The sequence below is a fragment of the Lithobates pipiens genome, unplaced genomic scaffold (assembly GCF_037356315.1).
Source record: "Lithobates pipiens isolate NorthernLeopardFrog02 unplaced genomic scaffold, aLitPip1_a1.2 Scaffold_23, whole genome shotgun sequence".
Taxonomy (NCBI): Eukaryota; Metazoa; Chordata; class Amphibia; order Anura; family Ranidae; genus Lithobates; species Lithobates pipiens.
In genome coordinates, this window is record NW_027507785.1 from 19,789,099 (window position 1) to 19,861,187 (window position 72,089).

Below are 72,089 nucleotides of genomic sequence, written 5' to 3' on the forward strand. Positions count from 1 at the left end.
AGGTTAAATTGTCACAAAACATTTGGTGCGTGCATCAACCTTTGTGAATTTTGGTACAAAGAGCTGAAAAAATTAATTTATCAAGCCTTACTTCTGAACGATTATGGCTGCCACATTTGTATTTCCTATAGTCACCCGTTACTCCAAACATGGTTACTGTAGGGTTCAATAAAGTTGCTGAACCAACATGGTTGCCATCTCTATGTCTCTACATGGAGACCAACTTTGATGCAGAGCTATTGCTGGGCACTCTACTTACCCTGGGTCTTCCTTCAAAGGGCAGGTGGATAATCTGGGGTTGATACCAATGCCAATTTGGCATCAAATATTTGGTGTGTACATCAAATTTTGTGAATGTTGGCTCCAAGGAGCAGGTTGGGGTGATATGGCTGCCACATACATGTATTTTCAATAATCACCTATTACTCCTAACATGGTTACTGGATGGTGGGGTAAAGCTCCTGAACCAACATGGTCACAGCCTCTTCATTCTTTCCCAAAACTCTTTTATCAAGCCTTACGTCTGAACTATTATGGCTGCCACATTTGTATTTCCTACAGTCACCTGTTACTCCAAACATGGTTACTGTAAGGTTCACAAAAGTTGCTGAACCAACATGGTTGCTTGCCATCTCTATGTCTCTACATGGAGGCCAACTTTGATGCAGAGCTATTGCTGGGCACTCTACTTACCCTGGGTCTTCCTTCAAAGGGCAGGTGGATAATCTGGGGTTAATACCGATGCCGATTTGGCACCAAATATTTGGTGTGTACATCACATTTTGTGAATGTTGGCTCCAAGGAGCAGGTTGGGGTGATATGGCTGCCACATACATGTATTTTCAATAATCACCTATTACTCCTAACATGGTCACTGGATGGTGGGGTAAAGCTCCTGAACCAACATGGTCACAGCCTCTTCATTCTTTCCCAAAACTCTTTTTCTCAGAAACACAGAAACCGGCTGTGACTCTGGGCTATTGCTGGGCACTCTACTTACCCTGGGTCTGAACTGTAATGTACGATTTAGATGTTTCTCAAAAAAAAAATTGGCTTTATACCACTTCTTGGCTCCTTCTGTATTCCGGAAACCAATGCACACACGCAAAAGCAGTCAACAGGGAAATATCCTGATAAAGGTTAATTTAAATATTGGAAACCGATCGTTTAATTTGCCTATGTGCTTTTCCTGGATCCGCCTCTCTGACTGAAGCATCCATCACTCTGTGTATATATATATATGGCGACAGCTCCACTTGCATGAAGCAAGAAACTTCCCACTCAAGCCCCGGACTCTCAGACCTACCTGACCAGACCCTCCGAGTCTCCAAAGGCTTCTGCAGGGGTGGAGGTATTGTACCATTAATGATATAGATTAGAACACTTTGATAAGTATGAATAGGTTACAAATGTGGTGGCTGCGTTTGTTTTCCTTTTTCCAGGCTAAGAGTGGATATTATTACATTTTGACAAATTTAACTGCCAACATCCCTATTATACAATCTATATATGATACACATGAATGGGGCATCTATAGCCATACACATCATATTATAAAAGCCATATGTTTTTAAAGGGTAACTAATATTATAGCATATCCAATTGCTAGACAAGCCATACTGTAACATTATTATTAAAAACGATCTTTCCTCATCAGTCTGCAGTGCTGTAATTTTCTGTAAAATTCAAAGCAATGTATCAACCTGGAGGTACAGAAGGCATCAAGAGATGTCATTTCCTGCTGGTGTGATTGGCTCACTGATTTTCCCATAAAACTGCGCCAACACACGTAAGTCTTTTTAGGCAACCCCTCCAATAGAAATTCCAATTTTAGTGAGATACAGCCCAAGGGTTTAAATACTTCTAAAGGAATGCAGACCCCACTGCTATAGAAAGCTTTAGAGAGCGCACCTAGGCGATTATAATGAACTACCCTGTTTCCCCCCAAAATAAGACCTAGCGTGATTGTCGGTGATGGCTGCAATATAAGCCCTACCCCCCAAAATCAGCCCTATTTAAAGTCCACGTAGGTCTTATTTTACGGATAGGGCTTATTTGGGGGGCAGGGCTTATATTGCAGCCATCACCGTCAATCACGCTAGGTCTTATTTTCGGGGGAAACAGGGTAGACAACTCCCATTCAGAATCAGTCTGCGCAGGACATTGTAAAACAAAAAGCTATTTCTTGAGAGCAACAAAAGGTAGGAATCCACTGCAAAGTTTGTTAACCGCTTGACCTCTGGAAGATTTACTCCCCTTCCAGGCCATTTTTTTTTTGCGATACGGCACTTTGTTACTTTAACTGACAGGCGTGCGGTCGTGCGGTCGTGTGACGCTGTACGCAAATAAAATTTTGAAAAAAAAAATTTTTTTTTTACTTTCTGCTATAAAACATATCCAATAAAATAATGTAAACAATCAAATTTCTTCATCGATTTAAGCCAATATGTATTCTGCTACATATTTTTGGTAAACAAATCCCAATAAGCGTATGTTGATTAGTTTGCGCAAAAGTTATATTGTCTACAGACTATTAAATACTTTTATTCATTTATTTTTTACTAGCAATGGCGGCAATCAAAGACTTTATAGTGGGACTGCAATATTACTGTGGACAATCAGATACTGACACTTTTGACACTTTTTGGGAACCAGTGACACCAATACAATGATCAGTGCTAAAAAAAAAAAATGCACTAACGAGACCGGCTGGGAAGGGGGTTAAACATCAGGGGCGATCAAAGGGTTCGATGTGTGCCTAGCCAGTGTTTTCTTACTGTGGGGGGAGGTGCTTGTACTAGGGGAAGACGTGGATCTATGTCCCTGCTTTGTTGGAACACGGGATACATGTCTTCCCTCCTGACAGAACAGCAATCTGGCTTGTTTACATAGGCGGATCCTCGTTCTGCCTGTGTACCAAGTGGTCGGCGGGTGTCGGCAGACATCTAGTCCCTGATACCAGCCCATCGGCTTCCACTGTGATTAATCACAGCAGGAGCGAGCCGCCAGCGGGCGCACACTCGTGCCCGCTACCCGGAAATGCGGGATCACGGATATATATGTAATCCTGCACACAGCGGCCGCCCCCGGAAGCAGTAGAAATGCTATAGGGCGGTTGGAAAGTGGTTAAAATCCCTGCAATGTACATTGATACCCCAGAGGGGATTGTTTTTTTTTCCCAACAAATTGGAGTTGCTCTAAAGCCTGGTTTCATACATAGACATTGCATTGCAGTGCCAATCACATGCGACGCAGAGGGCAGCGTGAACTGCCTGTGGTAGAGATGTGATGCGGGAACAGGCGCTGGAATCGCACTGGTTCCCGCATCGCAATAGTGTGATCCTAGACTTAATGACAGCACAATTTTATTAAGAGACATATGGACAACCATCCACATTAATTAAGATCAAATATTTGTGTACATTAGCATGCAAACTACAAGTACCTTCACATAAATTAACATTTAGATTGTATTCCAACAATTAAAAGACTAGTGCAAGACGACGTTGACACGCTTCACAGACAACGTCTGCTTCTTCAGGGCCAAGCGAATCAATAATTCCCATATGGCAGTAGCCATTTGTTATTACATGTGTCTATGATGGATAACATGAGGATAAATGTTATGCAATAGACAAATTATAGAATAATCATATAGATAATAGTATGCAAACACCAAGTGCGTTATTATGCTGACAATATATACAGGCATACCCCACTTTTAAGTACACAATGGGGTTTATTTCCTAAAGCTGGAAAGTGCAAAACCAGGCTCCCTTCTCCATAGAAACCAACCAGCTTCCATGTTTTATTACCAAAGCTTGATTGAACAAGCTGGGGTTAGAAGCTGGTTGGTTTCTATGCAGAAGTGAGCCTGATTTTGCACTTTCCAGCTTTAGTAAATAAACCCCATTGTGTACTTAAAAGTGGGGTATGCCTGTACTGCATAACATAAAGATATTTTGAGTAACCCAAGGGTAGAAAAATTTACTTGGCTGTTATGTTTTCACAAGGCACCAGCACTTTTAACAAGAGAATTTGAACCCTGACGAAGCCACACAGAGTGGCGAAACACGTAGTGTCGTTGTAAAAGGGCTTCTTTTTTTATGAAAGAAGATTTTTCAATATTGCTTTGGAATACAAGGAAAGCAGCAATTTAAAGAGGAAGTAAACCCTGGTGGGTGTTACTTCCTCTTTGTTTCCCTGCAATGGTAAAGCATAATGGGCTACTATGCATTGCATAGTAGCCCATTATGTGTCACTTACCTGACACAGGAGCCAGCGATGTCACCGCTGTCCCCTGTAGCATGAAGCGTCTATCTTCCTTGTGCTGTGAGTGGCCGGAGTAGCGATTGCCTTCGCTTGCAGCGCGCTCAGTGTGCCTGCGCCATTGTCTACGGCGTGTATGCGCCGTAGACAGTGGTGCCCTATCTTTGAAAAATATCTCCTTAACCGTGTATATTTCTTGGACCTACAGGTAAGACTCAATCTAGGCTTACCTGTAGGTCAAAGTGGTTTGTAAGGGTTTACTGGCAGTGAATAGGTATAGAAAAAAAAACAACGCATGACAATTATTAGGAAGAACTTAAGATGGAGAATGAAAAGAGGAAGAGGCTATCTCTCCAAACTATGGTCTACAGGCCATATGTGGCCCACTACAAGGTCTTAATCGACCCACAGCTGATGTACACAGTAAAGGGGCACTCGGATATAGGGCAGATTCTGATGTAATAGGGGACTCTGATGAGAACACTGATGTATAAGGGGACTCTGATGGGGACCCTAAAGTAATGTGGAACTCTGGTGGTGTCCTGGAAATTTTAAGCTTCTCCTATAAGCAAATTATTTTTTTGTGCTTAAAAGCACAAATACAGCTCTCTTGTATAATGCCAGGAAAAGCGCGCTTGTATATCTCCAAGTAACACAGACACAGATGCTGGTATCACGTTGAGCTTAGCAGACTCCTCCCTAAGATGAGCAGCTCCTTTTATTTATACTGTAAACATGAACAACAAAGGAAGGTGGTGGCTTCAGAATCAGCCAATCAGACACTTGTATCATTTCAAAAGAACCAATCACACACATGTATATATTCAAATAGAATTCCAGTAGTGACGTGAGCAGATGGTCGTGTGCAGAGCCATGCGGCAAGTATCTTGTGAGACACAAAGTGCCTCACAATCTGAACACTACTTACACGGCTCTGAACACGACCGTGTGCGCATTCCTGCTGCTACCAATGACACGAGCCGTACTCTATCATGGCTCAGTGGGTCATAATTTTGTATGGTTATGCTATGGTTCCCATGTATGCAGATCTGCTTACTGGGAGCGTTATAATGCAGTCGCCATGAGGTGGCCAGTCTCTTGGTGAGGCATAAACTAACATCTCTAAGGCCCCATTCACACCTGAGCATAGCATTTTCAGGCAGAATATCGCATGATTTTCCCGTGATTTTGCAGCGTTTTTACCGCGTTTTTGCTGCGTTTTTTACCGTGTTATGCCACTATTTTCTGCAAGGCAAAAGGTCACCAATGTAAAAAGAAGAAAAACACCCAAATCTGCCCCGATTTGAGCGACAAAACAGGGTCCAGAACTTGTTTGTGCTTCAGGCGTTCGGCTTCAGGCATTTTGGAGTGGAGATGTGAACCATCTCCATTGAGAATAATGGATTTTTTCCCCTCCAGCGTGTTGTAGCTTCAGGCTTCAAGCTACAAAACGCTCAGGTGTCAATGGGGCCTTAAACAACAAACAGATATGCTGTGTCCACTGGAAGGTTCCCGCAGTCAATGGCATTCCACCAACGTCTGTATGTGTGAATACGCTCGCATGAGCGTATTACAGCAAAACTGACTCTGGGGGACTTCTGACAACATACATTAATAAAAATCTCCACAACAGTGGCGCCTCTGATGTAAGGTGGGATTCTTGGTGGAATCTAATTAAAGGGAGGAGTGCGGGTGGGACGCCTGATGTAAGGGAGGACTTTGATTGATACCTTGAGGTAAGAGGCAGGGGCGGACTGACCATTGGGCCACTCGGGCACTGCCCGAGGGCCCCATCAGGGTTGCCAGCCTCAGTAAACCAGGGACGGTATGTAAAAATTTGTTTTTGTTTTTTTTACATCTGTCTCTAAAATGTCCCGTACCGACATCCTTTTGGTCTAAAAATCCCAAGATTATAGCTGCCCCACCTCTCCAGTACCTTCTCAGCCAATAGAAACATGTCTTTGTATACTGTGTGATTGTATAGTGTGTGTGTGTGTGTGTGTGTGTGTGTGTGTGTGTGTGTGTGTGTCTACTGTGTGGCCCCATAATCTCTGATTGCCTGGGGACCCCATGAGTTGTCAGTCCGCCCCTGGTAAGAGGTAATCTGATGGGGGTCTTGTTGTAAGGGCAGATTCTGATGGGGACTCTGGTGTAAGGTGGAACTGTAATGAGGTCCCTGATGTCAGGGGGAATCTAATGTAATGGGGGGTGCTGATGGGGACCCCCATGTTAGGGGATACTCTGATGGGAACCCCGATGTAAGGGGGGATTTGGATGGAGACCTTGATGTAAACAGGTACTCTAATGTGGACCCTGAAGTGAGAGGGGACTTCTACGTAATGGGGTGGGGGTGCTGATGGGGACCCTCATGTTAGGGGGTACTCTGATAGGAACCCCGATGTAAGGGGGATTCTGATGGACACCTTGATGTAAACAGGTACTCTAATGGGGACCCTGAAGTGAGAGGGGACTCCTATGTAAGGGGAGATTCTGATGGGGACCCTAATGTACGAGAGGACTCTGACAGGGTCCTTGATGTAAGTGGGCACTCTGGTGGGATCCCTGAAGTAAGGGGTTATTTTGATGGAGACCCTAATGTAAGGGGGGGAGATGTAACAGTGCAGGGAATGTCATTTGCTCAGTAGCCCATCAGTTTGTTTTTTTTCAGCATCAACTGATCTTTTTAGACCCCTTTCACACCGAGAGCGTTTTGCAGGCGCTATAGCGTTAGAAATAGCGCCTGCAATCCGCCCTCAAACTGCTGCTCCTTTGTCTTCAGTGTGAAAGCCCCGAGGGCTTTCAGACCGAAGCGGGGCGCTGGCAGGATGTCAGGGAAAAGTCCTGCCAGCAGCTTCTTTGGAGCGGTGAAGGAGCGGTGTGTTTACCGCTTCTCCACCGCTGCTCCCCATTGAAATCAATGGGGCAGTGCTGTATTACCGCCAGCAAATTGGCGCTGTTGCGGCGTATTGCGGGCGGTTTTAACCCTTTCTCGGGCGCTAGCAAGGGGTAAAAGTGTCCTGCTAGCGGCCGAAATGCACTGCAAATCCGACGGTAAAACGCCGCTAAAAATAGTGTTTTATCGCCGACGCTATAGGCTCTTCGGTGTGAAAGGGGTCTTAGAGTTTATGATTTAAGGGCTTGGTGTAAATTCTAAGCCCTTCCACCCCAGCCAGCAATTAAAAAAAAAAATATATAGTAATATTACTACACAATTGTTTGCATTCCCAATGCACCATTACTCTATAAGGCGCAAACCAGGATAAACACAGGCTTTGCAGACAATGGGGTTGATTTACTAAAGGCAAATAGACTGTGCACTTCATAAAGTGCAGTTGCCCTCTGCAAGGGCGGATGCTCCAGAGCTTAGTAAATGAGGTAAAGCTTCACTTTGCAAAGAATACCCAATCATGGGCAAGGAATTTTTTTTTTAAAAACGGAATTTTTGCTTGCACATGATTGGATGATGGAAGTCTGCGGAGCTTCTGCACATTTACTAAGCTCTGGAGTAACTGCACTTGCAAAGTGCACAGTTTGTTTGCCTTTAGTAAATCAACCCCAATATATAACTACTCACAAATGAAAAGAAGAAAGAGGGCTTCTGTATCAGTGTTATCTTTAAAGCGCACCTTCAGTCATTTTTTTCAGCTTTCCATTTTGAAATCTTCAACCCCTTGTTGTTGTTTTAACTTTGATTATTAAAACATTTTTTCTTGTCTGCCAGTAAATACCTTATACAGCCCACTTCATGTTTCTTGTCTGGTCATTAGCCCAGGCTTATGACATCATTTGTGAGTACTTATATATTGGGGCTGATTTAGATCTCTCTAACTCTGGTAAGAGTTTAACAGGAAGGGTGCGGGTATGAGTCATAAGAGGGCCAATGAGAGCTGTGGGGCTGCAGAGCTGGAGGTGTGCCTCTGTGTGTCTGTGTGACTCCAGGATGTGAACAGGCAGCAGCTTCAGCTGCCCGCAGTTAAAGGGGTGTTCCGGCCAATCCTTTTTTCTTTTTTTTTTAAAGTCAGCAGCTACAAACACTGTAACTGTTGATTTTTAATAAGGACACTTACCTGTCCAACAATCCCGCAATCCATCCATCGTCCATCGGATCGGCTGCCGGCGCCTCCATCCTAACGAAGGGAAAACAAGCAGTGGAGACTTGCGGCTTCACTACCCGTTTCCTACTGCGCATTGCGCGAGTCACGCGGCGCTTTGTGAATGGCCCCGTTGTGTTCTGGGACACGTGTAAGGCAACGGGGGCCATGCGCCGAAGAGGAGGAAGCGCCGCGGAATAGGAAGAGACAGGTTAGGAAGACTGCCTAGCAACAGCGTTTCAGGCAGGGGTAGGGAACGTCGGCTCTCCTGCTGTTTTGAAACTACAAGTCCCATGAGACATTGCAAGACCCTAACAATCACAGGCATGACCCCTAGAGGCAGAGGCATGATGGGATTTGTAGTTTCAAAACAGCTGGAGAGCCGAGGTTCCCTACCCCTGGGAGGTAAGTGAAGTTTTTATTTTTTTATTTTTTATTTTATTAATGCAATTTTTTATTTTTTTTGGTGGCCCTCCACTTTAAAATGGACGTAGCCAGACTCAGTGGAGGGAGATTTCTGCTGCATATTTGGCAAGTACAGAATCACAGTATATATAAAATAATATGCAAAGTGATTGGAGGGAAGCTTCAGAATGGCATAGATGTTTTTATTACAAATGATGTGAACAGACCGCAGCTCCAATTTAAATGCACAGTGATCTAAAGTTATTTTATACATATATATATATATATATATATATATATATATATATATATACACACACATACCCATACATACTGTATATATATATATATATATATATATATATATATATATATATATATATGCACACACATACACATTATATATATATATATATATACACACATACACACACAGTCAGGTCCATAAATATTGGGACAGCAAACACAATTGTGATCTTTTTGGCTCTATACACCACCACAATGGATTTGAAATGAAACAAACACGATGTGCTTTAACTGCAGACTTTCAGCCTAATTTGAGGGTATTTACATCCAAATCAGGTGACCAGTGTAGGAATTACGACAGTTTGTATATGTGCCCCCCACTTTTTAAGGGACCAAAAGTAATGGGACAATTGGCTGCTCAGCTGTTCCATGGCCAGGTGCGTGTTATTCCCTCATTATCCCATTTACAAGGAGCAGCTAAAAAGGTCCAGAGTTAATTTCAAGTGTGCTATTTGCATTTGGAATCTGTGGCTGTCAACTCTCAATATGAGATCCAAAGAGCTGTCACTATCAGTGAAGCCATCATTAGGCTGCAAAAATGAAACAAACCCATCAGAGAGATAGCAAAAACATTAGGTGTGGCCAAATCAACTGTTTGGAACATCCTTAAAAAAGAAAGAACGCACCGGTGAGCTCAACAACACCGGAAGACCACAGAAAACAACTGTGGTGGATGACCGAAGAATTCTTTCCCTGGTGAAGAAAACACCCTTCACAACAGTTGGCCAGATCAAGAACACTCTTAAGGACTCTCTCCAGGAGGTAGGTGTATGTGTGTCAAAGTCAACAACCAAGAGAAGACTTCACCAGAGTGAATACAGAGGGTTCACTACAAGATGTAAACCATTGGTGAGCCTCAAAAACAGGAAGGCCAGATTAGAGTTTGCCAAAGAACATTTAAAAAAGCCTTCACAGTTCTGGAACAACATCCTATGGAGAGATGAGACTAAGATCAACTTGTACCAGAGTGATGGGAAGAGAAGAGTATGGAGAAGGAAAGGAACTGCTCATGATCCAAAGCATACTACCTCATCAGTGAAGCATGGTGGTGGTAGTGTCATGGCGTGGGCATGTATGGCTGCCAATGGAACTGGTTTTCTTGTATTTATTGATGATGTGACTGCTGGCAAATGCAGTAGGATGAATTCTGAAGTGTTTCGGGCAATATTATCTGCTCATATTCAGCAAAATGCTTCAGAACTCATTGGACGGAGCTTCACAGTGCAGATGGACAATGACCCGAAGCATACTGCAAAAGCACCCAAAGAGTTTTTTTAAAGGAAAGAAGTGGAATGTTATGCAATGGCCAAGTCAATCACCTGACCTGAATCCGATTGAGCGTGCATTTCACTTGCTGAAGACAAAACTGAAGGGAAAATGCCCCAAGAACAAGCAGGAACTGAAGACAGTGGCAGTAGAGGCCTGGCAGAGCAACACCAGGGATGAAACCCAGCGCCTTGTGATGTCTACGCGTTACAGACTTCAGGATCTAATTGACTGCAAAGGATTTGCAACCAAGTATTAAAAAGTGAAAGTTTGATAATTGTTAATCTGTCCCATTACTTTTGGTCCCATAAAAAATGGGAGTTACATATATAAACTGAACGGGAAGATGTAGCTGCGGCGCTAAACCTCTAGTTGGTAAAAATATTAGATATTAATATAAACTGGGTGATACACTTGATAATGAATGACCGAGTAATGGAAACCTATAACTGTAACCGAGTCCCGTAACGGGATCCCATTTTGGGTAAAAGAAATACAAAATTTTCTGAAGAAATTGAAAAAAAAAAAGTGAAAAAATAATAATAATAAAGTTCAAGTATTGCTGTGTTACACCCTCTGTCTGGTGTGTGAGGTTGCAGCAGGGAAAAAAAGGGGAGTATTTGGATTACTAAAGTTCCGCCAAATGCGATACAAAAAGGAAATAGAAGTAGGAGAAATTATTGTTCTAAAACAGGGATATGCAGTTAGCAGACCTCCAGCTGTTGCAGAACTACAAGTCCCATAATGCATAGCAAGACTCTGACAGCCACAAGCATGACACCCAGAGGCAGAGGCATGATGGGACTTGTAGTTTTGCAACAGCTGGAGGTCCGCTAATTTCATATCCCTGATCTAATAGATCAGGGATCGCAAACTGGTGGCCCTCCAGCTGTTGCAAAACTACAAGTCCCATGAGGCATTGCAAGGCTAACAGTTATAAGCATGACTACCACAGGCAAAAGCATGATGGGACTTGCAGTTTTGCAACAGCTGGAGGGTCGCAAGTTTGAGACCCCTGTAATACAGTGGTGTGAAAAAGTGTTTGCTCCCTTCCTCATTTCCTGTTCCTTTGCATGTTTGTCACACTTAAGTGTTTCGGAACATCAAACCAATTTAAACAATAGTCAAGGACAACACAAGTAAACACAAAATGCAATTTGTAAATGAAGGTGTTTATTATTAAAGGTGAAAAAAAATCCAAACCATCATGGCCCTGTGTGAAAAAGTGATTACCCCCCTTGTTAAAACATACTATAACTGTGTTTGTCCACACCTGAGTTCAATTTCTCTAGCCACACCCAGGCCTGATTATTGCCACACCTGTTCACAATCAAGGCATCACTTAAATAGGAGCTGCTTGACACAGTAAGGTCCACCAGAAGATCCTTAAAAGCTACACATCATGCCAAGACCCAAAGAAATTCAGGAACAATTGAGAAAGAAAGTAATTGAGATCTATCAGTCTGGAAAGGGTTATAAATCCATTTCCAAAGCTTTGGGAATCCAGCGAACCACAGTGAGAGCCATTATCCACAAATGTCGAAGACATGGAACAGTGATGAACCTTCCCAGGAGTGGCCGGCCGCCCAAAATTACCCCAAGAGCGCAGCGACGACTCATCCAAGAGGTCACAAAAGACCCCACAACAATGTCCAAGGAACTGCAGGCCTCACTTGCCTCAGTTAAGGTCAGCGTTCATGCCTCCACCATCAGGAAAAGACTGGGCAAAAATGGCCTGCATGGCAGAGTTCCAAGGAGAAAACCACTGCTGAGCAAAAAGAACATCAAAGCTCGTCTCAATTTCTCCACAACACATCTTGATGATCCCCAAGACTTTTGGGACAACATTCTGTGGACCGATGAGACAAAAGTGGAACTCTTTGGAAGGTGTGTGTCCAAGTATATCTGGCGTAGAAGGAACACTGCATTTCATAAAAAGAACATTATACCAACAGTAAAATATGGTGGTGGTAGTGTGATGGTCTGGGGCTGTTTTGCTGCTTCAGGACCTGGAAGACTTGCCGTGATAAAAGGAACTATGAATTCTGCTGTCTACCAAGAGATCCTGAAGGAGAATGTCCGACCATCTGTTCGTGTACTCAAGCTGAAACGAACTTGGGTTCTGCAGCAGGACAATGATCCTAAACACACCAGCAAGTCCACCACCGAATGGCTGAAGAAAAACAAAATGAAGACTTTGGAGTGGCCTAGCCAAAGTCCTGACCTGAATCCTATTGAGATGTTGTGGTATGACCTTAAAAAGGCCGTTCATGCTCGAAAACCCTCTAATGTAACTGAATTAGGACAATTCTGCAAAGATGAGTGGGCCAAAATTCCTCCAGGACGCTGTAAAAGCCTCATTGCACGTTATCGCAAACGCTTGGTTGCAGTTGTTGCTGCTAAGGGTGGCCCAACCAGTTATTAGGTTTAGGGGGCAATCACTTTTTCACACAGGGCCATGATGGTTTGGATTTTTTTTCACCTTTAATAATAAACACCTTCATTTACAAATTGCATTTTGTGTTTACTTGTGTTGTCCTTGACTATTGTTTAAATTGGTTTGATGTTCCGAAACACTTAAGTGTGACAAACATGCAAAGGAACAGGAAATGAGGAAGGGGGCAAACACTTTTTCACACCACTGTAGATCAATATGAATTACGTGCTAAAGTGTGTTACACCCTCTGTAGTCCAAGAGTTAGAGGTGTATCGTAGTGTGTTGTTGGCTAGATGTTTAAGTATGTGAAGTTGTGACGCCTCCAATTGACATATAGTGCAATTATGGTGTGTGTGTAAGTGTGTTTGACCCTCTGCTATAAAAACTTACTGCATGCTATACAATCATTAGCAGGAGGCAAAATAATAATACAAAAAAAAAGTTGATGAAACAATGTGAATGACCGCTGTGAAAGTGACACCAAAATAAATTGTGGGCTGGAAGTGTGTTAGACCCCCAGTGTTGTGCAAAGTGTCAGAAGTGTATTAAGCGTGTAGGTAAAGAGGAAGTAAACCCTGATGAGTTTACTTCCTCTTTCATTCCCTGCAAAGGCAAAGCATAATGGACTACTATGCATCGCATAGGAGCCCTTTATGTGTCACTTACCTGACACAGGAGCCAGCGATGTCACCGCTGTCCCCTGTAGTCCGCCGCATCCATCTTGCTGGTGGCGTCTCGCAGCTCCGCTGCTGTCATTCGGCGGAGCCGCGATGACGTCACTCCCGCGCATGCGCACGGGAGCCGACACGCGCGGCAGATCCATTGTTGGAAATGCCGCGCTCAGTGCGCCTGCGCGTTGCTGTCTACGGCGCATGCGCCTTAGACAGCGGTGCCTGTCTTCAGGCAAATATCTCCTAAACTGTATAGGTTTAGGAGATATTTCTTGGACCTACAGGTAAGCCTTAATCTAGGCTTACCTGTAGGTCAAAGTGGTTTGTAAGGGTTTACAACCACTTTAACACTGTGTTAATGTGAGGTAGTAAAGCCTCCAATTAGCATATGATACACCACCTGCAAAAATTGCTACAATCCTTACAGTTATTGACAAACCAAATCAAATAACCAAGTAAATAATATGCCGCTGTGATAGTTACAAAACAGGATAAAAAATATTTTGAAATATTTTATGAACAGTGAGGGAAAAAATAAAAAATGAAATGATTCCTTTAGTTCAGTGATAAAGTGACTTGTGTTCAAAACCCGTGTCCAGTGCCTGGTCAGAGTGATGTTATCAATCCTTAAGGTGACAGCAGTGCCGGTGACCTTATCCCTGCTGATAGTAGTTCTGCACTCACCAGAAGACCATCACTAGTCATTAGGAATGAGCCGAACACCCCCCGGTTCGGTTCGCACCAGAACTTTCGAATGGACCGAAAATTTGTACGAACTTTAGAACCCCATTGAAGTCTATGGGACTCGAACTTTGGAAATAAAAAGTGCTAATTTTAATGGCTAATATGCAAGTTATTGTCCTGAAAAGGGTTTGGGGACCTGGCTCCTGCCCCAGGGGACATGGGTCAATGCCAAAATTGTTTTAAAAAAACTGGTGTTTTTTTGGGAGCACTGATTTTAATGACGATTAAAGTAAATAAAAATTAAATAAAAAAAAAAGTGAAATATTCCTTTAACCTCTTGAGATCCGTGCTATAGCCGAATGACGGCTACAGCGCGGATCTGCTTTGCCGGGACGACGTCTATTGACGCCGTCCCGTGCACGAGCGGCCTGCGCGCCCCCTGAGGGGCACGCGCGGCGCGCTCTGTGATCGGCGAGTCTATGAGACTCGCCTGATCACGGATCCGAGCAGGGGGTCGATCCCGATCCCTTACCACGTGATCAGCTGTCAGCCAATGACAGCTGATCATGTGATACAACGGAGCCGGTAATCGGCTATTTTTCCTCCTCGCGCTGACAGCGCAAGGAGAGAAAAAAAAAGCCGATCACCGGCAGCCGCGATCGGGACATTAGTCCCGATCACGGCCAGCGTATCAGTGCCCACCTGCCTCCTGCCAGTAACCCCCAGATGATTAAAAAAGTGCCACACAGCAGTGCCACCCATCAGTGCCCATAGTGCCACCCAGCAGTGCCATACATCAGTGCCCACAGTGCCATACATCAGTGCCCACAGTGCCATACATCAGTAACCACAGTGCCATACATCAGTGCCCACAGTACCACCTATCAGTGCCCACAATCTGCCTCAAAAACATTGCTGCACCTCAGTGCCACATATCCGTGCCCATCAGTGTCATCTACCAGTGCCCATCAGTGCCGCCCATCAGTGCCCAGCAGTGCCACCTATCAGTGCCCATCAGTCCCATCTATCAGTGGTACCCATCAGTGCCCCTTAGTGCCACCCATCAGTGCCACCTATCAGTACCCATCTTTGCCCATCAGTGCCGCCTTATCTGTGCCCATCAGTACTGTCTTATCTGTGCCTATCGGTGCCACCTTATCTGTGCCTTTTAGTGTCGTCTTAACTGTGCCTATCAGTGCCCACCAGTGCCGCCTATCAGTGCCCACCAGTGCCGCCTCATCAGCACATTTCAATGAAGGAGAAAAATTACCTGTTTGCAAAATTTTATAACAAACTATTAAACATGATTTTTTATTTTATTTTTATTTTGCATCTTTTTTTGTTTGTTTAGCAAAAAATAAAACTCCCAGCTGTAATTAAATACCACCAAAAGAAAGCTCTATTTGTGGGAAAAAAATGATAAAAATTTCATTTGGGTACAGTGTTGTATGCCCGCGCAATTGTCATTCAAAGTGCATCAGCGCTGAAAGCTGAAAATTGGTCTGGGCAGGAGGGGGGTTTAAGTGGCCAGTAAGCAAGTGGTTAAATATCGTGCCCGGGGGGGGGGGGGTCTATAGTATGCCTGTGAAGTGCCACGTGTTTCCCGTGTTTAGAACAGTCCCTGCACAAAATGACATTTAGCGGAAAAAAAGTATGGATGAAAATCATTGAGAAAAATGGCATAGGTAGCCCTTCCCCCTACCCATTACCATCCCATTTGGGTCTTGTACGGATATTAAGGGGAACCCCGTCCCCAAATTTAAAAAAGGAAAGGCCCTATACACTCATAACAGCAGTATACAGGCGGTGCAAACAAGACAGGGACTGTGTAGGTTTTTTGTGTTAAGTAGAATCTGTTTGTAATTTTGAACTGGTGCGTTTTTAAAGTGTAGCTCCAGTCAAAAAATAAATTTTTAAGCTTTTTGGAAAACATGGGAAGGGATGTTTGAAAGTAGGGGCCTGCCCTATATGCTCTGCAGAAATGGGGGCCTAAGGTATTGGTGTTGCAACAACACTGTAAGCCCTCAAAGTGACTCTTGGTGGGCGCTGGAGTGCCCTGCTGTGAACAATTATATCAAGAATTGTAATTACATGCCATTGTTGAAAAGTGGTAGAAAAATTGGGCCTTTGGTGGTTGTGGTGGTGGTGCTGGTGCCACAACACTATAAGTCCTTACAGTTACTCTCGGTGGGTGCAGGAACGGGCCCTGCTGTGAAATATTATATCAAGAATTGTAATTACATGCCCCTGTTAACCACTTTCAGACCGGACCAATTTGCTGGTCAAAGACCAGACCACTTTATGCGATTCGGCACTGCGTCGCTTTAACTGACAATTGCGTGGTCGTGCGACGTGGCTCCCAAACAAAATTGATGTCCTTTTTTTCCCACAAATAGAGCTTTCTTTTGGTGGTATTTGATCACCCCTGCAGTTTTTATTTTTTGCGCTATAAACAAAAATAGAGCGACAATTTTGAAAAAAACGCATTATTTTTTACTTTTTGTTATAATAAATATCCCCCAAAAATATATAAAAAAACATTTTTTTCCCTCAATTTAGGCCGATACGTATTCTTCTACATATTTTTGGTAAAAAAAAATCGCAATAAGCGATTATTGATTGGTTTGCGCAAAAGTTATAGCGTTTACAAAATAGGGATAGTTTTATAGCATTTTTATTAATAATTTTTTATTATTTTTTTTTTACTAGTAATGGCGGCGATCTGCGATTTTTATTGTGACTGCGACATTTTCGGGGACCCATCGGACATTTTTGACACATTTTTGGGACCATTGTCATTTATACAGTAATCACTGCTATATAAATGCAGTGATTCCTGTGTAAATGACACTGGCATTGAAAGGGTTAACCAGTGGGTGGCAGTGTAGGGGTTAAGTGTTCCTAGGGGTGTGTTACTAACTGTGGGGGGGTTGGGATTTCATTTAGTGTACACTGATCTCTGCTCCAATCACATGGAGCAGAGATCAGCGTCACTAGTTGCTAGGCAGAATGGAAAAATGTTGTTTATACAGCATTTCCTCCATTCGGCCGCTCCGTGAGACGATCGCGGGGATGCCCGCGGCGTTCGAGTCCGCGGGTCCCGCGACCGGACTCACGGGGGTCCCGACCAGCGCGGGAGCGCGCCGCCGGCGGCGCGCTCCCGATGGCACGGCGGCAACGAATATTGGACGTACATGTACGCCAATATGCCTGCCCGTGCCATGCTGTCGACATACATCGTCGTGCGCTGGTCGGGAAGTGGTTAAACAGGGGCTGAAAAATTGGGCCTTAGTCACCGATTTCTGGTGCCACGACACTGCAACCTCTCCCAGATACTCTAGTTGGAGTGTAGGAATGAGCCCTGCTGCAAAGCATTGCATCAAAAATTGTATTACATGCCACTGTTAAACAGGGGCTGAAAAACGGGCCTTAGGCACTGGTGCCACGACACTGCAACCTCTCCCATATACTCTATTTGGAGTTCAGGAATGAGCGCTGCTGCAAAGCATTGCATCAAAAATTGTAATTACACGTCCCTGTTAAACAGGGGCTGAAAAATTGGGCTGGTGGCATCACCCAGAACCAAAAATGTTCTTCCAAGATATCAGCAGGATCATTGAGGAGGAAGAGGATAGTTAGTCAACATAACAGGACAGTCACTCAGCATCAGCATAGGCAGTCTTGAAGGGATGTGACATTTAAAAAAAAAAATATTCGGTTACATCAGCTTCAGGTGCTTGGTAGCTGGTGGTGATCCAAGACTAATTCATCTTTATGAAGGTCAGTCGATGAACCAAGTCGGTGGACAGGCGCACCCTGTGATCGGTTACAAAGCCACCAGCAGCGCTGAAGGTGCTTTCCGAAAGAACGCTGGATGCAGGACAGGTCAGTAGCTCAATTGCATACTGTGCAAGCTCTGGCCAGTGATTCATCCTCAAGAACCAGTAAGCCAGAGGATTTTCGGTGGGAAAGGTGTCCAAGTCTGACCTTGCCCCTAGGTATTCCTGCACCATGTAAATCAGACGCTGGCGATGGGTGCTGGAACTGATCATACCTCTGGGCTGCGGACTAAAAAATTGTTTGAATGCATCGGTCAGACGGCCACCTTCTCCACCGCTCCTTCTGTGACTGACCAAAGCCTCAGCAACACGTTGTCCAGGACCAGGAGTTTGTAACCTCCCAGTCTCTGTGAACGCATTGCACAGACCTTTCTGCAAGGCCTCCCAGAGATGTCTCATCCTCTGCTCCCTCTGCGACGGCAAGATAAGGTCCGCAACCTTACCCTTGTACAGTGGATCAAGGAGCGTGGCCAGCCAGTAATGGTCCCTCTCCTTGATCCGAAGAATACGAGGATCCTTACACAGGCTTTGCAGGATCAGGGAGGCCATGCAGCGTAGTTTAGCTGAGGCATTCGGTCCGGAGTCCTCTGGGTCACTAAGGACAACATGATCTGCAGCCACTTCCTCCCAGCCACGTACAAGTCCACGTGTTTCTTGGGACTGTAAATCATTCCTAAAAGACTGCTGCTGCTGATGTTGAGTGCCAGGCTCCACCTCCATGCTGACACAAGCCTCCTCCTCTTCCTGTGTGATGGGTGGGACAGCAGGAACACTGTCTGGATAAAGGGGGCCTTGAGAGGCAAGGAAGTCCTTCTCTTCCTGCCTCTGTTCTGCCTCAAGTGCCCTGTCCATTATTCCACGCAGTGTATGCTCCAACAGGTGGACAAGAGGTACAGTGTCACTGATGCATGCACTGTCACTGCTCACCATCCTTGTGGCCTCCTCAAATGGTGACAGGACAGTGCATGCATCCCTGATCATGCCCCACTGGCGTGGTGAAAAAAAACCAAGCTCCCCTGACCCTGTCCTGGTGCTGTAGTCGCACGGGTACTCATTGATGGCCCTCTGCTGCGTGTGCAGCCGCTGCAGCATGGCTAACGTTGAGTTCCACCTGGTAGGCATGTCACATATAAGGCGGTTCTTGGGATTCAACTCCTTTTGGAGCTAAGCCAGCCGAATACTGGCATTAAATGATCAGTGGGAATGCACACAGACTTTCTTGGCCTACCTCAGGATATCCTGTAAGCCTGGGTACCTGCCCAAGAACCGCTGTACCACCGGGTTAAGGACGTGAGCCACACAGGGCACATGGGTCAGTTGTTCCTGTCAGAGGGCAGAGAGGAGGTTGATGCCATTGTCGCAAACCACCATTCCTGGCTTAAGCTGGCGTGGCGCCAACCACCTGTCGGCCTGCCCCTGCAGAGCTGACAAAATATCTGCCCCAGTGTGGCTCCTGTCCCCCAAACAAACTAGCGCAAGCACGGTATGGCATCTTTTTGCCTGCGTACTTGCGTAGCCCCTTACGGAGCACCGCTGGTTCCGAGGACAGAGCACTGGAAGAGGCCTTGGAGGAAGAAGAAGAGGAGGGGGTGGAGGAGAGAGGTGTGTCACAACCAGAAGTAGCATTTTGGAGGCGTGGTGGTGGAACAACCTCCAACACTACTGCACCTTGTCCTGCATCCTTCCCAGCTGCCAGAAGAGTGACCCAATGTGGATGGCTGGGAGTGAACTTTTTTCGACAGTCCAGCAGCTGGGGCAGGGAAATTTGCCTGCTACAATCGGACGTGGATGTACTGCTAGCAGAGTTCCTGCAAGTACTTGGCTGTGACACACCTAATTCTTCACCTTCATTCCTCTCAGTGCAGGTTTCAGAGAGGATTGAAGGTCTAGTGGGGTTGGAGATCCCAGCTGATGAAGAGCAAGGAGAGCTCCACTTTGTTCTTTGGTGTGGGTCTTTAAGGTGTGCTTGCCAACGAGCTGCATGACAGGTCAACATATGTCTGGTCAAGCATGTGGTACCTAAGCGGCTGAAGTTTTGGCCACGCGAGATACGCTTGAGACATATGTTGCAAATAGCAGCGGTGCGATCTGATGCACTGGTCTCAAAAAAGGCCCACACCAAAGAACTTTTGGAATAATGCGCAGAGGCAGCGCCCTGCACAGACGGATATGTGATTCAGTCGGTGTGCTGCCCCTAAGCTGGCCCCCGGAGGGCATCCTGCCTCATTGGAGAGGTGCCTCCTCCTCCTCTCTCCTACCAGGCACCCACGTGTAGTCAGTGACCTCATCATCCCCTCCCTCTTCATCACTGGAGCAAACCTGGCAGTATGCTGCAGCTGGTGGAACATGACTGCCAGATCGCTGTCCTTCTTGAGCATCCAATCTCTGCGCTCACGCTACTGCCTTCCTCTAGCTGGGTATCATCAGAGCCTTCAAAACGCTGGGTATCCTCCTAGAGCATGTACCCAACACTGTGCTCTAACAGTTCGGGGGACTCCTCAGGAGGACGTGGTGGGTCTAGGAAAGGAGTGACTCATTATGACATTGAGACGAGGGAAGAGGACGCGTTGGCAGCTGCTTTGCTAGTACCCTGAGCCTGGGTGAGAAAGGGTGAAGAGGATGAAGAGGGCTTCGTCATCCTCTCTACCAAGTCTTCGGCATGATGCGGCTCAACACGTCCAGCTGCCGAAAGTAAGGACAAGCGTGTCCAATGGCCACGTGCTGATGACGATGCACGGCGTCCACGACCAGCACTGTTGTCTCTAGACACGGAGCCTGCTTGCCCTCTTTTATTGGCTCATGACTGTCTGCCTCTCCTTGTTGGCCTTCCAGACATAGTAATGCAGGCAGGGAGATGGGAAAACCAGCAATTGGGTAGTGTATAGTGTGCTGGAGGCACGCAACACCCACTGTAAAGGCTGCAGATGCCTGTATTAGAGAACACCAGCAAAAAAAGGGTCGATACAGGTGTATACTGTGCTGGAGGCACACAACACCCACTAAGCCCTGCAGATGTCTGTATTAAAGAACACCAGCAATAAAGGGTAGATACAGATGTATATTGTGCTGTGCTGGAGGCACACAACACCCACTAACTCCTGCAGATGGCTGTATTAGAGAACACCAGCAATAAAGGGTAGATACAGGTGTAAACTGTGCTGTGCTTGAGGCACACAACACTCACTAATTCCTGCAGATGCCTGTATTACAGAACACCAGCAATAAAGGGTAGATACAGGTGTATGTTGTGCTGGAGGCACACAACACCCACTAACTCCTGCAGATGCCTGTATTACAGAACACCAGCAATAAAGGGTAGATACAGGTGTATACTGTGCTGAATGCACACAACACCCACTAACTCCTGCAGATGCCCGTATTAGAGAACAACAGCAATAAAGGGTAGATACAGGTGTATACTACGCTGGAGGCACACAACACCCACTAACTCCTGCAGATGGCTGTATTAGAGAACAACAGCAATAAAGGGTAGATACAGGTGTATACTGCGCTGGCGGCACACAGCACCCCCTAACTCCTGCAGTTATCTGTATTAGAGAACAACAACAATAAAGGGTAGATACAGGTGCATACTGTGCTGGAGGCACACAACACCCACTAACTCCTACAGATGCCTGAGAAAAGAACACACTGCCCCTGCCTATCTAGCTCTTTCCCTGCACGCCGGAACACATTACACAAGGCTACCACGCTGGCGGCCTTATAAAGTGTGGGGCGTGTACTAAACCCCCTGAGCTATAATTGGCCACAGGCATCCTGCCTTTGGCCAATTATGGCTCTCCTCACTGCCGGCGCTGTGATTGGCCAAGCATGTGGGGTCACAGTGCATGCTTGGCCAATCATGAGCCAGCAATGCACTGCAATGGCGCAATGCATTGTGGGCCATGAGCGCCACACAAATTTGGCGCGAACGACCCACAGAGTTCTGGCTTCTCCGAACGGGCGAACAGCCGGTGTTCGAGTCGAACATGCGTTCGACTCGAACACCAAGCTTATCCCTACTAGTCATAATCCAAATATAACCATAGTACTGGCATTAGAATTAACCCAATTATAACCATAGCCAGACTTGAGGAGTGATCCAACGTTAACCATAGCCACAAACACAAGTCCTGATATAATTAAAACCATAACCTTAAAGCAGTACTCAGGAGTGCATATCACGCAGGGTGGGGGACTCAGTAGTATATATCACACAGGACTCAGTAGTATATATCACACAGGACTCAGGAGTGTATATCACAAAGGGCACAGGACTCAGGAGTATATATTGCACAGGGCAAAGGACTCTGGAGTATATATCACACAGGACTCAGGAGTATATATCACACAGGACTCGGGAGTGTATATCGCAAAGGGCAAAGGACTCCGGAGTGTATAACGCACAGGGCACAGGACTCAGGAGTATATATCACACATGACCCAGGAGTATATATCACACAGGGCAAAGGACTCAGGAGTATATATTGTACAGGGCAAAGGACTCAGGAGTGTATATCGCACAGGGCACAGGACTCAGGAGTATATATCGCACAGGGCACAGGAGTGTATATTGCAGAGGGCACAGGACTCAGGAGTATATATCACGCAGGACTCAGGAGTATATATCGCAAAGGGCACAGGACTCAGGAGTATATATCGCACAGGGCAAAGGACTCTGGAGTATATATCACACAGGACTCAGGAGTATATATCACACAGAGCAAAGGACTCAGGAGTGTATATCGCACAGGGCAAAGCACTCAGGAGTATATATCGCACAGGGCACAGGAGTGTATATCGCACAGGGCACAGGAGTGTATATCGCACAGGGCACAGGAGTGTATATTGCACAGGAGTGTATATCGTGCAGGGAACAGGAGTGTGCAGCGCAGAAGGCACAGGATTCAGGAGTGTATATTGCACAGCGCACAGGACCGCGGGCCCCTATAGTGTAGCAGAAGTATAAAGTTGGTACTAGGTCCTACATGTGGCTACAGAGCCCAGTAAGCCATCTTCAGGCCTTGGCAGCCCTGCTGGCTGCAGCTGCCTCTCTCAACTGCCCTATTCACCACAGTCCACTCCTCTGGTTCTGCACCCATCTCAGACTACAATCTCACAGTCCTCTCAGGCGTGCCTCCCCAGCCCTCTTGGCTGCAGCCAGTTGTCCTATCTGGTGCCTCTTAGTAGTACTCTCTCCCACTGTCCTCTCCTTGCTCTCTCGTGTGCCTCTGGTCCAAGACCTTTTCGCGTGTTCTTGAAGTTGGCCTCGACTGCATCCAAGCCCAGTCCCAGATCAAAGGCCCAGACAGCGTCCACACTCTCTGACTTCAGCTCTTCCACCCAACAGCTCCCCTGCCAATCCAGGTTGGGGATTGGTCAAGGCTCCTTAGAATACCCCAGACAGCTCCACCTCTTCTCTCCTCCTCTCTTTCCAGAATCTTCTGGAAATAAGATGGAGGTCTTGGTGATGCTGTATGTGAGTCTCCAGCTGCTGCACTGAGCCACTCCCTACCCAGAATGAAAACAAACAGGCCTAGCAAACAGCCAGGCCTGCCTAAATTTACCTTTTCTGTCTAGCACACTACTAGAGGGTGCTACATATAAACATAACCATAGTCCCATCAATAGTTGTGATCCAAACATAACCATAGTCCCATCACTAGTTGTGATCCAAGCATAACCATAGACTCATCACTAGTTGTGATCCAAACATAACCATAGTCTCATCACTAGCCACAAGCTAAACATAACTATAGTCCCATCACTAGTCATAATCAAAATATAACCATAGTCCCATCACTAGACGTAATCCAAATATAGCCATATACCCAACACTAGTCATTATATAAAATATAACCATAGTTATAGGTATATCACACAGGGCACAGGACTCCGGAGTGTATATCACACAGGGTACAGGACTTCGGAGTGTATATCGCACAGGGCACAGAACTCAGAAGTGTATATCACACAGGGCACAGGAGTGCGCATCACAAAGGGTTCAGGGTTCAGGAGTGTATAACACACAGGACACAGGACTCAGGAGTGTATATCACTCAGGGCACAGGACTCAGGAGTGCATATTGCACACTGTGCAGGGTTCAGGAGGGTATGCCACACAGGATTCAGGAGCTTATATCAAACAGGGTACAGGGCTCAGGAGGGAATATTACACAGAATAGGGGACTCAGGAGTTTATATCAAACATGGGGCAGGACTCAGGAGTGTATATATATCACACAGGACTCAGGAGTATACATCGCACAGGACACAGGAGTGTATATATATATCACACAGGACACAGGACTCAAGAGTATACATCGCACAGGACACAGGAGTGTATATCACGCAGGGCAGAGGACTCAGGAGTATATATCACACAGGGCACAGGAGTCTATATCACACAGGGCACAGGAGTCTATATCACACAGTACACAGGAGTGTATATCGCACAGGGCACAGGAATGTATATCACACAGGGCAGAGGACTAAGAAGTGTATATCCCACAGGACTCAGGAGTGCGTATCACAAAGGGGGCAGGGTTCAGGAGGGTATATCATACAGGGTGCAGGACTCAGGAGTGTATATCACTCAGGGCACAGGACTCAGGACTGTATATCACACAGGGCACAGGACTCAGGACTGTATATCACACAGGGCACAGGACTCAGGAGTGAATATAACAAAGGGTGCAGGGTTCAGGAGGGTATATCACACAGGACCCAGGAGTTTATATCAAAAAAGGTGCAGGGCTCAGGATGGTATATTACACAGGTTACAGGGCTGAGGTGGGTATATCACATTGTGTGCAGGAGACTCTAGAGTTTATATCACATAGGGCACAAGACTCAGGAGTGTATATCACACAGGACTCAGAAGTAGTCAGTGAATGACCAAGAATTACATTCCCCCAACCTCACCACTACAGAGCCTTCCCCCAGCACCCCCCCCCCCCTCTTCTCTCCAGAATAGAGCTCCTTCCGACCCACCCCTTTTTCCCTAATACAAGGTTCTGCCCCATCCCCTGTACAGAGTCCTCCTCACAGTACAGAGCACCCCCACCTATCTCAGTACAGAGTCCCCCGCACAGTACAGAGCACCCCCACCTATCTCAGTACAGAGTCCTCCTCATAGTACAGAGCACCCCCACCTATCTCAGTACAGAGTCCTCCTCATAGTACAGAGCACCCCCACCTATCTCAGTACAGAGCACACCCACCTATCTCAGTACAGAGTCCCCCGCACAGTACAGAGCACCCCCACCTATCTCAGTACAGAGCTCTCCTCACACCCCCCAGTACAGAGCCCTTCCACTGTACAGAGCTCACCCCACCCCCTCCCCAGTACACAGATCTCCCCCCACGATCCCATTATATGCAAAAGGAAACATAGAAAAGTGATATCAGAAAAAAGACCAAATTGTCCATCGAGTCTGTTTTTTTTTTTTGTTTGTTTGATTTGTTTAATTTATTTATAAATGGTTTTGTATTTTTTGTTTGTTTTGTTAAGTTTCTTATCTGAGTATAAGCCATTTACCGTTGACTGTCTTGCTACCTCTGCTGGAAGTCTATTCCAAGCATCAACTACCCTTTCAGTAAAATAATACTTTCTAAGATTAATTTTGAACTTTCATCCAGTCAGTTTGAGGTCATATCCCCGCGTTCTTGAAAAAAACTGCCCCCCTGAACCTTATTCACCCCCTTAATGTATTTAAAGGTTTCAATCATGTCTCCTCTCCCCTTCTTTCCTTCAGACAATACATATTAAGTTCTTGAAGTCTCTCCTGATATGTTTTATCCCCCAAACCTTTCACCATTTTTGTTACCCGTCATTACAGCGCATCCACTTCCCACAGTACAAAATTTGGGGAATCTGTGTCCTCTGTCCTCAGTCCCTTTCCCTGTCTCAAAGGTGAGATGTCAGGGGTCTGTGTAGACCCCTGACATCTCACCAAAGTAACCCCCCCTCCACGGGCCTGATAAATAAAAATAAATAACACATTTAAAAAAAAAAAGAGAGAAAAGAAAGCATTGTAAAAAATAAAAATAAAATAACATATAAATTGTAAAAAAATAGAAAAAAAGAAATTGTAAAAAATGTAATTGTAAAAAAATAAAAAACTACTCACAGGCCACGCCTCATCAGTGCCACCTATCAGTGCTGCATATTAGTGCCACTGTCACATGATATTAAAAAAAAAATTATAGGTACTTGTACTCTGTCTTAAAAAAGTGGTATCGGTGCAACCCCAACTCTAACCATTACCCTAAAAAAAAATCCTCAACTCGAATTCTAACCATAATAAAAAAATAAAAATAAAAAAAAAACCTTAACCATAATCCTAATAAAACCCCAAATTTAACACTAACTATAATTGTAATTGTACATAATCCTCATAATGACAAAACATTTTTTTATTTTTTTTTGATAGAGGGGAAATGAATTGGAGCACCTGTCAGGTTTTATTGCTGTCTGTGCCCCCCGTTAGGGAGATTCACCCTATTTGTCCCTTTTACCATTAACCCCCCTTACACTATCCACAATGAATAAATATTCTGCTTATAGTTCTACTTTAACGCTAACCATAATTTTAAGACCCAAACTCTAACACTGATCATGGCCCTAACAAAACCCCAATGCCGCGTACACACGATCAGACTATCCGGCGGACAACCCGCCACACTTTGTAGCGGAGGTCCGCTGGACTTTCCCGAGCGGACCTGCCCACACACGACTGGACTTTTCCGACTTTGCCGAACTTTTGAAATGAACGGACTTGCCTACACACGGGGCTCCAGTTAGATGGAACTAGCGAAGGAAGTGAATGTCGCCGCCTCCATCGGTGAGATTAACACCTTGCTAGACCCGTCGCCTGGTATCCGGGACTGTGACATCATAAGGGGCCCGGGTCACCATGTGACATCACCCAGTGACCCCGCCCCTTGTCCCTATATAAGTCGGCAACACAACGCGTCCACAACATTACGGCCGGTGACAGCGTTGTGTCAACATCAGAAGAAGGAAGAAGAAGAAGCAGAAGGCGGCGGTGGCGACAGCGACAGAAGACTGGGCCAACGCTAGTAAAAGAGCTGGAAGAAGAAAGCGGAGGCCCGGCAAGAAGAACCGAAGAGCAGGACAAGACCCCCGAAGTCGGAAGAAGACCCCCCCCAGACGGCGGCGGAGACAAAGGAGAAACCCGGGCTCCTCCGCTAGTAAAAGAGCTAGCAGAAGATAGCGGAGGAGTTCGGCGAGAAGACCCCCGAAGACGGAAGAAGAGAAGACCCCCGGAGCTGTCTAATAAAGTATTTTAAAAACCTGTGTTGTGTTTTTTTATGTACACTTTTTTCCCCAGGTGAATGGGTAGGGGTACAACGTACCCTATACTCATTCACATAGGGTGGAGGGCCGGAATCTGGGGGCCCCCCTATTAAAGGGGGCGTTCGGATTCTGATAAGCCCCCCGCCCGCAGACCCCGACAACCAACGGCCAGGGTTGTCGGGAAGAGGCCCTTGTCCTCATAAACATGGGGACAAGGTGCTTTGGGGTGGGGGGGCGCAGGGTCTGGCTCAGGAGGGGGGGGGGGGCGCTCGCTCGTCCCCATCCCTTTTCCTGACCGGCCGGTCTGCATGCTCGGATAAGGGTCTGCTATGGACTTTGGGGAGACCCCCACGCCGTTTTTTTGGCATAGGGCTTCCCCTTTCAATCCATACCAGGTGATGGGGCTAGCGAGGTGTTAATCTCACCGATGGAGGCGGCAACATTCACTTCCTTCACTAGTTCCGTCTACCTGGAGCCACATTCAAAATGAACGGACTTTACTCCGTGTGTGGGCAAGTCCGTTCATTTCAAAAGTCCGGCGGACTCCCGCCATAGTCCGCCGGAAAAAGTCCGGTCGCGCGTGGGCAGGTCCGCTCGGGAAACTACGACGGACAAAGTGCCACGTATGCTCAGAATAAATTACGAGACAAAAGCTATTGGCTACTGGCCCGTTTATAGTCCCAGCGTACGTGTTCTACGTTCAGAATGATCGGGTTTTCCGATAACTTTGTGCGACTGTGTGTATGCTAGATAAGTTTGGGCCAAAATCCATCTGAAAAAAAATCGGATTTTGACGAAGGAAAGTCCGACCATGTGTACAGGGCATAACACTAACCATAGTCCTAATAAAACCCCAACACTTAACATAATCCTAATAAACCCTAACACTAATACTAATCCTAATAAACCCTAACACTAATACTAATCCTAATAAACCCTAACACTAATACTAATCCTAATACACCCTAACACTAATACTAATCCTAATAAACCCTAACACTAAAGCCGCGTACACACGGGCGGACTGTCTGGCCAACTTAGTCCGCCAAAACACATTTCAGCGGACAGTCCGCTCGTGTGTGGGCTTCAGCGGACTTTTTCAGCGTGCAGTCTGGCGGACTAAGTATTTCGGAATTTCCATAATATTGTCCGTCAGACTTTGGTTTCAGCGGACAGTCCGCTCGTGAGTAGGCAAGTTCGACGGACTAAGTATGGCGCATGCTCAGAAAGGATTTACACGGCGAAAGGTTGCATTGCTGTGTATTGGACTTCCTATTTCTAGTCCCGTCGTACGCGCTGTACACGTCATCGCGCAAGCTTTCGACGGACTGTTTTGCATCCGTGTGTGGTCAAGTCCGTTCATTCGAAAGTAGGACGGACTGTCCGTCGGATTGTCTGACGGACTTAGTTGGCCAGACAGTCCGCCCGTGTGTACGCGGCTTAATACTAATCCTAATAAACCCTAACACTAATACTAATCCTAATAAACCCTAACACTAATACTAATCCTAATAAAGCTCTAACCTTAACCCAAACCATAATACTAATAAAGCTCCTAATAACACTCTAGCCTTAACACTATTTATAACCCCAATATAACCCAAGCCTATGGCTAATGTTATAGCCATAATCCCAACATAATCCCAACCCAGGCAGAAGCCATATATAATCACTGTATTACTGAGCCCTAACCCTCGCTATAACCCTCCTGTAACCATAGACAATCTTTTTTTCTTTTATTTCTTCTCCTTGCAGGTATTTCACTCGAACACCATGAAGAAGCCAATGTTCATCACCGCCTTACTCCTGCTATGTGTGGCAGCTGTAGACTGCATGTGTCCATTCCCGAGAGAATGTGTTGAAGGGGTTAAAGATTTCCCAGTACCTTGTTGCCCATTTTACAATGGCACGCGGTGCGGATCCGGCGAATTCAGGGGGGACTGCATAATGGTGAAAGCCAGCAGAACTGTGCCTCCACCGGATATTATTGATGATGAGCGCGGTTATTTTCCTGGTTTCTTTTTTAACTGGACTTGCCAATGCAAACCGAAATTCATGGGTCACAACTGCGGTGAATGCGCTTTCGGCTGGATTGGGGATAGGTGCGAAACACCGCACCCGGTCTACAGAAAGAACATGCAGGACATGAATGACACTGAACTACAATCATATCTCGCGGCACTTCATTACTGCAAAACCAAAATTGACCCAGATTGTGTCATTCTGAGAACCAGCGACCGTTTCCGTGAGAGGTCCATGGGATTCATGGATGCCTCCTTCTTTGATGCGGCTTCTTTTGCTCATTACTATGCTACCGTACCTTTCATTTCTAGAGGCCGGGTAATTAATATAAACAACTTTGCTCATGGCAGTTCAGGTTTTCTAACCTGGCATCGGCTTTGGTTACTTCATTTGGAGAGGCAAATGCAAAAGTGCACAAATAATATAAACTTTGGTCTTGCCTATTGGAAATGGGAGACAGATCCGGACTGCTACCCCTGTGATAATAAATGCCTTGGAGCCAATAGCTTGGATGGAGGAATCGATAAATATTCTGTTTTCTCTGAATGGCGGGTATGTTGTAGACTTATTCCTGTCCTGTGTTCTAGATCCCTATGGTTGAGGCATATAATAAACCCTACTAGATGTTCTCTGCAGGACTGTCACACTTTATTTTTTGTCAAGGCTTGGGCAGTTTGTATATATAGATATGTACTCACCAGATGGGAGGCCATGCATACATATATTTTGCACTATTTAGTGGTGGGATTAGTTATAATTAATGCTACAAACACTGGCTGTTAATTTTGAATGAAATAGGGAATGTACAGCACAGTGTATAAAATGGTGCGGTGTGGAATAGGGAATGTACAGCACAGTGTAGAGAATGACGCGGTGTGGAATAGGGAATGTACAGCACAGTGTAGAGAATGACGCGGTGTGGAATAGGGAATGTACAGCACAGTGTAGAGAATGACGCAGTGTGGAGTAGGGAATGTACAGCACAGTGTATAAAATGGTGCGGTGTGGAATAGGGAATGTACAGCACAGTGTAGAGAATGACGCGGTGTGGAATAGGGAATGTACAGCACAGTGTAGAGAATGACGCAGTGTGGAGTAGGGAATGTACAGCACAGTGTATAAAATGGTGCGGTGTGGAATAGGGAATGTACAGCACAGTGTAGAGAATGATGCGGTGTGGAATAGGGAATGTACAGCACAGTGTAGAGAATGATGCGGTGTGGAATAGGGAATGTACAGCACAGTGTAAAGAATGATGCGGTGTGGAATAGGGAATGTACAGCACAGTGTAAAGAATGACACGGTGTGGAATAGGGAATGTACAGCACAGTGTAGAGAATGACGCGGGGTGGAATAGAGAATGTACAGCACAGTGTACTCTTCTCACCAATGCTCACAGCTACACCTCTGAACCCCCTTTCACCAATACTTACAGTACCTCTGCACTCTCCCCTGTATCTCTTTCACCAATGCTCACTTCTGCATTCCTGAACCCCCCCTTTCACCAGTGTGTACTTTTGCTCCCCCTGTACACCACTTTCACCAATGCTTACCTATATACACCCCCTGTAACCTGTACTGAACTAATGCCCCATACACGCGGTCTGAAATTCCGACGGAAAAAGTCAGATCGGATTATGTTGTCGAAAATAACCGATCTTGTATGGGCTCTATCGGACTTTTTCCGTCTGAATTTCCGACGGAAAAAGTTTGAGAGCTGGATCTAAAATTTTACAACAACGAAATCCGATCTGACTTTTTCCGATCGTGTGTAGAGAATTCCCGACGCACAAAGTGCCACGCATGCTCAGAAAAAATTTGGAGACGAAAGCTATTGGCTACTTGCCTCTACGTAGTCGCGTCGTACGTTTTGTACGTCACCTCGTACCGAACGATCGGATTTTCCGACAACTTTGTGCGACCGTGTGTATGCAACACAAGTTTGGGACAAAATCCGTCAGAAAAATTCTGACGGATTTTGTGGTCCGAATGTCCCGCTGTGTGTATGGGGCATAAATGCTGTAATGTAACAAAATAGGGGGTGAATACTTTTGCAAGGCACAATATATATATATATATATATATATATATATTTTTTTTTTCCAGTTTTCCTGGGAAAAAAAGCAAAAAGGGGCTTCAGAAATAAAAGTCCCCGATTTTTAATTTTCTTTCTAGGCCTTCCCATCTCTAAGTAAAAATGGAAAATTATTGTGCTCCTAGTTAAAAGAAAATTATACCCCCAAGTTACTAAAGCTGCAGCTATTAGGATGTGATACACATCCAAAATATCAATAAAAAACTAAAATGTATAGCTGCGCTACCTATATACTCCAACCTCTTTAAATGTGAACACTGGTGTTATCACAACCTACAGACCATCACCATAATACATAAATTAAGGGAAAAAATGAGTGAGTACTTTCCCAATTAATACATCAACATATATAAAAGATAGTGAATAAATAAATATTGCACAAATTCATAGATAATATTAATAAATGACAATAAAAAATAAAAATGAAAAAATAGATAAATAAATAAATATTCTAATAAAAATAATAAGAGCAATTAAGCATAAATAGAGGTGGAACAGTGACCCAAAACCCAAAGTGGAAAAGTCCGAAAAAAGTCCTTTCAGTGAGAATAATATCTCCTTTCAATAATATTAATCAACGTGCGATTTTCCTTCACCGACAAACTGTGCTGATCACCAGTAAAAAGGCGCGCTTACCAGAGGGAAGCGTGTAAACGCTCACTTAACATACACAATGTGGACTGCCGGATGGATCGCAAATTCCCACCAATTCAGACTGGAACCTCTCACGGGAAGCTCGTATGTATGCCGATGGTAACTCAAAAAACATAAATAGAGAAGCCTCCCATAGTGTAAAACAGGCAAGCAGCTTTATTCAGAATAAAAACAAATTGTACTCACAAACAAAAGCAAAATTTCAGCGCATATGCCGGTCGGCAAGCGAGTGCACCCAGACGACGTCATAGTATGACGAAACGAGCGTCGGGTGACTTAGACGTGCTGACGCTCTCGCGTGATTTCCGAGCGAGCAAACTTGTGTTGCATACACACGGGCGCTTGCTTGCCGGCCATAGTGTAAAACAGGCAAGCAGCTTTATTCAGAATAAAAACAAATTGTACTCACAAACAAAAGCAAAATTTCAGCGTATATTCCGGTCGGCAAACGAGTGCCCGTTCGCTTGGAAACCACGTGACAGCGTCGGCACGTCTAAGTCACCCCGACGCGCGTTTCGTCATACGATGATGGCGTATTGACGAAACGAGCGTCGGGTGACTTAAGACGTGCTGACGCTCTCACGTGATTTCCGTGCGAGCGGGCCGGCATATGCGCTGAAATTTTACTTTTGTTTGCGAGTATAATTTGTTTTTATTCTGAATAAAGCTGCTTGCCTGTTTTACATTATGGGGGGCTTCTCTATTTATCTTCCCATCTCTAGTTAGGATGTTAATAAATTGCGCTATTGGCACGTTATGATTACTATGCTATTGTAAATTCTGATTATGTTTCTAATCTGTTTATTAGTATATTATGCTATTAAGCATGCTATGATGTCAGTAGACAATTTTTCATGAAATTACATCTGTTTTTCTCCTTGCAGACCATTTGCGCAGTCAGTTATCCTAATACGGTATGTTTAATGGATGACTGCGTTTGCGACCGCCCGAGGCTTACTCGTTCAGCTGGCTTATCAAATCTTGTAAAGCCAACATTGGCTGATGTATATCGATGTAAAAACATGACCAACATTGATGTGGCGCCTTTTGACACAACCTCAGCAGGTTTCAGGAATTGCTTAGAAGGTAGGAACTGGGAAGCTCTGATTTTCATAAACAAAAAGGGCATCCTGCTCTCAAAGCCTCCTGAGATACCTACATCACATACTCCAGGAGGCTGCAGGAGCAGGACAAACCATGGCCCGTGGGCAGAGATGGTTTGTATTATTGTGAGCTGGCTGCCTGAACCTGGAAGAGGCAGCCAAGCTCATGAACAAAGAGGTGGACCAAGATGGTGGCACGGGACCTGAGCTGTCACATTTGAGCAACAGATTGCAGCAGGACCACACTGGATCAACTGGGTGGGTGAGTACTGGCTGTCCCCGGGTTACGAACATCAGAGGTATGAACGACTCCTACTTACGAACGGAGCCAGTGGCGTAACCAGAACCTTCAGGGCCCCGATGCAAGAAACCATGAAAGGCCCCCCTGAACCCCAGCCAGGGCCTTTCCCTCCGAGTCCGGCGGTGGAACTCCAGGGCGTGGTCACAGGTATGACCTTTGTGAGCCCTGTAGTTCCACCACTGGTATGAGTAGTTTTTTTTTTTTTTTTTTACATTTTTAGGTGCCCCATTGGGGGACTGTCCCTAGGCAGCATTGGGTCCCTGTCCCCAGAAGAGATGAGGTCCTTTTCTCCAGGGCAGATGAAGTTACTGCCCCCAGGTGAGAAGAGGTCCCCGTCCCCAGCTGAGGTGGAGGTCGATGTCCCCACGTGAGAAGGGGTCCCTGTCCCCAGGGGGATATGGAGGGGGTTGTAGAGCCGGCCATATGTAGAGGGGGCTGCATGGGCCCCCTGCATCACAGGGCCCAGTTGCGGTCGCAACTGCTGCACCCCCTATAGTTACGCCCCTGAACGGAGCCCCAAATAACAAAACTTCACACATAGAAGCGCCTGGAACATCCCATATCACTGCACAGGTTGCATTTGCACTTAAAAATGTACAGTTCTGACTTACAGACAAATTCGGTTTAAGAACAAACCTACAGTCCCTAACTTGTTCGTAACCCGGGGACCGCCTGCATGTGAATCAAGGACAATGCTGCGTAACAGGTAAGGGGGGTAAAGAAAATATGGGGGCGAGTAAAATGATGTAATATGTCAGTGGCATAACTAGAACTGTCAGGGCCCCGGTGCAAGAAACCATAAAGGGCCCCCTCATGGTGGCGGAACACCAGGGCCTGGTCGCATGTGTGACCTTGGTAGTTCCGCCACTGGTGGCAGTATATATATATTTTTTTTTTTATTGTTTTTTTTTTTATTATTTTTTTTTTACCATTTCTATTTATTTATTTTACAATTTAATTTGTTTAATTATTGTTTTTACAAATTTTTAGGAGGCCTGTTGTTGGGGGGATTTGGTGAGATATCTGGGGTCTAAACAGAGCATGGGGCCAGGTCGCAATTGCAACCCCTGTATGTACACTGCTGCAATACGTACATGTACCAGCCCTTAGACAACATGGCTGCATTCGTTTTTATTTATGGAAAGGGACCAAACTGATACCCAGGCTGGACTTTAACCACTTCAGCCCCGGACCATTTTGCTGGTCAAAGACCAGACCACTTTTTGCGATTCAGCACTGCGTCGTTTTAACTGACAATTGAGTGGCCTTGCGACGTGGCTCCCAAACAAAATTGACGTCCTTTTTTTCCCACAAATAGAGCTTTCTTTTGGTGGTATTTGATCACCCCTGCAGTTTTTATTTTTTGCGCTATAAACAAAAATAAAGCGACAATTTTGAAAAAAACACATTATTTTTTACTTTTTGTTATAATAAATATCCCCCCAAAATATATAAAAAAACATTTTTTTCCCTCAGTTTAGGCCGATACGTATTCTTCTACATATTTTTGGTAAAAAAAAAAATCGCAATAAGTGATTATTGATTGGTTTGCGCAAAAGTTATAGCGTTTACAAAACAGGGGATAGTTTTATGGCATTTTTATTAATATTTTTTTTTTTTACTAGTAATGGTGGCGATCAGCGGGTTTTATTGTGACTGTGACATTATGGCGGACACATCGGACATTTTTGACACATTTTTGGGACCATTGTCATTTATACAGCAATCAGTGCTATACAAATGCAGTGATTCCTGTGTAAATAACACTGGCAGTGAAGGGGTTAACCAGTGGGTGGCAGTGTAGGAGCTAAGTGTTCCTAGGGGTGTGTTACTAACCATGGGGGGCTGGGCTTTGTTTTAGTGAACACTGATCTCTGCTCCAATCACATGGAACAGAGATCAGCGTCACTAGTTGCTAGGCAGAATGGGGAAATGCTGTTTACAATGGCATCTCTCCGTTCAGCCGCCCCGTGTGACGATCGCAGGTATGCCCATGGTGATCGAGTTCGCGGGACCCGCGACTGGACTCATGGGGGTCCCGACCGGTGGCGGTGCGCTCGCGATGGCAGGGCGGCATTAAAGATTGGACGTATCTGTACGCCAATATGCCTGCCCGTGGCATTCTGCCGACGTACATCAGCGTGCGCCGATCAGGAACCGGTTAAACGCGCCTTCCTATGTTCATCTCCATTACATGTGGGGGAGGGGTAATTGGTAGTGCAGTATCGGGAACCTTTACCCCCTTCCTGCCCAGGCCAATTTTCAGCTTTCAGCGCTGTCACACTTTGAATGACAATTGCGCGGTCATGCAACACTGTACCCAAACTAAATTTTTTAGCATTTTGTTCACACAAATAGAGCTTTCTTTTGGTGGTATTAAATAACCACTGGATTTTTTATTTTTTTGCTAAATAAACAAAAAAGTCACAATTTGAAAAAAAATTATGCTTTTTCTTTGTTTCTGTTATACAATTTGGCAAATAAATAATTGTTCTTCATGAATTTAGCCCAAAATTTATTCTTCTACATTTCTTTAGTGAAAATAACCCAAATCAGTGTATATTATTTAGTCTGTAGGAAAGTCATAGAGTGCACAAACTATGGTATATACACTATATTACCACACATGAACTTTAATGGCAATCTAGTCTTAGTCTGTAGGGTTCAATATTGAGTTGGCTCACCCTTTGCAGCTATAACAGCTTCAACTCTACTGAAGAAGAGGTTCTACCTTCTAATAACCTTGAAACGCGTTGGGCCTTGTTGGTCCTAATACCAATTTGGGATCTATAAATGTGGTGTAATTATCCCCGTTGTGTTGGTATATAGCACTGTGTTTTTTTGTACATCAGTTAGTAATTACTGTGCATCCTTTTGTTCTTATTGTTATTCATGCTTTTAAATTTTCAAATAATAAAAAAAACAAAAAATCAGCTTGTGCTGTAACGAATCACAGCACAGTGATTAGACACAAGAGGCGGGATTTAGAATTTCTCCAATCACAAGCAGAGGGTGGGGATTGTGCTCCTCCAGACATTCCCAGCCAGGACAAGTACGGTCAGTGAGTAAAGCGGTCATGTGGCGGCCTTTTTTGAGGGCATTAGGTGGCCTGGGGGGGGGGGGGGGGTGGCTTTGTCAGTTTCATTCCGGGACACTGTATTGTCCTGGAATGAAGGTACCCAGGACAGACCTGCAAAATTCGAGACTGTCCCGGGCAATCTGGGACATGTGGCCACCCTAACCAACAGCGAGCCGGGACTCTGATCAGTCATGTCCCGTGGACATGGCCGGTGACAGATTGCGCCACTGCGTGGCCCCGTGATTAGCTTATCCTGACAGGACGTCATATGACGTCCAGTCAGGGTGGGAAATAGCATCTGTTATTGGCTGGGCGGGAACTGCTTAATGGAAGGAAAGTAGCATTGTTTGTGCTTTCAGTTCATCTCACAGGAAGTGACAAGGACACCACATTTCTGACAGGATCAACAGATGTCTGTACGTGCTAAAATTTTTCTTCCTAAAAAAAAATATAAAAATGAATACAGACAAGATTTTTTGCCATTCCCAAACATACTCAAGAAAATTTGGGCATGGGTGTAATATCTCAGACCCATTGGGTTTGCCAACACATTGTTGCATGTCTGAGGTTGTCTCCCATGCCTTATAGTCTACCTCTTTGGGCACCCCCAGCCACTTTTCATTACTCATTTCTTCCCTCCTACGTATCTTGTCCCTGATCTTATGTAGAGCTAATAAGTGAGCTAATTGTCAAACAAAAGCAAAGGAAACGAGGCACTGCCATGGGGGACTTGTGCCAAAATGAAAACAAAAAACTATCTCTCCCTAACAGATTCAACTTCCACTAATAGTATGGCCCAAGAGCCCACTAGTTTATGGAAGACGGACTGGGTTATTCAGTCATTTAAATCAGTGGTCTCCAAACTGCGGTCCGGGGGCCGGATGTGGCCTTGGCTTACTTCTTTTATCTGGCCCTTGGGTCACTATTTCACCAATTAACATCATCGATGGGGCACTATTCATCCCACTGACACCATCGAAGGGACACTATTCCTCCCACTGACACCATCGAAGGGACACTATTCCTCCCACTGATACCATTGATGGGGCACTATTCCTCCCACTGACACCATTGATGGGGGCACTATTCATCCCACTGACACCATCGAAGGGACACTATTCCTCCCACTGACACCATTGAAGGGACACTATTCCTCTCACTGACACCATTGATGGGGCACTATTCATCCCACTGACACCATCGAAGGGACACTATTCCTCCCACTGACACCATTGATGGGGCACTATTCCTCCCACTGACACCATTGATGGGGCACTATTCATCCCACTGACACCATCGAAGGGACACTATTCCTCCCACTGACACCAGTGATGGGGCACTATTCCTCCCACTGACACCATTGATGGGGCACTATTCATCCCACTGACACCATCGAAGGGACACTATTCCTCCCACTGACACCATTGATGGGGCACTATTCATCCTACTAACACTATCGATGGGGCACTATTCATCCCACTGACACCATCGAAGGGACACTATTCCTCCCACTGACACCATTTATGGGGCACTTTTCATCCCACTGACACGATCAATGGGACACTATTCCTCCCACTGACACCATCGAAGGGACACTATTCCTCCCACTGACACCATTGATGGGGCACTATTCATCCTACTAACACTATCGATGGGGCACTATTCATCCCACTGTCACCATCGAAGGGACACTATTCCTCCCACTGACACCATTTATGGGGCACTTTTCATCCCACTGACACCATCAATGGGACACTATTCCTCCCACTGACACCATCGATGGGACACTATTCATCCCACTGACACCATCGATGGGACACTATTCCTCCCACTGAATTCTTCCCATTGATATCAGCAATTGGCCACTATTCCTTACACTCAACCCAATGATGGGGCATTGTTTATACTCACTGATACAAATGGCACTTACACACGACTGGACTTTCCATCAAACTAGGTCCGACGGTCTTCCCGACGGACTTCCGATGGACTTTTCGAGAGGACGGACTTGGCCACACACAATCACACCAAAGTCTGACGGATCAGACTGTGATGACATACGACCGAACTAGAATAAGGAAGTTCGTAGCCAGTAGCCAATAGCTGCCCTAGCGTCGATTTTCGTCCGTCGGACTACCATACAGACTAACTGACTTTTCGACCGGACTCGAGTCTGTGGGAAAAATTTGAAACATGTTCTAAATCTAAAGTTCGTCTGATTTTTCGACAGCAAAGGTCCGATGAAGCCCACACATGATCTAATTGTCTGACTGATTAGTTCCGTCGGACCTTTACTGTTGAAAAAGTCCAGTCGCAGCATAAGGCTTTTTCTGCTCCCAATGGTCACAGTCTGGCCCACTAAAGTTTGATGGACAGTAATCTGTCCCTAATTTAAATTATTGGCTCTTATGAGCAGGAGCAAAGGCTATGCACTTCATTACAGGTCGGTCTTTATTTCTTGCGCAAACCTTTCTCCCCAAAGTTTGCTATACACAAGTTTTGTGAACCAAAACCTTATTCTAATTTTCACAATGACCTGTTTGGTGCCTGCATATTGATATAATGGCCCAATTTTTTCCCATGTTCTATTATGACAGATGGCTTGTTGCCCCTGGGAGTTGTCAAAATAGCCTGTTTGGTGCCCACATGCAGGACTGGGAAAAGGGCTGGACAGGAGGGGCGGCTGCCCTGGGTGCAGTGGTATCATGTGAGGTGGGGGGCGTTGCGTGGAAAGATCCTATCTAGAATCTGGCGGGACTAGTGACAGCAGCGTCAGTGTAACAAACATTTGTGCTGAGTTAGAGAAAAGGATTAGTGCTAGGAGGGGGTTTGAGGGGGGAGTTGGCTGCAGGATTAGTACTGGGAAGAGAAAATTTGGCACCAGCAGTGGTGTACAATTTATTTTAGGAGGCAAAATTTGGGGGTAGGGGGTGATTTGTGCTAGGAGGGGGGATTTGGGTTAGGGTGTGGATTTGGGAGGGGGCCCAGGATTTGTGCTAGTAGGCATGATTGGGTGGATTTGTGCTAGGAGGGGGAGTTTGGAGTGGGAGGGGGGGATTAATGCTCAGAGGAAACTTGAGGGGTAGAGGGGGGGGGGGGGCAAAGATTTGTGTTGAGTTGGGGATTTCAGCAGGAAGGGGATGAGGGGGCTTGTACTGGAAGAGGGGGAGTTTTTGTTTGGGGAGAATTTTGGCTTGCAATAGCAATTTAGGCTTGGGAATAAGTGTGCAGATTAGTGCTCAAACCATTTGGCATCTTCGCGCTGGGCGATTGATGACCTTGTCCCGGCACTGCCCACATGTGTCCATGTTGAGTTGCTTGGTGCCTACATATTGCGACAATGGCCCATTTATTGCCTGCATATTTATTGTCATGATTCCCCATTTTGTGCTCACCTGTTGTCACAAAGGCCCTTTTGGTGCCTACAGTAAGGGGGAAAAAGTATTTGATCCTCTGCCAATCTTGTACGTTTGCCCACTGACAAAGAAATGATAAGTCTAGAATTTCAATGGTTTATTTTAACAGTGAGAGACAGAATAAAAACAAAAATATCCAGAAAAACACATTTCAAAAAAAGTTATAAATGATTTGCATTTTGATATCTTGAAATAAGTATTTGATCCCCTATCAATCAGCAAGATTTCCAGCTCCAAGCTGTCTTCTATACGGGCAACGAGCTGAGATTAGGAGCACTCTCTTAAAGGGAGTGGTCTTAATCTCAGCTTGTTGTCTGTATTAAAGACACCTGTCCACAGAAGCAGATTCCAATGTCTCCACCATGGCCAAGACCAAAGAGCTGTTCAAGTATGTCAGGAACAAGATTGTAGACCTACACAAGGCTGGAAGCCTACACAAGACCATCGCCAAGCAGCTTGGTGAGAGGGTGACAACAGTTGGTGCAATTATTCGCAAATGGAAGAAACACAAAATAACTGTCCGTCTCCCTCAGTCTGGGGCTCCATGCAAGAACTCATGAGAACGGTGAGGAATCAGCCCAGAACTACACAGGAGAATCTTGGCAATGATCTGAAGGCAGCTGGACCATAGTCACCAAGAAAACAATTGGTAACACTACGCCGTGAAGAACTGAAATCCTGCAGTGCCCACAAGGTCCCCCTGCTCAAGAAAGCTCATGTACAGGACCATCTGGGGTTTGCTAATGAACATCTAAATGATTCAGAGAACTGGGTGAAAGGGTTGTGGTCAGATGAGACCAAAATCAAGCTCTTTGGCATCAACTCAACTCGCCATGTTTGGAGGAGGAGGAATGCTGCCTATGACCTCAAGAACACCATCCCAATGTAAAACGTGAAGGTGGAAACATTATGCTTTCGGTGTGTTTTACTGCTAAGGGGACAGGACAACTTTACCACATCAAAGGACGGGGCGCCATGTACCGTCAACTCTTGGGTGAGAACCTCTTTCCCTCAGCCAGGGCATTGAAAATGGGTCGTGGATGGATATTCCAGCACGCCAACGACACCAAAACACACGGTCAAGGCAACAAAGGAGTGGCTCAAGAAAAATCACATTAAGGTCCTGAAGTGGTCTAGCCAGTCTCCAGACCTTAATCCCATAGAAAATATGTGAAGGGAACTGAAGGTTCGAGTTACCAAACATCAGCCTCAAAACCTTAAAGCGTGAGTAAACCCAGTTTAAAAAAACACTTACATTCCCGGCATGCCGGAAATGCTAACCTTCACATTGGTTGTGCTCTCAACCAAACTTTCAAACCATCCAATGGCTGGTGTCATAACTGATCACATGTGCAGCATTATGGCAGTTGTAGAATTATTAGAGGCCAAGATGGCAGCTTCCTTGACTGAAAACTATAGGAGGGTTTACTTCCACTTTAAGAACTTGGAAAGCATCTGCAAAGAGGAGTGGGACAAAATCCCTCCTGAGATGTGTGCAAACCTGGTGGCCAACTACAAGAAACGTCTGACCTCTGTGATTGCCAACAAGAGTTTTGCCACCAAGTACTAAGTCATGTTTTGTAACAGGGTCAGATACTTATTTCACTCAGTAAAATGCAAATCAATTTATAAAGTTTTTGAAATGTGTTTATAATAAACCTACCATTAAAATGATAGACTGATCATTTCTTTGTCAGTGGGCAAACATATGTAGCACTGACCCCCGAAGGAGCTGCTGGTTTTATGGGGCTTTCCGTTACCTTCTTGACCTCGCCTCCATCTAGGGGTTCCCGTGGTAGATGGCCTAAAGAAATGCAGAAACTGACACTGGATCCTCTTTTGGGTTATTTATTTAGAAGATAACACAGTTTATTCATGAGGGTAGAGGGTTAGGAAGGAAGTTCAGGTACTTTTGGAACTGCAGAAATAGAAAGTCTCTTTTAGAAAAAATCCAGAGAATAAAAGTTTCATAGCTGGATTCTCACAACCTCCGGATAGACCTCCTCTCACTAGGCCTAGAAGCTGGCAGGGTGTTAAGTAAAGCAAAGTCTCTGCCACAGACTTGGATGTAATTGAGAGACGTAGACAAATCTAGAGAACTATCATACGGTACCAGTATCTCTCAGCCGGTCCGGCGATACCGTATCAGTGTAGATCCACAAAGTGTCCTTCAACTGAGCCTCCAGGCTCCTTCTTAGAAGCCAGCCTATTGCATGGCCTTTTCCTCAAGAGTCCTCCCCTGGATGCTCCTCCAGTTGCTGGACCTCTCCTCAGATGAGACGGCACTGGACCACCTTTGAATCGTTATGGCCTCATATCCATTCAGGCCTGTCCCTGCAGTTGTTTCGCCTCTGCCTATCCAGCCTCGAGACTCAGAATTGCATGGATGCGCGCCCCATGCCAGGAGGGCCATGGGGGCTGGTCAGGACGACCAGGACCAAACAGACAGAAGGATCTTCTGGACCGGAATCCAGAAACACGTGATGTCAGTACCTTAAATACCACCTCCCAGAATGCACAGTAGGATGACACTCCAACTGAGCTGGTTCCAAGAAAGGATGACACTCAATACGCCCAGCCAAACTGCGTTCTCACATGTGCCAACGGTGACAGTGACACCTGCAGCCAAGGAGGAGTCACTGCAATCCAGCTAGACTGGTACTGAAACCATAATTTGGCATAATTAGGCCTGAAACCCAACTGTGGTTTTAGGAATATTAATTTGAAAAAAACATAGAGCATGTGCTCGTCGGGAGCCGGCGCTACACATACAAAATCAACAGGACATCAAATACTTTTCCCCCCTCACTGTATGTACAGTTGTGCTCATTAATTTACATACCCTGATGAGAAACAAGGATGGGGGAAGGTTGCGCTATGGAACTAATTAATATATCTGTGGTATGAGCGGCCTCTATTTAATTTAGTTTGCTGTTGTCCTGGGAGACCCTCGTTCCTCCACTGGTGTTACGTGCCCCATTATATGTAACAAGGAAGAAGCATATCCATAGTGTAGTATGTATAATAAGGAGTTTGATTCATAAACCAAAAGAACTACTCACAAACAACCGGTGATCAATCGCTTTTTGTGATAACAGATTTTAAAATCCCACCGGCCGTGTTGCCGCCTGTGTAAGAAGTGCACGCTGTCTGGCCACGCCCTACGCGTTTCGTCACACCGACGTCATCTGGCCCGCTCCATAACGGGGCACGTAACACCAGTGGAGGAACAGGGGGTCTCCCAGGACAACAGCAAACTATTGCCAGAGAGAGAAACACAGTGGCTTATACTGTGGAGGCTGATCCACCCCGGACGGGGTAAGATTTTTGGTGAGAGCAATCACATTATCATTCACTGTGCACTGGGAGCAGCAGTTGCAGATACCTTTTGAAGATATTCACGGAGGATTTTCATCGTCCATTTTTCACTATTATTATTCACTTGTTATTTATGATGTGTCACTTAGCACATTGATTTTTTACAAACGTGGGACTTTCACAGATCGGTATTCCGAATAGTGTTTGATATTGTTTTGATAATGTTTTTATATTATTTCTTCATTTTCTTTGATATCTTATGCTCAAATCTCACTTGGGATTTGCACGGTTTTCACTTGGATTTCCATTATTAATTCGTTTTTTTGTAATTGTATGTTCACTTATCCTTTATTTTGTATATATTTTATTTTTTATAATAAGGCTTGCACTTTTATGGTATTGACACAGGTGCATGTGATTTCATATGGAATTTTCTAATAACACTTGTCATAAAGGAATTTTTTTTTTTTTTTTTTTTTTTTTTTTTTTTGGGTTTATGATTATTTACCAGCATGCTAAAAATTTATACACCAGTCAGTTTATAGCCTCTTTTCACAAATCTGATTCCAATTTACACACCCTGGCAGAATTCATGATTTCCTGGCCATTTTTCAGAGAATATGAATGATAACACAAAAACTTTTCTTTCACTCATGATTAGTGTTTGGCTGAAGCCATTTATTATCAATCAACTGTATTTACTCTTTTTAAATCATAAGGCCATCAGAAACTACCCAAATGACCCTGATAAAAAGTTTACATACCCTGGTGATTTTGGCCTGATTACATGTACACAAGTAGACACAAAGGGGTTTGAATGAATATTAAAGGTGACCATCCTCACCTGTGATCTGTTTGCTTGCAATTAGTGTGTATAAAAGGTTAATGAGTTTCTGGACTCCTGACAGACCCTTGCATCTTTCATCCAGTGCTGCACTGACGTTTCTGGATTCTGAGCCATGGGGAAAGCCAAAGTATTGTCAAAGTATCTGCGGGAAAAGGAAGTTGAACTGTATAAAACAGGAAAGGGATATAAAAAGATATCCAAGGAATTGAGAATACCAACTAGCAGTGTTCAAACTCTAATCAAGAAGTTGAAAATGAGGGGATCTGTTGAAACCAAACCACGGTCAGGTAGACCAACTAAAATTTCAGCCACAACTGCCAGGAAATTAGTTTGGGATGCAAAGAAAAACTAACAAACAACTTCAGGTGAAATACAGGACTCTCTGAAAACATGTGGTGTGGCTGTTTCAAGATGCACAATAAGCACTTGAATAAAGATGGGCTGCATGGTCGAGTCGCCAGAAGAAAGTCATTACTACACAAATGCCACAAAGTATCCCAATTACAATATGCCAAACAGCACAGAGACGAGCCTCAAACCTTCTGGCACAAAGTCATTTGGAGTGATGAGACCAAAATCGAGCTTTTTGGCCACAACCACAAACGCTACATTTGGAGAGGAGTCAACAAGGCCTATGATGAAAGGTGTTGAGGTCGACCACTGATGTTTTGGGGATGTGTGGGCTACAAAGGCACAGGAAATTTGGTCAAAATTGATGGCAAGATGAATGCACTATATTATTAAAAAATTCTGGAGGAACACTTGCATTCATCAGCCAGGAAGCTGCGTATGGGACGTACTTGGACATTCCAACATGACAATGATCCAAAACACAAGGTCAAGTCGACCTGTCATTGGCTACAGCAGAATAAAGTGAAGGTACTGGAGGGGCCATCTCAGTCTCCTGACCCCAATATCATTAAGCCACTCTGGGGAGATCTCAAACGTGCCGTTCATACAAGGCAGCCAAGAATTTACAGGAACTGGAGGCTTTTTGCCAGGAATGGGCAGCTTTACCATCTGAGAAGATAAAGAGCCTCATCCATAAATACCACAAAAGACTTTAAGCTGTCATTGATGTTAAAGGGAGCAATACACTGTATTAACCTCCTCGCGCCCGCCCTATAGCCGAATGACGGCCGTAAAGCAGGCACTTTCGTCCGGGTGGCCGTCCCTGGACGTCCTAATGTTTACTTCCACAATGCGCGCCGCCACGGGCGCGCATCGGGGAAGTTCTGTGTTTGCCGTGTCCCCCGGGGACAGGCAAACACAGATCGCTGTAAACGGCCAATCACAGCGGCCGTTTACAGCGAGATCGGCGTGTCCAATGGGAGATGATCTCATATGTAAACATATGAGATCATCTCTCAGCGCCGCTCTCCCTCCTCACACAGACAGAGTGTGAGAGGGGAGAGATGAACGGCTGCAGCGGCCGTCAGTGTAAAAAAAAAAAAAAAAAAAAGGAAAAAAAAAAGTGCCATCCTCCCCCAGTGCCATCCTGCCCCAGTGCCATCCACCCCAGTGCCACCTGCCCCCAGTGCCACCTGTTAGTGCTATCTGTCCCCAGTGCCACCTGTTGTCAGTGCCATTTGTCCCCAGTGCCATCTGTCATCAGTGCCACGTGTCATCAGTGCCACATAGTGCCATCTGTCATCAGTGACACGTATTAGTGCCATCTGTCATCAGTGCCATGTATCAGTGCCATTTGTCATCAGTGCCACCTGTCAGTGTCACGTGTCATCAATGCCACCTGTCATCAGTGTCATGCGTCATCGGTGCCACGTATTAGTGCCATCTGTGGCACGTATTAGTGCCACCTGTCATCAGTGCCACATATTAGTGGCATCTTTCATCAGTGCCACATATTAGTGCCATCTGTCATCAGTGTCACGTGTCATTGTCCTGGTGCTTCAAAAGTGTAATAGGTAGTCAACAAGTTAGATGTGTAATTTATGCTCCTAGAACATGATGGCGCTCCCTGCATGTTGGGCCTCTCTATGTGGCCAGGCTGTGAAAAAGTCCCACACATGTGTGGTATACACATGCCATGTGAGAGAAATAACCTATTACAATGACAATTTTGTGGAGAAAAATAAAAAAACTAAAAAATCTTAATTTTGCAAAGAATTGTGGGAAAAAAATGACAACATCAAAAAGCTCACCATGCCTCTTACTAAATACCTTGGAATGTCTACTTTCCAAAAATGGGTCATTTGGGGGGTATTTGTACTTTCCTGACTTGTTCGGGTCACAAGAAGCGAGATAGTCCACCAGTACATCAGATGTGATCAATTTTGTGCGATTCGCACCACAGCTTGTAGACTCTCTAACTTTCACAAAGACCAAATAATATCCACTAATTTGGGTTATTTTTACCAAAGATATGTAGCAGTATAAATTGTGGCCAAAATTTATGAAGAAAAATTAATAATTTGCATAATTCTGTCACAGAAACAAAGAAATATGCGTTTTTTTTCAAAATTTTCGGTCTTTTTTCATTTATAGCGCAAAAAATAAAAACCCCAGAGGTGATCAAATACCACCAAAAGAAAGCTCTATTTGTGGGAAAAAAAGGACAAAAAAATCATTTGGGTACAGTGTTGTATGACTGAGTAATTGTCATTCAAAGTGTGAGAGCACCAAAAGCTGAAAATTGGTCTGGGCAGGAAGGGTGTTTAAGTGCCCAGTAAGCAAGTGGTTAAAGAACTGGGGTATGTAAACTTTTGATCAGGGTAATTTCTGTTGCTATTTGATTTAAAAAGAGTAAACACAGTTGATTGATTATAAATGGCTTCAGCCAAACACTAACCATGAGTGAAAGAAAAGTTTTTGTGTTATCATTCATATTCACTGAAAAATGGTCAAGAAAGCATAAATTCTGCCAGGGTGTGTAAACTTATGAGCACAACTGTATTGTTACTATTGCCTGTCTGTTGCTATGATGGCCTGTTTACTGTTTACTAAGCTCACCAATATTAATACCTTCAATTTGCTGTGACGTGATATGCTATTATGCCACCCAGTACATGATTCCAGTGTTTCCTAGGTGTACAGTGTGGGTTGTCAGTGTGTGTGATGTCATTTCATAGCAGTGCAAAAAAATATGGTGGCCCAGGCACATGCAGTGGCCAGTAGCTCTCAGCACCCGTGCTATCTGTAGGATGCTGACTGGGAATATATCTGTATTCCATTTTATGATTTTCATTATAGAATGACAACAGATTTCTTGAATCTTGTATAATGTTGGTGTGTGTAGTGTGATGTCATAGTAGTACAGCATGTGATTCTCATTGCGTGTTCTCTCTCATCCTTGAAGGCTTACACAACCGCATTCACCGTTACATTGGTGGAACGATGAGCCAAGTTATACTTTCTGCCAATGACCCCTTTTTTAGCTGTCACCATGCGAACGTAGACAGGTAAGAAAAAGTCATTTTACCTTTCAATTTCTTTTTTTTTTTTTTTTGCCTCTGGGACAGGAAATTACATTGTTGTGATCATAATTATATCTTAACCAGTTCCCATCCAGGCCATTTCTGATCTTTATCTCCTACATGTTTTTTTTTTTTGCTAGAAAGTGACTTAGAGCCCCCAAATAAATATTTTGTGACATAACAAAAAAATTGCAACACTCACCATTTATTTCTCTAGGGACTCTGCTAAAATAATATAAATTATATATATATATATATATATATATATATATATATATATATATATATATATACACACACACACATATATAAAAAAAAATTATATATATAAAAAATGTATATATATATATATATATATATATATATACACACACACATATATTAAAAATATATATATATATAAAAAAAAAATATTATATATATATACATACTTTAGCAGAGAGAAAAAAATGGTGAGTGTTAGCCCTTGTACACACGGTCGTAGATTCCGACGGAATGTGTCCTATCGGACCGTTTTGTTGGATAATCCGACTGTGTGTGGTCTCCATCGGACTGTTTCCGACGGACCAAGTTTTCCAATTTGTCTGTAAAATTTTCCGACAACATGATCCGATCGGACTTTGTCCGATCACGTGTAGAGAATTCCGATCGGACAAAGTGCCACGCATGCTCAGATCAAATTCCTACATCAAAGCTATTGGCTACTAGCCTGAACGTAGTCCCGTCATAACGAAATAATGCCATCACGTTCTGAACGATCGGATTTTTCCGACAACTTTGTCTGACCGCGTGTATGCAACAGTTTCGGACAAAATCCGACGGATTTGGTTGTCGGAATGTCCGACCATGTGTACAGGGGCTTACAATTGTTTTATGTCGCACGGTATTTGTGCAGTTGTTTTTTAAACGTCATTTAAAATTATATATATATATATATATATATATATATATATATATATATATATATATATATATATATATATATATACACGTTAATGAATTTTATTGTACACAAACGCTATCTAATACCAACTTTTTTGTTAAAATCTAAACGACAATAGGGCGAGTGAATAGAAACCCAACGTGCACGTCCGTGGAACGGATCCAAACTACGGAACATAAAAATCTCCATTAGCGACGCTTTAAAAGCCTTTACGGGTTACCAGTTTAGAGTTACACAGGAGGTCTGGAGCTAAAACTTTTGCTCTCATAGTAACATTTGCAACGATACCCCACGTGTAGTGTGATCACCATTTACATATGCATGTGGGACTTGCATTCGCATCTACGCGTAAAGCACTTTTTTTTTTTTAAATCAATTTTCTTGCTTTCGCAAGGGATGAACAACATCCCCTGCGAAAGCATGGGTCGTGACAGGTCCTCTTCATGGTGATATCTGGGGTCTATTAGACCCCAAATCTCTCCTGTGGCCTGCAATGCAGCTGATCACACACTGATTGGTCTGATCAGCTGCCAACGTCCAGGCAAAGAGCCGAAACTGGAAAGTGATGAAATCCTCATAACTTCAGGTTTCTGGGGTCACACAGATGGAGGAACGTCAGTTCCACTCTCCCTGCATGACAGTAGCAGTGGGAAGTGGGGGGGGGGAGGGACCTCTTCTGCTGCCCGCAGAAGTGATTGAGTGGCTGTTCGTTGGTGTGCCAAATCATCCCAAAGGTGTTCAGTAGGGTTGAGGTGAGGGCACTGTAAAGGACACTTGAGTTCTTCCACACCAGACCCATCAAACTATGTCTTTATGGAGCTGGCTTTGTAGACAGGGGCACAGTCATGCTGGAACAGAAAAGGGTCTTCACCGAATTGCTACCACAGAGTTGGAAAAGTACAATTGTCTAAAATTTGTATGCTGTGGCATTAACAGTACCCTTCCCCCGGAAACAACACAAAGGGAGGCCACCAAGATTCTGAAACCCCAGGCCTGATTTCAGACTTGGCGTGTTGGTCCCTCCATCTCCAGAAAGATTATTTCATGCTCATGTGATGGGGGTTACTGTAATCTCCAGAGGTTTGCACAGAGCTTGAACTCAAAGAAGGACCCCTGTATAAGGAGTTTAAAATTTGCCTATCACAAATAAAAAAATATCAATAGAAGCTTGCAAAGCACTGCACCCAGGCATGTACTGACCATTGGGACTACAAGGAGTTTCCCGGTGGGCCGATGGCCCAGTGGGCCGATCAGGTGCAGTCTTGGAGCCGCTCCTCTCTGACAGTGATGATCGCAATTTCACTCCTGTTAGGAGGAGCAGCTGCCGTCACTTGCTGGAGAGAGCATTAGGCTTTCTGCTCCCTCCAGCCTGCAGGGGGAGATAGACAGCTGGCAGACATTCCATCCGCTCTCCCCTTATCACATGACTGGAGAGAGGAACCAGAAGCTACCTTCAAAACTGTGAGTACATGTGGGAGGGGGAGGAGAGGGAGCACAGTCTGATGTAAGGGGAAGTGCTGATGGAGAAGCTCAAAATTAAAGTGGGCCTTTCATGATGAAGTCCAGGGCCACATTTTTGTCCCAGTCCAGCCCTGACTGCACCCGGGATCAGTGTATCGCTATTGTAGCCTTAACCCCGAGCCCCATGTCTGTACAGAGGTAAAGACCTTCTTATTTAGAGTTTGAAGAAGTGGTGCAACCCTGCTTTCAGCTGAAAAAGAAGATATCTGAATGATGCCTTCCATTGCACCCATCACTCAGATATCACCACTCATATGCAGGGCAGGACTTAGGGTGGTTGGGGCCCCTGGGCTTGAGTCACTTTCGGGCCCTACCTTCTATACATTACCGTATTTAATCGGTGTATAACATGTTCCCCAAGTTTAGGAGGGAATTTTAAGGAAAAAACTTTTAGGAGGAAAGTTTAAGGAAAAAACTTACATGTAAATGCCCATCAATGCAGCCTTATCAGTGTCCATCTGCAGCCTTGCCCATCCATCTGCAGCCTTGTCCAGTGTCATTGCAGGCTTTCTAGTGTAGCCTTGTCATTTGCAACCTTGCCCCAGTGTCATTTGCAGTCTTGTCATTGCAGTCTTGAAGTTTAAAAATGGCGCCGCCGAGATACAGAGTCCTGTGTATCTCGGCGGCTCTTGGGTCCTCTCGGCAGCTCTCATCGGCTCTCGAGTCCTCTCTGCGTCTCTCGGGTCCTCTCGGCAGCTCTCATCGGCTCTCGAGTCCTCTCTGCGTCTCTCGGGTCCTCTCGGCAGCTCTCATCGGCTCTCGGGTCCTCTGTGTGGCTCTCGGGTCCTCTCGGCAGCTCTCATCGGCTCTCGGGTCCTCTCGGCAGCTCTCATCGGCTCTCGTGTCCTCTCTGCGGCTCTTGGGTCCTTTCGGCAGCTCTCATCGGCTCTCGGGTCCTCTCGGCAGCTCACGGGTCCTCTTGCAGTCCCGAGCGGAGCCGAAAGTAGCAGAGTGTACTCGTCTCGGCTCACAGTCATGCTCAGTCCTTATGTTATGTCCATCATAGGGCAGGACTGGGCGTGACTGTGAGCGGAGCCGAGTACACTCATCTATGTATCTCGGCGGAGCCCGCGGGGCCCTCTATTGGGCGGGGGGCCCATGGGCTCTTGAGCCCAGTCAAGTCCAATGATAAGTCCGGCCCTGCTCATATGACGTCCTTGGGGGCCGGAAGTGGTTTTCATTTCTTTATTCTGAGCATTCGGTAAACTTAGTTTATACAGTGATTTGGGTATTCGGATATATCCAAATCTCAGAATAATGAAAAATGTAACCGAATATTTATTCAGAACAAAACGAAACCTAACATGTCTAAAAACGATTTGGCACTGCGTTGCTTTAACTGACAATTGCGCGGTCGTGCAACGTTGCACCCAAACAAAATTGGCGTCCTTTTTTTCCCCACACATAGAGCTTTATTTTGGTGGTATTTGATCACCTCTGTGTTTTTTATTTTTTTGTGCTATAAACAAAAATAGATCGACAATTTAAAAAAAAAAAAAAAAAAAAAAAAAAAAAGCAATATTTTTTTACTTTTTGCTATAATAAATATCCCCAAAAAATATATAAAAAAAACAATTTTTTTCCTCATTTTAGGCCGATACGTATTCTTCTACATATTTTTGGTAAAAAAAAAAAAAATAACGCAATAAATGTATATTGATTGGTTCGCACAAAATTTATAGTGTCTACAATATAGGGGATAGATTTTGAGCATTTTTATTATTCATTTTTTTTTATTAGTAATGGCGGCGATCTGTGATTTTTATCATGACTGCGACATTATGGCGGACACATTGGGCAATTTTGACACTGTTTTGGAACCATTGTCATTTATATAGCGATCAGTGCTATAAAAATGCACTAATTACTGTGTAAATGACAATGGCAGGGAAGGGGTTAAACACTAGGGGGCGATCAAGGGGCTAAGTGTGTCCTAGGGAGGTGTTCTAACTGTGGGGGGGGGGGGTGGGCTTCCACAGACATAACAGCCATCACTGCTCCCGATGACAGGGAGCAGAAGATCCCTGTCATGTCACTAGGCAGAATAGGGAAATGCCTTGTTTACAAAGGCATCTCCCCGTTCTTCCGCTCCGTGACACGATCGCAGGCCCCCGGCAGACATGGAGTCCACAGGATCCGTGGGCACACAGCATGCAGCGGGGGCGCGCACGCCCACAATGCCGTGATGTAAAGGGGACGTACCTGTAAGCCTATTTGCCCAGCCGTGCCATTGTGCCGACATACATCATTGTGTGCTAGTCAGCTAGTGGTTAAGCAGCTCATCTTAACCTACCTCCCTTCCCCAGCAGTGGGGTAGCAGCTTAGAACCACCCCCCCCCCCCCCGCGCAAATTAGTGACTCAGCAGCTCAGCTCTACCTGCTCCTAGGGTTGCCACCTTTTCTTCAAGCCAAACCCGAACACTTTTGCGGCACAATTTTTTTTGTGTGGAGTATACATTATAGGATTATAAAAAACTTAGGACACCTTTGAGTGCCTCAAGGAGAGTAGAAATGCAGCAAGCTAGGTGCGCCATGGTGAACAGTGAGTGTTTGCCAAATTACATTGGGAGGGGCTGAAAGGCACATTGTTAAATAAAACGCATTCTTGTACCCATAAATTATAATTAAATTAATAAATAAAATGTAATTTTAAAAATATGAATTAGCCTACCTTAAAAGCGGACAGTGTCAGTCAGTAGAGCAGTGGACTGTGTCAGCAGGGCAATGGGCGGTGTCAGTAGAGCAGTGGACAGTGTCAGTAGAGCAGTGGACAGTGTCAGTAGAGCAGTGGACAGTGTCAGTAGAGCAGTGGACGGTGTCAGTAGAGCAGTGGACGGTGTCAGTAGGGCAGTGGACGGTGTCAGTAGGGCAGTGGTCGGTGTTAGTAGAGCAGTGGACGGTGTCAGTAGAGCAGTGGACGGTGTAAGTAGGGCAGTGTACATGTCAGTAGGGCAGTGGTTGGTGTTTCAAGGGCAGTGGTCGGTGTCAGTAGAGCGGAAGACGGTGTCAGTAGAGCAGTGGACAGTGTCAGTAGAGCAGTGGACAGTGTCAGTAGAGCAGTGGACGGTGTCAGTAGAGCAGTGGATGGTGTCAGTAGGGCAGTGGACGGTGTCAGTAGGGCAGTGGACGGTGTCAGTAGGGCAGTGGTCGGTGTTAGTAGAGCAGTGGACGGTGTCAGTAGAGCAGTGGACGGTGTCAGTAGAGCAGTGGACGGTGTCAGTAGGGCAGTGTACATGTCAGTAGGGCAGTGGTTGGTGTTTCAAGGGCAGTGGTCGGTGTCAGTAGAGCGGAAGACGGTGTCAGTAGAGCAGTGGACAGTGTCAGTAGAGCAGTAGACAGTGTCAGTAGAGCAGTGGACAGTGTCAGTAGAGCAGTGGACGGTGTCAGTAGAGTAGTGGACGGTGTCAGTAGAGCAGTGTACATGTCAGTAGGGCAGTGGTTGGTGTTTCAAGGGCAGTGGTGGGTGTTAGTAGAGCAGTGGACAGTGTCAGTAGAGCAGTAGACTGTGTCAGTAGACGGTGTCAGTAGAGCAGTGGACGGTGTCAGTAGAGCAGAGGACGGTGTCAGTAGGGCAGTGGTTGGTATTTCAAGGGCAGTGGTCGGTGTCAGTAGAGCAGAGGACGGTGTCAGTAGAACAGTGGACGGTGTCAGTAGGGCAGTTAGAGCAGTAGACGGTGTCAGTAGAGCAGTGGTCGGTGTCAGTAGAGCAGTGGCCGGTGTCAGTAGAGCAGTGGCCGGTGTCAGTAGAGCAGTGGCCGGTGTCAGTAGGGCAGTGGGCGGTGTCAGTAGGGCAGTGGGCGGTGTCAGTAGGGCAGTGGGCGGTGTCAGTAGGGCAGAGGACGGTGTCAGTAGGGCAGAGGACGGTCTCAGTAGGGCAGAGGACGGTCTCAGTAGGGCAGAGGACGGTCTCAGTAGGGCAGAGGACGGTCTCAGTAGGGCAGAGGACGGTCTCAGTAGGGCAGAGGACGGTCTCAGTAGGGCAGTGGGCGGTGTCAGTAGGGCAGTGGGCGGTGTCAGTAGGGCAGAGGACGGTGTCAGTAGGGCAGAGGACGGTCTCAGTAGGGCAGAGGACGGTCTCAGTAGGGCAGAGGACAGTCTCAGTAGGGCAGAGGACAGTCTCAGTAGGGCAGAGGACGGTCTCAGTAGGGCAGAGGGCGGTCTCAGTAGGGCAGTGGGCGGTGTCAGTAGGGCAGTGGGCGGTGTCAGTAGGGCAGAGGACGGTCTCAGTAGGGCAGAGGACAGTCTCAGTAGGGCAGAGGACAGTCTCAGTAGGGCAGAGGACGGTCTCAGTAGGGCAGAGGACGGTCTCAGTAGGGCAGAGGGCGGTCTCAGTAGGGCAGAGGACGGTCTCAGTAGGGCAGAGGACAGTCTCAGTAGGGCAGAGGACGGTCTCAGTAGGGCAGAGGACGGTCTCAGTAGGGCAGAGGGCGGTCTCAGTAGGGCAGAGGACGGTCTCAGTAGAGCTGTGGACGGTGTCAGTAGCTTTTTTTTTTTTAACAAATTTATTTATTTTTACCTTTTTTTAACAGTCTTGGGGGGGGGGGGGGGCTTTGGTGAAATATCAGGAGACTAAACAGACCCCTGATAGCTCACTTTTGAAACAGAGAAAGGGAGAGAGGGTGGATTCTCCAGTTCCTTTCTCTGAGCCATAATAAATACAGTCAATTGGAACAAATTGACTTTTTCTGGTTCCCTCAATCTATTGTGGAGCCTGAAAAGTCCCAATATATTCCTGAAATAGCCAAGATCTTTACTTTCTCATTCAGTAAAGCTGAATGAGAAGGCAAAGTTTGGAAGGCAAAACAGGTTGGGACTCACGGGAGGAGAATATACAGTGTGGTCTCCATCCTCTGTTCTCTTCAATCTGCCCCAGGGTGAGCCTGGATGTCTGCTGGGCAGGAGGAAGCAGTCGGTGTAGGGTCGCTTGCTCCGCCCACCTGTAGAGGAGCTCTGTTAAAGCCCCTATCCAGCCTTAGAGGAGCGTGTGCCCAGGGGAAAGGGTGTGTTGCTGCCATAGAAAGAAAGCTGGCAGTAGATATGGGCACGTCCTCCTCCCTGCTTTTCGATTCTTCAGCTGTCACTCCTTGTCTTGGCCCGCCCACCGGCTCCCTCCTGCACGCAATCATCGGCAGGCAGTGTGGGCTTACTGAAGTGCTTCGGATCCCCCCTGCATTCAGCATTAGTGCGGGGTGGACTGACACTATGTCATTAGTGAGACGGCGGGAGAGGGGAGACACATCATCCACAGAGCAGTCTCATCACTCTCGGGCAGTCCGGTCTGAATGATGTGTACGGGTCTGGAGCAGATGAAAACCCGTACACATCATTAAAGAACCGGACTGTCCGGGTGAAACCCGTACAGGTGGCAACCCTACCTGCTCCCTCTCCTAGCAGTTGCTCAAATCTCCCCTTTCCCCTTCATTGAGCAGCTCAGCTATCCCTGTTCTTCCCTCCCAGCAGTGATTCAGCAGCTTAGCTCACCCAACTCAGCAGGTCAGCTCACTCTGCCAGGGCTGGTGCAAGGATTTTTAAAACTCTAGGCGAAACCTCATTTTGCCGCATCACCCCCCCCCCCCCCCCGGCTCCACCTACTTTGCCCTGCCCATGTATACCCCACATTTTTAATGAAGTGCCCATCAAATGCAGCCCACCCGAGCACAGCAAATGCAGTTTTACCATCACTCATCAAACGCAGCCTCACCAGCACCCATCAAATGCAGCCTCACCAGTGCCCCCTTTGCCCTGCCCATGCAGACTAGAGGTCGACCGATATATCGGCCGATATTTGCCGTTTTTTAATTAATCAGCATTGGCCGATTGTGCTGGTAAAAAGCCGATATAGAACTGCAGCGGGACTTTGAAATGACTTCTCTAATAGAAGCCAGTGTAAGTTGCCATAAAAACACTTTCCTCCTCTCTGGGCAGGCTGCCAAGAAAAGAACAGAAAGATACAATGTTTACACTTCAATGAATGAAGTCATCTCTATGTGTAGAAGTTCTCAGTTTAACCATTTAAAGACTAAATCTTTTCTGACACTTGATGCTTACAAGTAAAAATCCTGTATTTTCTGCCAGAAAATCACTTAGACCCCCCCAAAAATTATATATATATTTTTAGCAGAGACCCTAGGGAATAAAATAGCGGTTGTTGCAATATTTTATGTCACACGGCATTTGCACAGAGGTCTTTCAAATGCATTTTTTTGGGGAAAAAAATACACTATTTAAAAAATAAAAATAAAATAAAAACAGTAAAGTTAGCCCATTTTTTTTTTTCGTCCAAAAGTTTTGACTACCTGTTTTTATTTAATATATAGTTTTTTGTTTTTTTTTTATCTAAATCATACATACAAGTAAACTGATTGGAGGTTTGTTTTGTTTAATAAATGTTTAAATGTAAGAAATTTTCTGTATCACTTATGAAGACTGCTTTCACACTGGAGCGGGCAGGCGTTGATGGTAAAACGCAAGTTTTAGCGGCTCTTTACCATCATTTTAGCGGTGCTATTTGGCTGCTAGTGGGGCACATATAACCCAGCTAGCGGCCAAGGAAGAGGTTAAATGCGCCCATGAAGCACTGCTGCCAAACCGCATTGCATGCGCTTCGGCAGTGGTGCCCATTCATATCAATGGGCAGGAGTGGTGGAGGAGCGGTATACACCACTCCAAACGTGCTGCTTGCAGGACTTTTTTTTCAGATCCTGCCAGCGCATCGCCTCAGTGTGAAAGCACTCTGTCTTTCACACAGACTGCAGGGGAGCCATTTTGCAGGCACTTTACAGGCGCTATTTTTAGCCCAAAAGCGCCTGAAAAACACCCCAGTGGGAAAGGTGTGTTAGATCAAGGGGGATTAAAAAAAAAAAAAAAAAAAAAAAAGGAAAAAAATAAATAAATAAAATAAAATCGGCCTAACATATCGGCCCAAAAAAATCGGCATCATATATCGGCTATCGGCCGCCATGATTTCTAAATATCGGCATCGGCCAGAGAAAAACCCATATCGGTCGACCTCTAATGCAGACCCCACTTTTTTATGAAGTGTCCAGCAAATGCAGCCCACCAGAGCACATCAAATGCAGCCCCACCAGCGCCCATCAAAAGAAGCCTCACCAGTGCTCATCAAACACAGCCTCACCAGTGCTCATCAAATGCAGCCTCACCAGCGCCCATCAAGTGCAGCCTCATCAGAGCACATCAAATGCAGCCTCACCAGCGCCCATTAAATGCAGCCTCACCAGCACCCATCAAATGCAGCCTCACCAGCACCCATCAAATGCAGCCTCACCAGCACCCATCAAATGCAGCCTCACCCCGCCCATGTATACCCCACCTTTTTAATGAAGTGCCCATCAAATGAAACCCACCAGAGCACAAATGCAGCCTCACCAGCTCCCATCAAATGCAGCTTCACCAGCTCCCATCAAATTCAGCCTCACCAGCGCCCATTAAATTCAGCCTCACCAGCACCCATCAAATTCTGCCTCGCCCCCCTTTGCCCTGCCCATGTATACCCCACCTTTTTAATGAAGTGCAAATCAAAAGCAGCCTCGCCAGCGCCCACCAATGCAGCCTCACCAGCGCCCACCAATGCAGCCTCACCAGCGCCCACCAATGCAGCCTACCAGTTAGGGAGGGGATACCCGACCGCTTAGTACATGGACAGATCAGTCTTAATACACCAAATACATTTACATGCGAATCTGTGATGATGCAATCTCAGACAGTGACCTTATTTCACTCACCAGGTCTGGGGCTCTGCAGACTGGTCTACATCCATGTGACCACGCGACCCTACCAGTGCAAGTGCGAGGAACATTTTTAAACTCTGGCTGCCTCAGTGCCTCCTCCAGGCAGGCTCCACCTGACAGCAAGCTTGGAGCGCCGCCGCCAAGTGCTATAGCTCTTGAGTGATGCTGCCAGCATTGTTCAGGACAAGCCATGAGGGAGAGCGGACTCAACCACAGGGGGGATGGGGCCAGGGGACACAGGATTAGGAATCACGTATGGGCAGAGGCAGAGCTGGCTGGCTGGGGTCACATCACGGATAGCAATCACTGATCAGAGGTGCGCAGCAGGGGAGGTTTGCTTGCTTTCATTCATTCCGGAGACGGGACACGGACACAGTCCTAAGCCACTGACACTATGTATGAACGGAGCGGCGCCTGCCTGCTGATGCTGAGATTTAGTTGCTTGGTGCAGGGAGAGATGAGAGTAGGAACACCAGCAGCTGGGCACCCTACTGGTAGCACTGGACCTACACTCTGCTCTCCCTCCCAGCAGTGACTGAGCTTCCTCTCATCATCAGCTCCACCTACTCTCCTAGCAGTGAATCAGCAGATCAGCTGGCCCTGCTCCCTCCTCCCAGCAGTGACTCAGGAGCTCAAGTGACTGCTTTCAGCTAGTATGGTCCTCAAAGACTCAGAGAACAGTGCAGACCATATTTTAAAACCCTGAAGTCAAAGCTTTGTTGCATCTTCCCTTCCATATTGCTCTCTAGTGAAGGTGGGAGAGAGGTGGATCAGGCTTTAAAGGTGAGGAAAGCCTGCATATTTGGGTTTTGATCAGGGGGTCGAACTATGTGTACTCGCAGGATCCTCATGTTCTCAGCAGGTATCCTTCTCCTTCACCCCCTCCTTGTCTGCTCAGACAATAAGTCTTTGTCTCTTTGCAGGATTGCAGACGAGTACTATGTAGAATATGGCATCACCCCGGCTTCCTACCCCACCGCAAACACCATCTATGGGCACACCGCTACAAGCTGCATCACCGCATTCTACAACTGCTGGAGGAACAGAGATATGATGAGACCAGGCATTTATTTTGGAACCGTATACGTCTAATCTGACGAACTGCATGGGGGGTTTCCGCAGCTGAAGAGGATGGAGTCTGAAAATGTATCTCTCAAAAGGAAATTTGCAATCATAATACTTGAGATAATCAGAATTATTAAAAAACAAACAATACTCACAGATCTTAAAGTAAACGTTGATTAAAATGATGATTAAGCTGTTCAATCGCCCACTGCTTCATTGGAAATGCATTGCTATTAATAAATACCCCATGCACAGCGAATGTGTCTTCCAGGGCTTTTTTATTTCGTGGGAACACAGTTCTGGCAACTCCGGCACTGAATGTAATAGCAAGGGGTGCTTGGATGTGCTGGAGGGTCTATTGATGCTGGCTGCTGGGGGATCTATTTGTTGCTGAGGAAGTCTATGGTTGCTGGGTGGCTCTTTGGTTGCTTGGAGGGATCTACAGTTGAGGAGGGGTTTGCTGTTGCTGGAGGATTAATTCATGCTGGCTGGTAGGAGGTAAATAGTTGCTGGAGCTGATCTATTCTTGCTGGGGGGGTAGCTATATTGTTCCTGGAGTTGATCTATTCTTGCTGGGGGGGGGGGGGGCGGGGGTAGCTATATTGTTCCTGGAGTTGATTTATTCTTGCTGGGGGTAGCTATATTGTTGCTGGGGGGGGGTCTATTGTTACTGAAGAAGTGTATTGTAGTTGTTGGAAGGTCTATTGTTGCTGGAGCTGATCTATTCTTGCTGGGGGGGGGGGTGTCTATTGTTACTGAAGAAGTGTATTGTAGTTGTTCAGAGGTCTATTGTTGCTGGAGCTGATCTATTCTTTCTGGACGGGGGTAGCTATATTGTTGCTGGGGGGGGGGGGGGGTCTATTGTTACTGAAGAAGTATATTGTAGTTGTTGGAAGGTCTATTGTTGCTGCAGTGGATCTATTATTGCTGGGGAGGGGGGAACTATTGCTGCTGGTCTGGTCTACACCCTGTTCCAAATTATTATGCCAATAATATTTTTCTCATTTACCTAAATAGTTGATGTAAACAATAGTCAGCGTAGCCTCCCAGAGCTGCTGTTTGGAAGTAAACTGCCTCCCACCCTCATAGATCTTTTTCTTGAGGATGCTCCAAAGGTTCTCATTAGTATTGAGGTCAGGGGAGGATGGAGGCCACACCATGACTTTCTCTCCTTTTATCCCCATAGCAGCCATTGATGCCGAGGTATTCTTTGCAGCACGAGATTGTGCATCGTCATGCATGAAGATGATTTTATTACGGAAAGCATAGTTCTTCCTTCTTTACCAGGGAAGGAAGTGGTCAGTCAGGAACTCCACATACTTTGGTCATCTTTACACCTTCGGGGACCATAAAGGGGCAGACCAGATCTCTTCCCATGATTCCGGCCCAAAACATGACTCCACCACCGCCTTGCTGACGTCGCAGCCTTGTTGGAACAGGGTGGCCGTCCACCAACCATCCATTACTCCATTCATCTGAACCATCCAGGGTTTGCACGGCACTCATCAGTCAACAGGACTGTTTGAAAATTTGTCTAATCGCGTACACACGATTGGACTTAGTCCGGCGGATTGTCCGCCGGACTTTCAAACAAACGGACTTGGCAACACACGATCACTCCAAAAGTCCGACGGACTCGAACGTGATGACATAGAATAAGGAAGTTCATAGCCAGTAGCCAATAGCTGCCCTAGCGTCGGTTTTAGTCCGCCGGACTAGCACACAGACGAACAGATTGTCCGCTAGAAAGCCGGACAATTTTGAAGCAAGTCTAATTTCTAAGTCTGCCGGACTTTTGGGAAGTAAAAGTCCGCCGGAGCCCCCACACGATCGAATTGGCTAGGTCCGCCGGACTGTCCGATCATGTGTATGCGGCATTAGTGTATTTTTCTGCCCAATGCAGCCGTTTCTGCTTGTGAGCATTGGTTAGTGGTGGCCGAATGGAAGGTTTATGCGCAGTTGCAAGACTCTGGAGGACTCTACACCTTGATGTCCGTGGGACTCCAGAGGCACCAGCAGCTTCACATATCTGTTTGCTGCTATGTGATGGTTGGTGGACGGCCACCCTGTTCCAACAAGGCTGCGACGTCAGCAAGGCGGTGGTGGAGTCATGTTTTGGGCCGGAATCATGGGAAGAGATCTGGTCTGCCCCTTTATGGTCCCCGAAGGTGTAAAGATGACCAAAGTATGTGGAGTTCCTGACTGACCACTTCCTTCCCTGGTAAAGAAGGAAGAACTATGCTTTCCGTAATAAAATCATCTTCATGCATGACGATGCACAATCTCGTGCTGCAAAGAATTCTGGCAGAAATCTTCCTCAATGTGCCTTTATCTGCACGAAACCCGTCTGTGCTCTGAATCAGCCACAAATCTCTTAATAGATCAATAGAAAAGAAAATGTACGGAGATAAAAGAAAATTTACGGAGAGAAAAGAATATTCCCGGCCAAGAAAATTCTTTTCTGTAGCAACATGAGGTGAAATTGAAGGCTTGGTCGGCCGAATTTCGAAAATCAATGGTGGCATCATCGGATCACAAAAAAAACGAATTTTCTGATTTTGAAAAGAAAATTCGTTCGAAATTCGACCGTGTATGGCCTGCATTAGTAGTTTTTCCTTTAATTGGGCTCACCTGGCAATCTAATTATCACAGGTGTCCGAGATTGTTTTCAGTGATCAAAAGAGCCCTGAGACACAATGCCATCCATGAGTTAAATTGAAAAACAAAATATTTAATCTTTGCGACACTGAAATAGAATTTGCATAATAATTTGTAACAGGGTGTATTGTTGCGGTCGGATCTATGGTTGCTGGAGGGAGGTCTATTATTACTTAAGTGGTCTATTGTTGCTGGTTATAGGGAATTTCATTGACTACTTTTCTTGTTATTGTTAACCACCTGCCGTCATTATACTGCACAATCCAGCAAATCGGTGTAGGTGTACGTCGGCACCTTTAAGGGTGATAGCAGGCTCGCGCGAGCCCGCTACACGGCGGGGGGGACCCGATGCTCGTGGCCGTGGTGTCCGCCGGCCACCTGCGATCGCAGGCACGAGAGCCAGAACGGGAAAGTGTGTATGTAACCACACAGATCCCCATTCTGACAGGAGAGGAGAGACAGATCTGCTGTTCCTAGTAATCAGGAATAGCGATGTGGCTCCTCCTCTAGTCAGTCCCCTCCCACCACAGTTAGAAACACACACGAGGGAAAGCATTTAACCCCTGGACCGTCCCCTAGTGTTAACCCCTTACCTGCCAGTGACATTTACACAGTAATCAGTGCATTTTCATCACTGGTCCCAAAAAAGTGTCAAAAGTGTCCGATCTGTCCACCACAACGTCGCAGTCCCGGTAAAAAAATTGCTGCCATTACTTGTAAAAAAAAAAAAAAAAATAATAAAAATTCCATAAATATATCCCCTGTTTGTAGACGCTATAACTTTCTCGCAAACCAATCAATATACGCTTATTGCGATATTCTTTTTCCAAAAATATGTAGAAGAATACATATCGGCCTAAAGTGATGAAGAAATATTTATTTTTTTACATTTTGGTTTTGATTTTTTTTACAGCAAACAGAATAAAATATTGTTTTTTTTTTGTCGCTCGTTTTTTGTTTATAACGCAAAAAATAAAAAAACGCAGAGCTGATCAAATACCACCAAAAGAAAGCTCTATTTGTGGGGGAAAAAAAAATTAAATGAATTTTGTTTGTGTACAGCGTCGCACGACCGAGCAATTGTCAGTTAAAGCGACGCAGTGCCGTATCGCAAAAAATGGCTTGATAATTAAGGGGCAAAAATCTTCCGGTCTGTAAGTGGTTAATAAATTCCATACAAAACCAAGTATCATTTTGTGGTGCTATGTAATTTGTATGGGTAGAAGGTGGAACTAAGGGACACTGCTCGGAGGTGGGCAAGGGGCGGAGACAAGGGGTGACTCAGAAGTTGGGAGTACCTGCACTTCTTCTCCGAGAAAAAAAGCGATGGTGTCTCCTATTTGATGGTGTCTCTCTTCTAAGACCCTAAAACTTTGTGTTAGCGCCAGTAGACACCTTCACCCGGAGTGATAGATGTAATGCTCACTTACCAATTTCCCACAAACCCCTATTGAGTGTGGTCACAGAGCGTTTTTTTGGCTGTTAATTATGGATCCCAAATCACCACTGTGGATGCTGCTTAATTCCTTAGGGACACCAACAGTCCAGCAATTACAGCGAGATTGTGCACCAGAATACTCATGTAAGACAAGCAGAAAATGCCTCTCCATAGTGTAAAAAAACTTTTAAAACATTTAATAAGAAAGAACACTCACATACAATTAAAAGCAATGCACATAAATGTAAAAATGTAAAATGTAAAATAAATCACTCGGCCAGCATTTCCACTTCCTGGAACGCGATGACATCAGCAAAAGGCTCCGCCCAAAGCGTTTCCTCATCAAAAGAGGTCTTTGCCTTTCCAAGACTCATCAAGTAGTCATAAATTCTTGCCTCATGCACATACAAAGATGTAAAGTGTAGGAAGGTACAGCAGGGGGGACAGAATTGAACCCTATCCTACTTCGGGTAGGATATATATATATATATACAGTGGTGTGAAAAAGTGTTTGCCCCCTTCCTCATTTCCTGTTCCTTTGCATGTTTGTCACACTTAAGTGTTTCGGAACATCAAACCAATTTAAACAATAGTCAAGGACAACACAAGTAAACACAAAATGCAATTTGTAAATGAAGGTGTTTATTATTAAAGGTGAAAAAAAATCCAAACCATCATGGCCCTGTGTGAAAAAGTGATTGCCCCCTAAACCTAATAACTGGTTGGGCCACCCTTAGCAGCAACAACTGCAACCAAGCGTTTGCGATAACGTGCAATGAGGCTTTTACAGCGTCCTGGAGGAATTTTGGCCCACTAATCTTTGCAGAATTGTCCTAATTCAGTTACATTAGAGGGTTTTCGAGCATGAACGGCCTTTTTAAGGTCATACCACAACATCTCAATAGGATTCAGGTCAGGACTTTGGCTAGGCCACTCCAAAGTCTTCATTTTGTTTTTCTTCAGCCATTCTGTGGTGGACTTGCTGGTGTGTTTAGGATCATTGTCCTGCTGCAGAACCCAAGTTTGTTTCAGCTTGAGTACACGAACAGATGGTCGGACATTCTCCTTCAGGATCTCTTGGTAGACAGCAGAATTCATAGTTCCTTTTATCACGGCAAGTCTTCCAGGTCCTGAAGCAGCAAAACAGCCCCAGACCATCACACTACCACCACCATATTTTACTGTTGGTATAATGTTCTTTTTATGAAATGCAGTGTTCCTTCTACGCCAGATATACTTGGACACACACCTTCCAAAGAGTTCCACTTTTGTCTCATCGGTCCACAGAATGTTGTCCCAAAAGTCTTGGGGATCATCAAGATGTGTTGTGGAGAAATTGAGACGAGCTTTGATGTTCTTTTTGCTCAGCAGTGGTTTTCTCCTTGGAACTCTGCCATGCAGGCCATTTTTGCCCAGTCTTTTCCTGATGGTGGAGGCATGAACGCTGACCTTAACTGAGGCAAGTGAGGCCTGCAGTTCCTTGGACGTTGTTGTGGGGTCTTTTGTGACCTCTTGGATGAGTCGTCGCTGCTCTCTTGGGGTAATTTTGGGCGGCCGGCCACTCCTGGGAAGGTTCACCACTGTTCCATGTCTTCGCCATTTGTGGATAATGGCTCTCACTGTGGTTCGCTGGATTCCCAAAGCTTTGGAAATGGCTTTATAACCCTTTCCAGACTGATAGATCTCAATTACTTTCTTTCTCAATTGTTCCTGAATTTCTTTGGGTCTCGGCATGATGTGTAGCTTTTAGGCTGGGTTCACACTGCTGCGGGGGGGAGATCCGGATGTGATTCGCACAGCAAATCACATCCGATCTCCGTAGCACTGCGAGTTCAGCCATACAGATAGTATGGCTGAACTCGCAGCTGTCCCGCAGCAAACTCGCACAGGACCCTTTTTTGGGTCCGCAACGGAATCGGATCGCATGGGGGTTCACACCATGCGATCCGATTCCTGTGCGAGTCGGCAGATCGCACTGCGATATGCCGACGGATCTGGGGGTGTCATTAACATAACATTGACACCCCCAGCCGTCCGCATAGGGCAGTGTGAACTGCCGGCGGGAGATGAGCGATGCGGGAAAACGCCGCGGATTCGCGGCGTTCCCGCATCGCAATAGTGTGAACCTAGCCTTAAGGATCTTCTGGTGGACCTTACTGTGTCAAGCAGCTCCTATTTAAGTGATGCCTTGATTGTGAACAGGTGTGGCAATAATCAGGCCTGGGTGTGGCTAGAGAAATTGAACTCAGGTGTGGACAACCACAGTTATAGTATGTTTTAACAAGGGGGGCAATCACTTTTTCACACAGGGCCATGATGGTTTGGATTTTTTTTCACCTTTAATAATAAACACCTTCATTTAAAAATTGCATTTTGTGTTTACTTGTGTTGTCCTTGACTATTGTTTAAATTGGTTTGATGTTCCGAAACACTTAAGTGTGACAAACATGCAAAGGAACAGGAAATGAGGAAGGGGGCAAACACTTTTTCACACCACTGTATATATATATATATATATATATATATATATATACACACACACACACACACACACACACACACACACACACACGCGAGCTTCCTCCTGTCACCCCAATCCCCTCTCCTGTGTCTCTGCAGCTAGTTGTCCCAATCCTCTCTTCTGTGTCTCTGCAGCCAGTCGTCCCAATCCCCTCTCCTGTGTCTCTGCAGCCAGTCGTCCCGATCCTCTCTCCTGTGTCTCTGCAGCCAGTCACCCCAGTTCCTCTCTTCTGTGTCTCTGCAGCCAGTCGTCCTAATCCCCTCTCCTGTATCTCTGCAGCCAGTCATTCCAATCCTCTATCCTGTGTGTCTGCAGCCAGTTACCCCAATCCTCTTTCCAGCGTCTCCTCTGTAGCCAGTCGCCTCAATCCTCTCTCCTGTGTCTGCAGCCAGTCACCCCAATTCCTCTCTTCTGTGTCTCTGCAGCCAGTCTCCCTAATCCTCTCTCCTGTATCTCTGCAGCCAGTCTCCCTAATCCTCTCTCCTGTATCTCTGCAGCCAGTCATCCCGATCCTCTATCCTGTGTGTCTGCAGCCAGTTACCCCCAATCCTCTTTCCAGTGTCTCTGTAGCCAGTCGCCCCAATCCTCTCTCCTGTGCCTCTGCAGCCAGTCGTCCCAATCCCCTCTCCTGTGTCTCTGCAGCCAGTCATCCCAATCGTTTCTTCTGTCTCTGCAGCCAGTTGTCCCAATCTTCTATCCTCTGTTTCTGGAGCCAGTCACCCCAATCCTCTCTCCTCTGTCTCTGGAGCCAGTCACCCCAATTCTCTTTCCTGTGTCTCTGAAACCAGTCACCCCAATCCTCCCTCGTGTCTCTGCAGCCAGTCACCCCAATCCCCTCTCCTGTGTCTCTACAGCCAGTCACCCCAATCCTCTCTCTGGTGTCTCTGCAGCCAGTCACCCCAATCCCCTCTCCTGTATCTCTGCAGCCAGTTGCCCCAATCCCATCTCGTGTCTCTGCAGCCAGTCATCCCAATCCCCTCTCCTGTGTCTCTACAGCCAGTCATCCCAATCCCCTCTCCTGTGTCTCTGCAGCCAGTCATCCCAATCCCCTCTCCTGTCTTTGTAACTAGTTGTCCCGATCCCCGTTGTCCCAATCCTCTCTCCTGTGTCTCTGGAGCCAGTCACCCCAATCCTCTCTCCTGTGTCTCTACAGCCAGTCATTCTAATCCTCTCTCCTGTATCTCTGCAGCCAGTCATCCCAATCCTCTCTGCTGTGTCTCTGCATTCAGTCACCCCAATACTCTCTCCTGTGTCTCTGCAGCCAGTCATTCCAATCTTCTCTCCTGTGTTTCTGCAGCCAGTCATCCCAATCCTCTCTGCCGTGTCTCTGCATTCAGTCACCCCAGTTCTCTCTCCTGTATCTCTTCAGCCAGTCATCCCAATCCTCTCTCCTGTGTCTCTGCAGCCAGTCTCCCCAATCCCTCTCCTGTATCTCTGCAGCCAGTCATCCCAATCCTCTATCCTGTGTATCTGCAGCCAGTCATCCCAATCCTCTCTCCTGTGTCTCTGCAGCCAGTCTCCCCCCCTCTCCTGTATCTCTGCAGCCAGTCTCCCCCCTCTCCTGTATCTCTGCAGCCAGTCATCCCAATCCTCTATCCTGTGTGTCTGCAGCCAGTCTCCCCAATCCTCTCTCCTGTATCTCTGCAGCCAGTCATCCCAATCCTCTCTGCTGTGTCTCTGCATTCAGTCACCCCAATCCTCTCTCCTGTGTCTCTGCAGCCAGTCATCCCAATCCTCTCTGCTGTGTCTGCATTCAGTCACCCCAGTCCTTTATCCTGTATCTCTTCAGCCAGTCATCCCAATCCTCTCTCCTGTGTCTCTGCAGCCAGTCTCCCCAATCCCTCTCCTGTATCTCTGCAGCCAGTCATCCCAATCCTCTATCCTGTGTGTCTGCAGCCAGTGTCCCCAATCCTCCCATCTTGGAATATATATTATGTGTAGTACCTCTGCGCTGGCCCAACAAAAAAGTGTAAAGGGAAGATGGGATACTGCTGCATGCACTGGTTAAGGGTAAACTCCTACCCTAATGGGATAAATATGTATGCATGTGATAGTGCTGCACCGTATAAGGATGAGGGAAATGGAAGAGAGGGGGAGAGGGGGGGTTGGGGGAATTTATGCAAATAAGTAATAGATATAAAAATAAGTGCTAAACCGTAAATTACCAAAATAATAGATAATAGTCCACTACATGAACCGTGCTTGACTCAAGTAGAAATGGTAGCACAAAATGGTGGCTAGATAGTAACGATGTGTCATAACTAGGGATGCACCGAAATTTCGGCCGAAAATGGCCCTTTCGGCAAATTGCCGAAAGGAAAAAACGGCCGATAATTGAGCCGAAAATGGGGCGGGGCCTGGGCGGGGCAGAGCTCTGCCCCCGCCCCTGGTGCCGCCCATCACGGGAGGTGTATAGCGCAGGAAAGCCGCCTCCGCCGTCTGGATCAATAGAGCGCCGGGAACATCACAGCTTTAATTTTAATAGCTGTGTGTCCCCCCGTCGTGCACCGTTGCATACAGCCCCTCCCCCTCGTTCGGGGAACTGTGATAGACAGATCCCCCGTCCAGATTGGACGAGGGATCTGTCTATCACAGTTCCCCGGACAAGGGGGAGGGGCTGTATGCGACGGCGCGCGACGGGGGAACACACAGCTATTGAAATTAAAGCTGTGATGTTCCCGGCGCTCTATTGATCCAGACAGCAGAGGCGGCTCTCCTCTCTTTCTGCATCACTGACTATACAGGGGACAACACACGCTGCATGAGGGGACACAAACATTGGCTGCACGAGGGGACACAAACACTGGCTGCACGAGGGGACACAAACACTGGCTGCACGAGGGGACACAAACACTGGCTGCACGAGGGGACACAAACACTGGCTGCACGAGGGGACACAAACACTGGTTGCACGAGGGGACACAAACACTGGCTGCACGAGGGGACACAAACACTACTGGCTGCACAAGGGGACACAAACACTACTGCTGCACAAGGGGACACAAACACTACTGGCTGCACAAGGGGACACAAACACTACTGGCTGCACAAGGGGACACAAACACTACTGGCTGCACGAGGGGACACCACACTTATCTCTTTTATCATGTCGCCAGTCTCTGACCACCTCCTGTACCATGTCGCCAGTCTCTGACCACCCTTCTGTACCATGTCGCCAGTCTCTGACCACCTCCTGTACCATGTCGCCAGTCTCTGACCACCTCCTGTACCATGTCGCCAGTCTCTGACCACCTCCTGTACCATGTCGCCAGTCTCTGACCACCTCCTGTACCATGTCGCCAGTCTCCGACCACCTCCTGTACCATGTCGCCAGTCTCCGACCACCTCCTGTACCATGGCGCCAGTCTCCGACCACCTCCTGTACCATGGCGCCAGTCTCTGGCCACCTCCTGTACCATGGCGCCAGTCTCTGGCCACCTCCTGAACCATGTCGCCAGTCTCTGGCCACCTCCTGAACCATGTCGCCAGTCTCTGGCCACCTCCTGAACCATGTCGCCAGTCTCTGGCCACCTCCTGAACCATGTCGCCAGTCTCTGGCCACCTCCTGAACCATGTCGCCAGTCTCTGGCCACCTCCTGAACCATGTCGCCAGTCTCTGGCCACCTCCTGTACCATGTCCCCAGTCTCTGACCACCTCCTGTACCATGTCCCCAGTCTCTGACCACCTCCTGAACCATGTCCACAGTCTCTGACCACCTTCTGAACCATGTCCCCAGTCTCTGACCACCTCCTGAACCATGTCCCCAGTCTCTGACCACCTCCTGAACCATGTCCCCAGTCTCTGACCACCTCCTGAACCATGTCCCCAGTCTCTGACCACCTCATGAACCATGTCCCCAGTCTCTGACCACCTCCTGAGCTATGTCCCCAGTCTCTGACCACCTCCTGAACCATGTCCCCAGTCTCTGACCACCTCCTGAACCATGTCCCCAGTCTCTGACCACCTCCTGAACTATGTCCCCAGTCTCTGACCACCTCTTGTACCATGTCCCCAGTCTCTGACCACCTCCTGAACCATGTCCACAGTCTCTGACCACCTTCTGAACCATGTCCCCAGTCTCTAACCACCTCCTGAACCATGTCCCCAGTCTCTGACCACCTCCTGTATAAAAATATTTTTTAAAAACAGTCATTTTCGGTATCGGTGCTGTTTCGGTATCGGTTTCGGTTTTCGGCCTCGGTTTCGGCACAAAAAAACCCATTCGGTGCATCATAACATATATATAAGATCAAAGTGCACATGTGCTAAAAATATAGTACCACTATAAATTTAAAGTGCCAAGTGCTAAAACTTAGTAGTGCAGAAAAACATAAGCCAATAAAGTGACTAGTGCACACACCATGTATGTATATAATGATTAAAAAATTATTAAAACTCAGAACCAAATCCGTTAAATAAAGTGCTTAGTGCCAATAGATCCAAACAATAAGTCAAATAATAAAACAGTCTAAATAGTGAAATGAGTGTAAATGTTGCTGACGCAGCATTCAGGCAAAAGGCATTCCAACGTACTGTGCTGTGCAAATCATGCAGGCAATTCAGTGCCACACTCCTTCTTTCCCCTCCGTGGGATAAATGGATAGATGTCCCCTTACCTTACAGCGGTAAGGTTACAGCGTGTATCAGTATATATTGGCCGCAATGGGGTTTCCTCACTTCTTATATCCAATATATATTGGCCGCAATGGGGGTTTCCTCACTTCTTATACCTGGTGTCTTAGGGCAGATGTACCTCACAATGTACAAGAGATGGTACCAGATAGTGTAGTAGGTTTAGTATTCCAATTTTTATTTAATAAAAATGTCAGGTTAGGCCGCGTACACACGCGGGGACTGTTCGCTCAACTTTGTCCGTCAAACAGTTTCAGCAAACAGTCCGCTCAAAATTAGCATGGACGGACTTGCCCACACACGACGAACGAACAGTTTGCTGAAACCGTGCGCGATGACGTGAACGGCATGTACGACGGGACGGAAAATACGACGTCCTATACACTGCATTACAACTTTCGGCGTGTAAATCCTTTCTGAGCATGCGCGGAACTTAGTTTGACGAACAAGCCTATACACGAGGGGACTGTTCGCTGAAACCAAGTTTCAGCGGACAGTTTTTCGGAATTTCCGAAAAACTTTGTTCAGCAGACTGTTCGCTGAAACTGTCCGCTGAAAGCCCACACACGGGCGGACTGTCCGCCGAAACACTGTTCAGCGGACAAAGTTGGGCGAACAGTCCCTGCGTGTGTACGCGGCCTTACTCACATTCAGTAGGATTAAAACAGGCATCAAGTATAAACAAACGACGAACGGCAGGCTCGGACGTCACTTCCGGTGTCTCTCTCTCTCTCTCTCTCTTTCCGACGCGTGTTCGTCACCGTCACGTGACTTCATCAGGGAATAGACAGAGAGAGGAAAGTGTCCCTTGTCCCTTACTTCCTCTTTAATCACATGAAAAAAAACCCCATTGGAATCCATGCGTCTGGCGTCCTGCATGTAGATTAGGGGGCCTGAAACACGGGGGCGAGGTGGGGCAGTGCCCCGACACCCCTAATGGAGGGACCGCTTCTGCTTGGAACAGAAACTTCCAAAGCATGCAAGATATTTGCACTATGAGAGACACGCATAATTGTGTCACTATAATACACTAGTAAGGCTGGCCATACATGGTCGAATTTCAAAAGAATTTTCTTTTGAAAATCAGAAAATGTAGTGCGTTTTGTGATCCGATGATGCCACCATTGACTTTGAAATTCAGCCAACCAAGTCTTCAATCTCACCCCATGTTGCTACAGAAAAGAATGCTGGGAATCTTCTTTTCTTTCCGGAAAGGATCTTTTCTTGCACATGCGCATTTCTTTTTTCGATCACACTTCTCGCACCATTGATTAGAAAACCGTTTGTTTTTCAAAAAATGTACAACATGTCAGATTACTCAGATTTGATTGCCGCACGAAAATCGGCTGTTCCTGCAGCCCACTAATGGTGTGCGAAATACGAACGAAAATTCTTAGATAAGATTTTTGAAAGAAAATTCTTTCAAAATTCGACCCGTGTATGGCCAGCCTAAGGTATCATCATGAGCATGTGGTGCAGTCATTTTCCCCAAAGCTTAGTGAATGCAGTGAAGCGTCACTGTGTAATGAATACCCAATTGGGTGCAAGGAAAATTAAATACGGCGCTTTTGCTTTCATATGATTGGATGATGGAAATAAGCAGGAGTTTCACCACATTCACTAAGCTTTGGGGAAAATTAAATCAAGTTCACTTGCAAACTGCAGTGTAATATTTGCCTTTAGTAAATCAAACCCACTCAAAAGCACTCTTTGCAACTGCATGAAAAAAAGAGGTTTGACCTTTGAACACCAAAGAGATTCTTTTCTGTAAGAGCCAAGAAGATTGTGGAAACATTTTTCTGCAGGAGCTGGGTCGAGCTAACTCAATAAAACAGGCTTTGGTGCCTTTTTAAATGCACAAAACATAACTTATACTTAACCGCTTAAGGACCGCCTCACGCCGATGTACGTCGGCAGAATGGCATGGCTGGGCACAATCACATACCTGTACGTTGCTCTTTAAGTGCCCAGACCGTGGGTCGCGAGCGCGCCGCCGGTCCTGA

The 72,089-nt window shown here is 46.0% G+C and overlaps 1 protein-coding gene across 1 annotated transcript; it reads left to right on the forward strand.

Annotated features, from left to right (window-relative positions):
* Nucleotides 1-29,054: 29,054 nt before the first annotated feature.
* Nucleotides 29,055-58,925, forward strand: LOC143926870 (tyrosinase-like). The gene is made up of 4 exons (XM_077450911.1): nucleotides 29,055-29,864; nucleotides 32,946-33,147; nucleotides 47,442-47,544; nucleotides 58,695-58,925. Exons 1-4 carry the CDS (start codon nucleotides 29,064-29,066, stop codon nucleotides 58,861-58,863), a joined length of 1,275 nt encoding a protein of 424 aa, XP_077307037.1. The 5' UTR covers nucleotides 29,055-29,063; the 3' UTR covers nucleotides 58,864-58,925.
* Nucleotides 58,926-72,089: the final 13,164 nt, after the last annotated feature.

Bases quoted from the DNA above. Each gene is read 5' to 3' on its own strand.
- LOC143926870 (XM_077450911.1), top strand. From the start codon at position 29,064: ATGAAGAAGCCAATGTTCATCACCGCCTTACTCCTGCTATGTGTGGCA. The intron at 29,865-32,945 runs GTATGTTGTAGA...TTCTCCTTGCAG, and splicing joins CTGTTTTCTCTGAATGGCGG to ACCATTTGCGCAGTCAGTTA. The intron at 33,148-47,441 runs GTAGGAACTGGG...TCATCCTTGAAG, and splicing joins TTTCAGGAATTGCTTAGAAG to GCTTACACAACCGCATTCAC.